The sequence below is a fragment of the Ischnura elegans genome, chromosome 5 (assembly GCF_921293095.1).
Source record: "Ischnura elegans chromosome 5, ioIscEleg1.1, whole genome shotgun sequence".
Lineage (NCBI taxonomy): Eukaryota > Metazoa > Arthropoda > Insecta > Odonata > Coenagrionidae > Ischnura > Ischnura elegans.
The window spans coordinates 703,989-771,767 of record NC_060250.1 but is presented as its reverse complement, the minus strand read 5'-3'; the positions used below and the strand labels follow the sequence as shown (position 1 = coordinate 771,767).

Below are 67,779 nucleotides of genomic sequence, written 5' to 3'. Positions count from 1 at the left end.
CACGGTAGACAAACAGAACGTTGCGTACTTTTTTAGCATTACATGACTTCATTGCCAGATTACTTCCTCATCATGATGATCTTTTTCCATTAATATTTCGTTCCCGTGTAATAAAAAGGTGATGTTTTTCAATGCAAGCAAGAAGCATTTGCGCATGCACAGTATATGCGTGGTAATGAATCTTGTATATATAGTAACAGAAACGCCGGTAACGGAAAAAAAATCCTATGTATTATCCTGCTTGGTTTACATAAACTTCAGTATTAAATTGTATCGCGTTATTACTGTCAATGTGGTAAGGTAATATTTTAGTTTTATCGGTGTATTCTCTCTAGCTAAAAAGTTATCAGTGATATACAGTTCAATATCAAACTCCGACCATGTTTTATGGAGAAGGTTAGCTCGGGAAATTACCATGCCTACAGTTCTGCGAAAATCATAGTAATTCTTGAAAGTTCATTGCGCAACATCGATTACGCTTCGTGGACCAGTGTGCGGATTTACATCTTTGTTATAGAACCATATATAGTTTCTCTAAGTGATTTTAATCATGTTGTGAGGTATATCAAGAACCCATGGACAACGTGTACTAGGCATGATGTTTTGCAATATGTTTGTTAAAAAATTTAATGCGAATTCTCATAAACTTTCGTGTTCCAATCCGAAGCAAAATAACTAGGAATCCAGCTTTTTTAAAAACTCACTTCTACACTTCGTGCCCCACAAAAGCATTTTCATTAAACTTATGTCCTTTTTTGTCTATGCAAAATATTGACGACGAAAACAATAACAAAGTTGTAGTTCAAAAGATATGACAGCATTATTCGTAACTCCTGCATATATTGGAATGAAGCATACGGAAAACCATAAATCCGAACACTGATGTGCATCGTTCCACGGACTTTTTTCCTTTTCCCTTTGTAAATATAAGACGAAATTCGCTGTTACATAATTTAGAGGGAAGTTTCTCTGCACCAAATTTACTCAAAGTCATGGTTATGTGGATGCCTTATTTTAAATGGAACCAGTGTTGTTTCTTAAGAGACTTCAAAATTACTGAATGATTTCAGGACTCAGCTTGTGTCTCTAATTATTTTTTTATTATAACATCACATCATTAACACATACATTTGTCAAGGATTCACGGCTGCATACTTTTGATTAAGCCAACAGGATGCTCGCGTTCACGTAATATCCGCAACATCTCATACTTAAATATTTCGCTCCATACAAATGTGATAGTTTCATACCGCTAAGTGCATCAACGTTATTTTAATTTCGACTAAAAAAGGCTACCCTTACCGGAGTATATAATGCCTCATATTGCTGATCAAATATTCATGGTAATTAATCGACACGATTTGGATGCTTTTTACATTACTTTTAACGCAGTATTATTGTGTAAAGTAGTTATTTGAGCGTACCACATAATTTCCGCAAACATTATCCGGTTACGCTACTGTACGTGACAGGAAATTGTGTGCGGGGGAGGGAGAGTGGAAGAAGAAGGGATAGTGAAGTGTATGAAAGGCAAAGGGTGGGCAGAGGTGCCCCCCCCCTTCCACCCCCCCCATCCTCCATCCATCCACCCCCAACTTCACTCCGTCCTTTTTCGCTTCTCGTCTCTCCTTAGCCCTTCGGTTTTTCCCTCCGACTTAGGCGCCCTGGTAACGCATGCTGTAGAAGGGGGTGGTTTTTCCCTTTTTAGGTGGCCGATGTGGATAATGCCGAAGGGGTACAAATGGTGTAGGTGCTGCGTATGGGAAGGGGGCTGGTTGGGAAAATCCGCACTTTTCGAGAGACACGCGCGGACACCGAACCCACGGTGGGAGGAGGGTTGGCGACGAGATGGATCTGTGAAAGAGGCATTAGCGGTTCAAACGGTCCCTACCCTAGACGACCCCACCTGTTCTTTTCGCTTCTCGTCTCTCCTTAGCCCCTTGGTTTTCCCTCTCATTACGCACCCCCTCCCTGTCGCCTCACACTATCTCTTGCTCGACAACTCATATTTCCATTTCCTCCGTCTTTGCTTTTCTCTCACCTGTTCTGAAACAATCCGTTTGCCCTTTCCATATAATCCCTCATTGGAGTTCCGAAAACCCTCTCTCTCCCGCCCCTTCCATTGTCCTTCCTCGCGGTATTCCCCAGTTCGCACTTCCTTCCCAAGGACATGCGACCGAAATGAAATGGTGGGAAAGGCACGAGTGTGGGGAGGGAGAAGGAATTTGCCCATTTCTGCACAACACGTTTAATAAGACTATTATCTACAATATTGCGCTATAATTACACTGGAGCCATGTAAGTGTTTTTAATACGATCAAAGCACGCCGATTACGATTCTGGTTAGTTAGTTTTAAACAATGCCTTTCTGCATTTTAAGGATAAATTTTTGAAAAGGATGCATTTAATATAAAGAGATTTCTATATTCTAATTATTTTACAAAAATATCTTATTTCCATGCCTTTCGGTGTCATTAAACTGACGCACACAAGTCTTAACCGTCACTATAATACAAGACCAGTCCTACGTCGAACTAATTAGGAATTACTGTACTGTAATATACTCCCATACGGGGTTAATTTACCTGTATTAAAGATAGAATGCTCTAATCATTTAATTCGGAATTACTGCAATAGGATTCGTGAGATAAGTAAGAGCACAAGAAATGCTAAAGGGCAGGTGCCATTTAGCCTTCGGAAGAAAGTTTCCGAATGTTTGCTGCGACTTAGGACTGCTGTGACTTCAGCGATCCAGTACAGGGGCTAGGGAGGACAAGGTACGTCTGCAGAGGCGACCAAGCTTTTGGAGAGCGACATTAGATACGGCCCTTATCAGGTATTTGGAGAGCACGAAAATTGCAAGGAGAACTTTTGCAAGGGTCCTAAGTCGGGCGAGCTAAACTTGGTTCCCCAACTCATAGGAAGTGGTATTTGGGAGGATTTGTCCTATGCAAATACTCTTCTTGCTCGCCACGTGCCAAGTTTAATATTTAATGCTAACAATAACTAGGCAGAGATGTACAATTCCTATGTAGCGAAATACATAGGTGGCAAAAGGGTGAATTTTTCCCTTCGAGGATCATATGCTGCAAGATGTGAGGTTGCAGCAATTGCCCATAATGTGGGACCGAAATTACAAACCATTATTCACAAGAAGTTGGCCACAAAGAGCCCAGGAAAATTCACCAATAAGTACGCTGCTCAAAAAATAAGGGAGGCAGAGAGTAGATCGAAAAGAAAACTTGACATGCCCCATCCAGGGCGTAAAAGGACTCGTATGGATGGCCCTGACGAGCACTATGGGCTGATTGAAACCCAGTCAGTGGAAATTGATGCTGAAGCCGCAAAGGCTTTTATTGAAGAAATCACCCTCAGTGCCGATGAGAGGACAGCCCTCGAGGAGAAGACTAGGGACCAGCGGCACTCCAAATTGTGGATGGCCGAGAGGCTAAAAAGGCTGACTGCCTCTGCGTTCGGCCGCGTTTGTAAACTTCGGGCGACAACCGCTCGGGGTAATACAGTCCGGTCCATTCTTCGCCCAAGATATGCCAAAAATAAGGCCATTGAATACGGCCAAACGATGGAGAGAATCGCCTTGGAGGAATATGTAAAAAAGACTGGTCAAAAAGTGTTTCCAGCTGGACTATACGTGGACGAGGAGTTTCCATTTTTGGCTGCCTCCCCTGATGGTCAACTGGAGGATGGAGAAGGAATTGTGGAAGTGAAGTGCCCTTATTCATGCAAAGATATCACTGCTATTGAGGGTATTAAAAACAAAACAATTAAATACTGCGACATTCGGGAGGGTAATATAAGTCTGAAGAGAAATTCAGGTTATTTTTACCAAATCCAGGGGCAACTGAATATTTCAAAGAAAACGTATTGCATATTTTTAATTTGGACCCCACAAGGTTTTATATCAGAAAAAATTCTCAGCGACAAAGCTTTTTGGGAATGCCACATGGTGGAGAAGTTAAAATCATTTTACCTCGATCACCTTCTCCCAGCAATTTTGAAATTGGAAAAAAATACGAAATAAATTTTTATTAACAGCGAGAGTAACGTTTTTCAATGACAACCAACTCCTTTAACATTTTGAGGGTTTGAAACACCGCAAAAACCAAGGAAATTCTGAAACAAATGCGTATATTAATAAAATTATACCGTGCCATTCTTTTTCACCGTATTTGTCCGATACTACATGAGATTGCATTAACTGTCAAATCATTTTTTTAAATAAACTACGAGTACTCTCGTATGTCGACGAGACGAAACACCTATGTCCGTATAAGTCTCCTCCATAAATAATATATATTTCCCAAACCCAAAGACTGCATTGAGATCTCTTTAATTCCATGTGGCGGAGAGACAATCGCGTCGGCTGGACGACCTGGATAGCAGCCTCAAACTCAAGCCGAGAGAGAGAAGTCGGCTCGTCAATTTTCAGGCCTCTGAAACGTCTATTTCCCCTTCGTCTCACTCCACATCGCTTCCCCTACCTTCCCTAAACACTTCCCCCACCGCCAAATTCCCACTCCCTCGGGTCCAAGGCCTCTCGCTAGGCTCGCCAGCCATAATGCTGAGTTTTTTGGTGGAGGGGGGAAGAAGCTGCGTTTCGAAATCGGTCGAGGTATCCGGGCCCCTTAAGGGCGTGTTGAAAGAAGCTTCCTGCACCCTTATTCCAGAACTCGGGTGGACGCGAGCCACTTAAAGCGCGAAGGGTTTACAGCTAACGGCAGTCACTTTGCCATCGTATTCTGGTGACCGGGCGGTTAAGTGAAAGTCCGTGGATCCGTCTCTCTAATGGCCTGTAATGGCCTAGCCATAGACGTCACTGATGTTGGTGGCGTAGATCGTTGCGACCAATAGGAACATAAGAAGAAAACAAGTGAAGGGTGAAATACGCAAGATCCAGAAAAAATAAGCGCTAAAAAGGCGCTAATGTAACTGTTGTTATAGTTATCATACTTTTATTTTGAAAACTATTACTTGTTCGTACTAACGTTATCTTAAATTAAAATATCGATTTAAATATTCTGAAATGTGAGACCTGCATGTGTCCATCTTTAATATATGTTATTATTATGACTAATGATAACTAGACCATGAAATATATTTACCTAAGGAGTAATAACTTATATCATGTGATGGAAGGTAAAATTTTCAATTACTTTTACAGATACGGAAGAAACAGGTGACAAATCATTTAGTTTATCTGGCATGTATTGGCGACTTCTTTGTTTACGCATGGCTCCGATAGTTATTTTGATTTTGACGTCTTGCTTGTCTTGGATTTTTCACTGGATATGGGTAGCGAAAGGATGAAACAGAAGAAAAGGGGATGGGTAAATGGAAGGATTAGATGGAAAGGCGCAGAATGCATGAAGCGCGAGAATCGTCCAAGATTGAGATCCAAATTATTGTTAAAAAGAAATAAAAAAGCATTTGATATACAAAGAAATAAGTTTCAAATACTATTTACGCTGTATTTACCCGAGCTCCTGTTTTTGAACCGAGACCGACAGCAAAAACGAGTTGAAATTTTAGGTTCTGCTTTGACATGCAGCGAACGCTTTGGGCATCGCAGTAATAAATATTGAATTTACCTTGCCAAAAGCCTCATATTTCTCGTGTATTCCTGTAGCGTGCGCCGATTCACAGGGGATGGATGGAGAGAAATCACGACACACTCGCTTTCAGGTCTAAGACTCAACTGCCTTTATTATATCCTGTTTATTACGTCACAAGGCTTATGGGAACGAGAAATTTTGAAAATGTGCTTTTATTATGGAACACTACTACCCTACAAAATTTGAACGATATCGGCGAAAGACACTTCGTGAATGTTCCTTGTTAGGGGCTCCTTGCGACGAGAGGTCGGCCACCCGTTACATTCCTTATTTTTCCGCGTGGTTTAATCATAATCAGTATTTGTTCTCGTAATAAGCCACTCTCCGTATAATTTGATCCTATAATAGACAGAATAATAGGTATATTTATAGGGTTGTCTACAAAATGAAATAAGTGATTCATCCAAAATTTGGTGGTCATCCGAGAAAAACTGGCGACTCGATAAAACCCTACGGTAACCCTTATTTAAAGGTGTACTTACGTTGAGAATATCCCATTGACAATATAGATAATGTATTTAACTCCATTCTGTGGATCATCGACCACTTATTCCTCTTATTTTTGTTCTTTGGAACACAAGCAATTCTCCAGCGAGTAAACAGAGGTACTAGACGACGGGGCACTTTATATGGTTTTGTAGGATTTATAAGGTTTTCACACGTTTTTCTATTGAATATCATGCCACTTACTGCATTCAGCAAATGATGTAGGTGTGTAACGTAGATCACAATCTGCAATCTACTTATATCAATGTAATATTTCCAAATCTCCCAAAACAATCTCCTTTATTTATTTCAACAATGCCTTGGCAACCCAATATATTCACAATCGAAGTTTGACGTTAAAACAGCAATTATATTCGCCAAATTTGCGTTTGAGCCCCTACATTGACAGTTTTTCTATCCACTTCCTCAGTCTGTCATCAGTGGATACCGTGCCGTGATATAACGCGCCCATGCTCCGTCACGTGTTTTCAAGCAGTCGATGAAGATTATTTTTTATAGACTCAAAACTCAGCTTAAAACATAATTCATCCGCAAAAATTTCGGCGAGCACATTTGAGGTAGGAATCTTCTTATTCTAGTACTTTTAAAAAGCTTGCATGTTCCCCATTGGTTTATAGGCCTTAAGAGATAACATGCAAGTCACAGTATATATACAGAGTAAATTCTAAAGTTCCACGTACCTGTAATCAGTTTTTTGGTGATAATTAGCTCCAATAACGCGTACGATTTTGCACTTGAAGCGAGGAAGATATGCGCTATATGATAACTAGCCCCTTAAAGTTCCCTGCTTTAAGACTATTTGCTAATGTCAGTTCCAGAATGAAATTTTTCGCTTAAAGCGCCAATAACGGTATCGGTAACGGCTTTCCTCACGTTAGTGAGTTTTGGAATATGCCTGTGAAGTGAGTGCCTTAAAGCGCAGTTAACGTGTCCATTAGTAGAAGGTACGAATCGTTAGCGGGTGTTAGTCCAGAATATGCGTGCTGGCACCTCAGACAAGCAATTAATTCAGCTCGAAAATTTCATCTACCTACGAGTGATTACTTATTATCTCGAAAGAATCTTCAAGTGGCTTGAAAGTAGTTAGAGGATAAAAACCTACCAATCGGTTGAAAAGCGAAGGATAGGAGGAAGCAGTCGATGGTTAAGTGACAAATTGTTAAATTAAATTAAAAAGCTGAAGGTTAACCCCTCAACGCCGTCATGCGTACCCAGTACGCACCCTTTAAATTTCGTATGCCGCCGTCATGCGTACCCAGTACGCTTCCTGACCTACTGTTTATAATATTTTTTCTCCGCCAGATATTGTATGTTAAATTAAAAATAATTACTCTATCTTTTGAAGAAATGTTTTTCCTTTCCAATAAAATATTCATAGCGGTTTTATGCCTTCAAGATTTTTTAAAAATGCTTCGATAAAATTCCGTTTTAAACCAGCTCCTTGACGACTTCGGTCCAAAAACTCATCGCCTTCTTTCAGCTGTTCTATCATGAAAACTTCCGCCTATTCTGATTGAGAGACGTCTAGAAGGGTCAGCTACTTTAGCTTGAGATACGGTATCTTCTAAGCTCAATGCCATCTCTCCGTCTTCTCCTTGTTTGTCGTCACCTCGAGCCCCAAGTGTGTTTGGCCCGCCTCGTTAGTCCTAAGCGTCCTAAGCGAAGGGGCCATGTGCTTCGCTCTGCATTTATTTTTTTATTTTTTTTTTCTGGACAGTAATCAACGAAGATAAGATTCCATCTAAACAGTCAGCGTATACCAGGGCCCCTTCGAGATATTTTCTCGTCTCTTGAGGGAGCTTCTAAACCACGAGCTTCAGTCCACCCAGTCCACCAGAGTCATTCATGCTGTGTGGTGTTCGTTCAGGCAGTGTGCTGAAATTCTCATCGGGTGTACTTCCTGTGGGTGGTATTGTTATTTATAATTGGGGATCCTTCAATATGGGAATAGTATTGAAAGGCAAAAAAGAGACTCGGAAGTCTGTTTGTGTGTTAGGCTATAGTAAAATCATTGGTGGGGTGAATTTCAAGGGCCTGTTATTGCATTCGTACGTAATGGAAAGAAAACGCCATTACAAGTGATGTATGAAGTTATTTAGGAGACTATTGAATGAGGCAGTCCTAAATTCATGTTGTTCACAGGAAAAACACGTATAAAAATTTGACTTATCATTTCGCGTGCCATTGGGCGAGATAATATTTTTGAAATATCCAACGTCATACGAACTGTTTGGACTTGGCCGTCACTCATTACACAATTTAGTACCAAGACTCACAAAAATTGATTTCCTAAAGAAAATTCCTGCAGCTGGGAAGAAATCAAAGTCTCAAAGGAGGTGTGCAGTTTGTGCGTAACATGGGAAATGAAGAGTTTGCGTGTACTGTTGTGAAAAATGTGCAGTGGGATTATGTTTGGATTGCTTCAAATCATGTCAGAGCAGATTTTCTAAGGTAAATCATTTGAATATTTGGATATTGACGTTTGAAACATTAGCATATGATTACCTATATGAAATGATACGGTAATAATGGAACAAAGTCAGAGAAGTGGGCTGAAAGGTAAATTTTCAAGTAGGCGAAACGGGTAATCCTATCGAAAGTATCCAATCTGTTATGAAATTTTCAACCCCAAATAACTAAATAACATCATGTAATTGTATTTTTTAAATGCATGGAATGTTAGAGATCTCGTAGCTTATTCGAAACCAAAGAAAAATATTTCAAAATTGAAAATTAATTCATAAGTTCATAAAAAGAAATACATGAAACAATAAATATTTTTTCCAATCGCTCGAAAAATTATTATATAGTAGCGCATTATAATACGCAAGTTTACAAAAATTTTCAACGATACTGATCATATATTAAGAAAGATATAAATTATTGAATGATAGTATACCAAAAAGGCGAAGATTTTTAAATCTCATCTGGCCGCTGAGATGGGATTTAATTAAATGCCTGCCGCGCTTGAGGGGTTAATAATTAACCAATGGTTAATCAACCTATAATTAGGTACCAATAGTTAGTTAATCGACAGTTAATTACATTAATAATCAAATCAAAGGGTTTAATTTTAATTGCTCGGAAGGGCTAGCTATAGAATTTCAGGCGTGGTAAATTTTAAGGGCAATATGCAACAGTCACATAGTGCAACACATCCCAAAAGATAGCTCAAGTAACATTTGTTTAACTAACCTCTATCAATATGTTGTCAATTTAATTTCTTTATTTATCCAGGCATTTCGATTTAGGCAATAAAAAATAATAGGAAACCACCCTATTTGAGCATTACGCCAAAATGCTAAGCCTCCGTCGTATTTCTTCTTCTTCCGGTATTTATTTTCCTGCGTAAAATGCTTAAATAAATTCAGAAATATGTCGTGTTTGGTCTTATTCTTTTTTAAATTACGCACACATTACTTATATTTCAATCCAATAAAGGTGTAATAATAATTGCCGAAAGTCATTGTTAGACACCTTTCGGGCTAGTAGACGACTCAAAACTCCCAAGTTTTGTTTGAGATTCTGGAAATTGTTCTAACTGCTCTTTTCTGCGGTTTAAAAATTCTATCACTGTGACAAGATGTACCCCAAAATAGAATACCATATTTAATCCTAGAATATATTTACGCATTATATACTACGAGCAAAATATTGGGGAATATAATGGAAAATGACAAAGCAGGAGCAATTTCCACAATTTTAAATTTAATGTACTACCGGTTTCGCTTTACAGCATCATCAGTTACCTTTTCCATTATGTCACGTTTACACTTCATCTCGTTTGAAACCTCAGATTATATGGGAAATATAAGTTTTTTAATAAGTAAATATGAATGTATATAAATGTGAATAAATAAATATGAGATATGTGAATGTAACTGTGTAGTCCTGGATAAAGGAGGGCGGAGTCTACTTATGTGTAAATGAGGAAAAGAAGCGATGGCCACTGCAGCAGTAGCAGCATACTCACCATCAAGATTGCAGTATTTTTTTGGGATACGTCCGCAAACTGCTCCCACACATCCACAAGTTGCACAGAAAATATATCTTGATTGCCTGTGCTCACTAGAATGAGAGAAAGAAAAAGAATGCAGAAATTCAGAATCATTCATAACGTGGCAGTGCACATACACAGTCGAGGACCTCAAATCCATACATTTGTTAATAAGAGTCTCGCGGATAATCACACGCTCTCAGCACGAACCTTTTTCGACCCTTCCTAGCGGGGACTGCACATTATCTCGTACTCCGAGGGTAGTTATGCTCCTTCTTTTCCACATTTATAAACCTACCAGTGGCACTGCTTCGCGGACAATCATGCTTTGTTTGTATGATTTAGCTATATGAATAATTGTTGCTTGAACGTAAATATCTGACTTTGAATTGAATTCCTCGTTTTATTCTAAGAATTGCCAAACTTTGAACGAAGCTCTACGGTCAATATTAACCCAGTATCGCCTGAATTAAAAAGTTTCTGCAATTTTTGTGGTAATCATATGTTTTAATCCGAATGAAATTCTGAGCCATTCAGTGACAATTTTATTCTTTTATCTCTAATAGTTACCGAGATACAGCCTGGTACCATATGGTACCGCTACCCTAGTAGCACCAAAAGGATTATATCTAGATTTAATACGTATCGTTGTATACCCTGTATACATATTATATCTGTATAAAATGCATGCAAATGTCCTCTACCATGCATATAATATCTAGATATAATACGTATTATATCTGCTGCAATAATATGGATTTTATACAGATTAAATATGTGTACATTGTTGTGATCTGTATATTATACAGATTTTATATATATCTGATGATCCATGGTTACAACATAAGGATATTATTTGTATATTTTAAAGATTCTGGTATCCATCATATACATATACAGATATCCATATTATATACATATTTATCACATGTAACAAAATCTCTGTTTCTCTTTGTGGATAGTTATAAATTGAGATTTATTTCTGGGTTTAACACAACACTAAATAATACTGGCATAACTCGAACTGAACAAACTTTAAAAGAAAAACTGTTAACAATTGATTGAAAGTAAATTGAAACAGTTACCAAACTTAAGAAAAACTGAGTTAAGAACTTTTGACATAAGGTTAAGTAACTTAAGAAAACTTTTCCAATAACTTAAGGTCAAGTTTTAAAACAAATACAACACTATATCCTAAATTACGAAACTGAGAACAGTATTTCTGTGGAAAAAATAACTTCCATGAAAACTTTACTGGAACAATTCCTACAATCAATTTAAAATACTCACCACTATGCATCGATTTTGCACACATCTCTTTCTGCAAAAGCATAATTGTTTGCTCAGTTACATACCAAGAATATTCACAGCTTCAGCCATTTGTTGGTATCATTAGAGAAGTTCTGTATGAAATAATATCATGCTGAGTCTTCCACAAACCTCTACTAATGAGCTAGAAAATCGTGACATGTTGGTTGTGCTGTGTACCCAGTGTCATCTTGATATTTGATATGCAAATAGTAAAATGTATGACTACTAATGTCCATAGCTTGAAGTTAAAGCAGTTCCAAATTTCAGGGATCAGGTTTAAAAATGCTTTGGAAGCTTTATCAAACAGTGAGTGTAGGCAAATGGTAGGGCCACCCTCCATAGTGCTTTGAAGAAGGATAGTCTACCATCTGAGTTGTGTAAGGAAAAGGTAATGCTAACCCTCACATCTAGGTTTCACATCAAATACATAGTAAGTGGTACATACATTTGAATGGTGTAATAACCCATTTGTATGTATTTCGATTCTTCAAGGATTGGTACACTGCATCAGCGAGACCTATGGTTTAATATCCAATACAAGTTTGCTGACTCAGTAGCGGATACAGCAAAAACTCAAGGGGGGGTGCAAAATTATACGCATTTACAAGACAATGCTTCTAATGATATAAAAGAGTTACAATTATGGTTTTGCAATGTTTGGCAATGCGGGCAGCCCCACAAAGGGGGGGGGGTGCCCTCTGCGCCCCCATATGTATCCGCCGCTGTGCTGACTGGTAGTGCATTTCTCTAGTAGTGTCCAATCTCTGAAGCAGGTCCCTCATAATACTTTTGTATGAGAGGCAAAACAGACTTTAAAATGTGGCGAATAGAGGAATAATGACTGCCAAATTCATGGGCTAGAACCTTTCCGGAATCATATTATTTTTTTTAAGCATCTCATGAGATCACTAGTAGATGCATCAATACGGTCAGATAATAAGGAAATAATAATATAAACTGGAATCCCTAAGTAGAATTGAGGATTTCTATGTAAAATATTATGCGTTTGACACAGATTTCCTTTATTTTCTTTCCTCATCCTTTGAATGGTCTGAGGAATCACTACAGACACTTTCAAATGACAAATTCAAGTTTTTATTGGAGGTACAATCACGAACGTCACTTTCAAAATTTTTGGCAAGGGTGGGCAAAGCAAGAGACTAATTTTCAACTTTGACTGGAGAAGTTGCAATTGTTCTAGCACAGCCACTTGTTACTTAGCACATATTGCTTCTATATATATATATATATATATATATGTACTTCATTCGAGTCAGTACTTTTCTGTAGAAGTGGGAGCCTCACTTGTGCTAGGAAGAATGTAGTCCTCATGCATCAATTGATTCGAATTATCATCATCAGCCTTCACATTATCCTCTCCGGAGATAGCATGGTCTATTCGCACCTCCTTGGGTTCATCATGGTTCTGGAGGAGTTGAAGAATTTTTCTCATCACAATTACAGGGCAACCAGGAGAAACTGATATGTTCCGATGTTGGCATTATTCTTTTTCCTTATCCTCAAATGGCATCCCATCATTTTCCAGTACATGTAGTATTCTGCGTCCTCTTCCAACTGTAAGGCATTAGTGAAAAATATACTAAAAACACAAATCAATACCTAGATGATTACGATCGCAGAGAATTAAATCGATGGCTTTGTTTTAAAATGGTTATCAATTAGTAAAATTATTCGACATATTCTCAATAGTTATTCATTTTCAAGTAAAACCCTCCATATACCTACGAGATAATAGAGAGAGACTATACTTGCCACAAAGAACTATTAACAATGTGAATTCGCGAGAAAAATAATATTTTCAACTAAATCTGTCTGAAAGGATTGTACTTCCACTATGCCAGCAAAAGCAAAGATCAATCTAAATTGTTCCTATGCAGAGATGAATAATCTTAAATAATTATTGGATTGAAAGTAGTGGTTCATTGATTGTCCAGATAGGGTAGATACAGAGGCCGTGAAAATAATGTTCCATTTACTTACATTGAAATGGCCAGCACAGCAGTGAGAAGGGTTAATGCTGACAAAGGCATCTTCTTTAAATCTCTTCGTGCCACTATAAGAGCCACTTTTTCCGCGAATCTGGTGTAATTGGTTTGTTTACAAAAGCTTAATCCGGCGTTGAATTCATTTTGATGGATACACAATGGCATGAAATAGTATTCTTTCGATCCCTTTTCGCCAATCTTATCTTCGAAACACGTATTATTTCTTCCATAACGCACTTCAATGTAAATTTGCTTGAAAAACACTATTTTACGGCACATACAAGGCACACAATGCCGTAACTACGAATGTAAACAAAGTTTCGGTTGCTATGAAGCGATGTTTGAAAGAGAAGCAGAGATTTTAAAATACATGATAAATATATATATAATACAGATATGTGTATCTGTATATGATGCATACCAGAATCTTTAAAATATACAATTAATATCCTTATGGTGTAACCATGGATCATCAGACATGTATAAAATATGTATGATATACAGATTTGCAAATATGTATACCGATGTATTTCGAAATCTTAAAAATATACAGATATAATCCTTTTTGTGCTACTATGTCTACTATGTGCTACTGTGCCTATAGGCGTTTAAGGGGTCAAAAAATCGAAATTTGAAAAACTTTTCTGAAATCACATTTTTAAGCCAAAAACGTTAAATATTTATTATTTTCTGCAAAATACATTCATTTTCATCCAAAATTACGCTCAAATGCCATGAAAAAACCTGAAAAAGCTGTGAATGTGGCCATTGAGAAATTAAGTCCGCAGTGTAACGAAACGTAGTAAATACGAGGGTTGTACCAAAAGTAAGGTTCCCATATTTTTTACAAATACAAAACTTTTTTTAATTGATATTAATTTTCATATCGTTGAAAAGCTTACACTTTTGCCTAATTTTCAACTTAGTCTCCATTTTTTTCGACACACTTTTAAAGACAGTGCTCCAGCTTTTTTATCCCTAAGTTGAAGAAGTCTCCCGCCAACCTGTTGAGGAAGTGTGTGACCTCTGCTCGGACTTCATTGTCGCTCTTGAAGCGTTTGCCACCTAAGAGTTTTGTTTCGGGGATATAATGAAATACCCACGCTTCATTTCCGGTGACAGTAGAGACCAACAACTTCTCCTTGTTGCCCCCCAACTTAAAATTGTTGAAGACATTTGCGAGCAGTGTCAAGGCGTTGCTCCATGAATCCGTCAGTCATCAAACGGGGGACCCAGAAAGCACACATCTTGCAATAACCCAACGTTTCTGTTTAAGTTCTTTCAATTGTGCCATGAGAAGCTTCAGAAATGCGTTAAACAAATTCACGGACAAAGTAAAGAAGGATGTGAGATGGAAGAAATACGTAGGGGTGAAAAGATGATTAGCTGATAGAAGAATTGAGTGAATAGCTGCGTCAAACCAATCTTGTTAATCTTAATGTCAAATTATTGACCAGTGATGATGATGATGATGAAGTGAACCATCTCTTTCAGCCATTGTGCATGACCTATTTTATCTCTTTTGTCCTATTGTAGTTTTATAAATGAATATGTATCATATTTTACACGTGAAATTTGTATCACTATTAACAGTTTGACCTGCCTTATGTTTGTGACACAAACCAACGGGGTCAATAGACATTATTATTACTTCTATGACCCATCTTTGAGTTTTTGGGTGTAAAATATTTATTTGTGTGTCTTATGAGAAAAGAACTAAGTGGGATTCTGGTGATTCCCTCTAGTTTGGAGGCCATGGGATAAAGTTGGCACTGCTACATTGCGTGGTTTTCATTCCATCCGAGGGTCATTAGATGTATGAACACAGTTGTACGAAAAGGTTTCAAGAGCAGAGAGTGTATCTTCACAGGGTGTTTTGATACATCAAAGAACTATCGACAAATAAAACTTAAAAATCTCTTGGGTCCAGTGATTTCCCGAGATGTAAAGTTCCTTGGGAGGATGATAGATAAAAATAACTGCATAGAAGACAGTAATGCAGATGTACCAATTCATATGCTGTTAGACCCTTTTCTTCGATGAAATAAGGTGATTTGCTATTATTTTATTGCCTAAATCAAAAGATTGTTATTATATGACTCCTAAAGAACTTATTTCACGCTTTTAGATTTTTAAATGATAATATCTATTTTTCCCCATTAACTGAAAAGTAAAAATTTTCAAGCGCTAGATAATGCGACGGCTAAGTATGAATGCTGGGGAAAGCCTAAGTGACGTCATTCTGGTTCCCACTGTCGCCGTATGAGGTGACCTTGGGGCAAGGATATGTGCGCTGCTGCGATGCAGGCTACTAGAAAGTAGCTGAGTACACTGCTAACAGGTAGCACTTGGCTTAAATAAGGTTTATTAATACCTTATCAAATGAAGGAAATTTTCCGACCATAGGCAGTTTTAGTTGGTGATTATTAAGAGATGTTTCCCTGAGCTCTGTGCCTCATGCATCCATTGGTAATCTCAGACGATGTAATTCTCCTTTCTACTCGTATAGAAACAAGGTCCCTGTGACGTCACGTGGAGTGGAATCGCTTTTTTCAAATGAGGTTAATATTGACCATTAACATTCGGCTAAACTGGGATTTACAAAACCAAAAAACTACTATATTATAAATACACAAATGGTGGTTAACGAATCACAATCAATGCCTATCCTTTTCTTTGATGAAGGAAACTACCCCATTGGGCAAGAGATAGCTCCTGTGGCTGAGGATGACAATGTGTGAATTTTAGCATCAGATGAAAGAGATCAAGTTGTCGGTGAGTGCCAGGACTTACAAAGGAACCCATTGAGAGAAAGGGTGACCGAAAAAAGCCCTGATGATATTGTGCTTTATCCAGCTGTGTGCAGAAATTTGTGTGATCCTACTTCAGCGCAAGAGCTATTGGATGGGACTGAGAGGGATCAGTGGAAAGATATAATGAATGAGGAATACACATTACTAATAGATAATGATGCATGGACTTTTGGACAAAGGCATTGTAAAAATATAAATGGGCATCCAAGGTGAAGTCTGGTGCTGACGGTGAAAGATGCAGAAATGGGGCCCAACTAGTAGCATTGGGCTTTATCCAGACAGAGATATGCAGTTGATTATGAGGAAACATTTGCTCCTAACAGGGTCATCAATATGACTGCAGAGTAAGCCTTGGTCATCAATAACCTTCCTATAAAAACAGCCTTTCTCCAAGGGGACACAAGATGAGGTATATAAGGAGCAGTGCAAAAGCTTCAGAAAGGGGTCAGATAATAAAAATGATAACCATTCATTCATTGAAGGCAATACAATAGCATAGTTTCATCAAGTGGTCATGAATACAATTGATGCATCACCGGTCTTTGGTTATTTTACAAAGAAAATCCTCGCAGCATATGTACGGTGGAAAGGATTGACCTATTCCCTACTATAAATACTAAAATATGGAATTGGACGTTTCTTTACCCGGGAGACGAAGGCTGAAAATATTCATCGGAGATATTCTTGTGCAGGTGAACAAATGCCAAATACATACAACCATTTTGTAGCTCTCCCCCTTTTATGATGGTCGCGGGTGTGCCATGTCTTTGTTCTGGGACCCTACACAGCGGAGCTTAGGCTTTTATTCTTGAAATCCGGGAGCAGGTACCCAGACCCCTTGTCTTATATTACCCCTCTGGCCTATATTGTCATGCTGGCAATTTGAGGAAATAATCCATTTACATTCCATACACAATAAGTCAAGTTCAAATATTTAAATTTCAATTATGATTCTTAGAAGGGCTAAATTGTATTCATGGTATGTCATGAGGGGGTAGGGTGGGCAGTCCCAGATTATGAGGGTCCACTACCTGCTAGACACACGCCTGGGGTCGACGGAAAAATATCTTCACCACTCCCTCACCATAGAACATCACACCTCAATAAATAATTCATGGTTACAGCTGCCAGAATACGGAGCTCTCTACCGATAGAAATAAGAAATTTGCCATCTATGCATGTATTTAAGAATAAAGTACACAAGTTGTTTAATGACATTTCATGGCAATTCCCGGTGTAACTAACCATGCAGACGTGATTGAGTACTGATGTGGGTGATGGGAGAATATATTCCGTATTCATGAAATAATTTTCTATTAGTCCTACGTTTTTATGTTACACCTGAATATTTTTCTTTGAATAAATAGTGATACTGTTTCAAATGTATTTAATATGTCTGAAAATTTTGTGTGGCTAGATACCCGGGTATCCGCATTCGGGATGCGATTGTACTTATAAGTATGCTTGCATAGATTTATATTTTGCTTTTGTTTTTGTTTCTTCTCCATTTTTTGCATTTTCTAAGTCTTGCTGTAATGTTCTTTTTCTTTGAACCTCTGTCAAATGATTTCTACTTGATTGTTGTGTACTTGTAAATTATCTCATGGGCCAAATGGCCAAGGATAATAAATTAATTGAAAATTGAATGTCCCGAACACAGTGGCAGAAAATTTTTGATGCTATCACAGCTAAATGGTTAAATCAGATTAGAGAATTAAATTTAAAATATTAGATATAGAGACTATAGGCAAGACAATGTCAGCCGGTATATTACGAAGATGAATGATTTCGGAAGATCCCATGAGGATGATCAGCAAGTCGCGGATCGAAACGTCGGGAGACATGGACGACATCAACCGGTGGAAAACCCGAGAAACTTTTCTGCAAAAGGTATCTGCTTAGAACCAAGAGGGGAATTTTTTCCAATAGGTTTCACAGTGGGGACAAAACTTTAGATGGCACCCTCAAGGATGGAGTAAAGAAAGTCGACACCTTCTTCCAGAGACAAACAAGTGATCACATCCATATCCACCTAGAACGGATTGATGCAAGTGACGGGATTGGCTCTGACGTCAGCACGAGCAGTGCTGGCTTCCGTTGGATACCACGTTCTGTATGAGTTAATTTGCTTTACCTTTCACCACATTATAGAGATTTTTGTGGTGAAGTTTCAGAAAAGTGGAGTTTCTGAAGATAGCGATTTTTCTTTCATTAATGACATTAATTCACTGGATTTCAGGAACGTGTTTGAGAGGTATTTTTGTTAAAAAAAATGCCTTTCCCACATGTTGTGCTGGGATGCCAAGGAAACAACAGGAGTGGACCCAAAGTTAAAGTTTTCAACTTCCCTAAAGATCCTGAGTTGGCAAACAAGTGGATTCAGACAATCAGAAGATACAATTTCACCCTTACAAAAAACAGTAAGGTATGTACCCTTTCTCGCTGTATGTAATTATTTGGATGTAATTTCTGCCAGGATGTGGCTTGGGAATGTTGATGAACAACTCCAGCACTGAAAGTGGCAATTTAAATATTGTAGTACAATTTATTTTGCTTTTTAGTTTTCTTTTTTTGTGTTCATTAGTTCAGTAAACATGTGGTTTTAAAAGAGTTACCTACTGGGAATTAGCAGCAAATATAGTCTTTCTTAGCTTCCCCTTCGGTGTGTTATGTCCCGGAAACTCAGTACTCATTACAAAAATATTTCAGTTCCTCAAAGTTGAAAACCTACTTCAATTAATTACGTCATTAGTCATGTAATCTGGTATTTTTGGAGAAACTACTATAAACATTTTATTTTTGGCGTAGTGCCTTTTATTACGGGGAAGATCTTAATCTTTTAGTTATTCTTGCTTTGAGATTATAATTTCAGCTTATCTATCCTTTTGTAATACCAAGGACACTTACTTGAAATGATGCATGGAAAGCATTTAATCATAAGAAACTTAATCAATTCTCGACAGACACATGCATAGGTTACTTGTGTGTATGAACTGCCATGAAAGAAAATTTATGTTTTTCTCTCATAATCGTCAGTGGTGCGATGAATCAGAATTGAACCATATCCTGCTTTTATCATCTCAAATGATCTTACCCTGAGAGCACAAAGTTTGCAGAATACCATATGAAAACCTAATGGTTTGCCGTATACCAAATATAGGCGACCACATTTGGTCTACATCAGGTCTACATTCGGTCTACATTAGGCGCAAATGTCTTCCTTTTTTGGTCTACTGGTAACTTAAAATGGTATAATTTTGGTCTGCGGTTTATTATTACCATGAAGTTTATTATTCCTTATCGTATATGCGTTACCAGAATAGTACTGTGACATAAAATAGTTCCGTAAACCCATCTTTTCCTCATTAATCTTAGATTTTTCAATAGACGTTCAATTCACCCAACTACGGCAATATATGGCTACGGCAACAACTAACAACAATTAACACAACGGCAATATGGCTACCAAACTGCCTACCTCGCCAGACAATATGCCGGTGTGGAAAATAAAAAAATTATAATAATAAATGTGGAATATTCTGCGAACGATACGAAGTTGTTCGTGATATATTAAAACATAGTTTTTCACATTTTGTGATACAGAGGATGTATGATCATAGATTTTTACGGATACAATCACAGTTTACGACGGCATAATATTTAAATATAATGTGCATATTATTCGAATTTTATGAACAAAATCGACAGAATATTATCTGCATTTTATGCGTATCCATTTATGCAACTTTTATACTGAAAAGAATTTTGAGTTTGCTGGGTGGCCGTTAATTAATGATTCTTATAAGAATCATAATTAACGATGAAATGTTACTAACAACGAAATAATAAACATATTATGTCAATAAATTATTAATAGTTTACGGCGGCAGAATATTTAAATATAATGTGCATATTATTCGCATATTATGTGCATAATCGACGGAATATTATTTGCATAATACACCTATCCATTTATGCAACTTTTATACAGTATAAATTTTGAGTGTGCTGTGTGGGAAGTAGTATTCAGCAAGTTTTCATTAAGTACCGTTGGAGTGATTTTGATTGCTACATATCCAAAGCTTGACTAATATTTTGTTCATAAGTATAACGAATGTTCCCATATAATGTTAAACTGATTTGTAATAAAACTATGATGTAGTAATGTATGACAGATTCCTGAGTTGATTTTAGCGCATATGTTGACTTTTCAGGTGATTTCCAAGAAGCGCTAGAGCTAGAAACCATGGCTATTAAACTTAAGCCATGCCAGAAAGCACAGAAAGTGCTACTTGATGCGAAAAACAGAAAGGCAAGGATAAGAATTCCTGCCAAGAAGACTCAACCTGGGGAGGAAAGCACGGAAGAAGAGAGTATTATGCCTCCTAGAAAGAGAATCCCTCCTCCTTCATCCATCAGGGAGAAAGCTGAAGAAAATGCTCCAATAGTGGATTCTTTAGAAAGCCTTGTATCTCTAATAGAAGATGGAGATGGTATGTAACTTAATGATTGCCCCATGTAACATTAGTAGCAACATAGGAAGACTGCTCCAATTTCCATTATTAATAATTTGCACATATAAAAGCAAATGACAATTTTGAAGTTTCAGTAATAGTTACTGTAACAGTAGCGGCTTTAAAATATAAGTATTTAATCACAGGGGTGCAGTTAGGAATTAAGGCTGGGGGGGTTTAGGTGCAACTAATACCGGGGTGTTTGGAGGTGTGGAATACCCACCAGGAAAAGAGATAGGTGGCAACTAATACTGGGGTGTGGGGGTATGGTATACCCGCCAGGATAAGAGATAGGTGCGAGATTAATAAATTGCGGAATTTTTAGATAAATGGTTCAAAATGGTGAGTTTTGCGGCTTTCTGAGGGATATTTTATTAATCGTTACACTATTTTATTCGTAATATCATCAAATAAAGTATCAGCATTGCTTGTGCATACTTCTGCATTTCTAATTTTTTGTAGTTCCATAACTTTAACTTCAGGGAATCTCTCGTTCGCATTCCAATCGTTGTCTCAAACTCGTAACAATGATTCTTTTCCTATTCAAATGCGGCAGAAACAGTCATCCAGCACATTTCAGTATTAATTTGTCGTGTCATGTAACACTTAACTATTTGTTGGATTATTTAGTTTTAGTAAAGTTTAGTTGTAGTTTTGCCTGTTATTTCGTCAAATTTTCTGCCACAGAAGTTCACAGGCTCATCAACATTATCATCAATCATTATTATTCGTGGGCTCGTTAAATGCTTTTATGAATTAATAAAATTATAAAATAAAATTAATTAAATCGATTAAACTGGCTTGTCTTCTCCTCAGAGGTTACAGAATATGTCTCTCAACTCCTTCTCTTTTTTATCTCCGCCTCGTTATTCAACCTTGACTTCTCTGCACCTTTAGTTATTAATCTTTCCAGTTGAAACAAATTTTGGGCATTTGTGTCGCCATACATCAAAAAACATCATAGTCCTTAATCATATTAGGCTTGGTAATCTAATACACCCATGTCTCGTATAGCGCAATTTCGATTTGCGCAATTTCGATACAGCGCAAATTCGTTCCTCGGGGAAACATTGCAACGCAGAGTAGCCTAATCAAAAATCTTAAACGCTCTCGTGATAAAACGTGAACTTGCGCTAAGTACACACAAAATTTCTATCATTTTACGTATATTAATATTATTGCCTCAAATCTTCTTTTTTGTTTATATATTAATCGAAACCCATTGCATTGCAATGGCCAAAAGTATTACTTGTCATTGGGTCCGGATAGCCGGCCTGCCGAAGTAATTTATCTTGTCTCCTTAACAGAATGATAATAAATAATTTATATCGTTAATTAAGCGTGGGGCTAGTGGAAATGATTTTTTTTTCAGCAATACGGTTTGAGACGTATTTTTGCCGTCATAGGTTATCGGGTGATTGACTTCCAGGTAGAGGGTTTACGCTAAAGCCTTCAAGGTCATTGGTATTCAGTGGTGGCCGAGTTGCGCATGAATAGCATCAACACATAAAAGAGCCCGCTATAGAGTCTCAAACACAATGGCTTCGTTCCCTCCCCGCAGTCGCAGGCCTTCTGCGTCTCAGGAATACAGTTCAGCAGTGGAAGGTGATTTAGATAGAGCCATACAGAGAAAAAACCAAGAGAATATGGCAAAAAATAGGAATGGGTTTAAAAAAATCAAGAATTTATCAAGAAAAACTATAAACCTAGAAGAGGAATTGAAAGAGGTCAATTGCTTTGAAAATGGAGAGCGTCAAAGCGATATTGAGCGGAAGTTTAAGTTGGTTTCAGAAGGTAAACGGCAAGCAGGTATTTTCAGTGCGGCGATATCAGGTGAATCTGCAAGTGTTGATAGCGCAGTCACCGCAACATTTTCTGATGAACTCCAAGCTGTGATTGAAAGTGGCTCCTTTCCCCCTCAACCAGATTTTAGTGTTGACGAGACGATATTCTTTTGGAAAAGAATGCAATCTCGTTCATTCATTTTCAGGGAAGGAAAACTTGGGTCAGGTTTCAAGGCATTTAAAGACTGTTTCACGTAGCTGTTAATGACTCGGCGGACTTCAAATTAAAATGATTTATCATTCATAAACTCCGCTAGCTATGAAATTGAATTCAAAATAGCATTTTCCTGTCATTTCGATGAGCGACTAAAGGGCCTGGATGACACAATAGTTGTTTTTAGACTAGTTTGAAAAATCGTCAACTGCCGGCAACTCATTACGATCCCCTGAGATAGCAGATGTTAGCCCACCCGCACGACAGGAGGGAATTTCAAAAGCACGTAAGAATTTTTTTAAACATGAATTTAAGTCTTCAAATGCATGCATACTATCTTTAAAGATGTTTTAAACTATAAAAAATTATATAAATAATGTTTTCTAAGGATATTTATGGGAATATATATGTTTTAGCCTTTCCCTTGGGCTACAACCTTGTCGCGGTGGAAAGGCTTGCGCGTCCCTATGACCCCTAGAGCTGCACTGGCGGGATTAATTCTAAATTATTCCCGGTAGGGCCACCCATGCCAGATAGGTCGAAGGGTAGGAGCCTGACGAAAGGTAGTCCACGTGATGGTGTCACGTAAAAAACACTGTTGGAATGGAAGTGGGAAACCCTACCAACTATCTCTTCCCTGTAAACATGGAGTACAACCAAATGAGCCTCGGAATCTCATCGCCCGGGACCCGTCCGCAAAGGGCGGGTGTCGGGCACGGCAACGAGGTCGGCAAGGTCCTCGGGGTCGCCAACATGCGAAATCCTTGCAGAGACTTATCATCATCATCATCATCAGCTGCAGCAGCAATGGAGAAGGAAGAAAAGAAGACCAAGAAGATGGAGAAGAAGAAGTCGGCTATAAATGTGGGGACGTGGAATGTGAGGACTATGATGAGGGCGGGAAAGTTAGAAAATATCAAAAGGGAAATGGATAAAGGGAGGATAGATATCTTAGGATTATGCGAGGTGAGGTGGAGGGATGGCGGGGACTATTGGAGTGAGGGGTATAGGGTTATATATAGTGGAGGGGAAGAGAGCCAGCAAGGGGTAGCTTTAGTGTTAACACATTCCGTGCTGACCGTTTTTTGAAGAAAATGCCCTGTGGCTGACTTTTTGGCAAAAATTTGTATTTTTTTATTATTATTTTAACGACGTGATCTTATGATTTGTGATGCCTTCTACATGTTTTCGCGCTTTTTTTATAGATAACCCTTCATTTGTTAAAAATTTAAAATTTAAATTTTCTAAGTATCCTGTCAAACTTTTGATACCTTCCCGCAACACACCTACATGTTTCCCACATTTCTTTGCTCTTTGTCAGTACTGTAGCGAAAACCCGTTCAGACTTTATCACTTTCTGGAAAAAACTAAAGGAAATAGTAATGCAGCAAACATTATTTTTATAATCTGGAAATGATAGATTCAAATACGATTTTAAATGTTTTATTGCTCAAAAGAAAATATTGCGAGTATTACCAATATTTCCAGCAAAAGTGTTGCTCCCTATGGAGGAAAAATTATTATAAACGATATGATATCCTCCGGATAAGATTTTATAATGATATACATTGGTTTATAAATGAAAGGGAAAATTTGTATAAATGAAGAATTGTTGCAATGAAACATTTTTTTACAAATCAAAAATTGACCAGCATTTTTAGAATAATTTTTCAGTTACTAAATACATCGCATAAAATAATATCTTTTTAAATAAATATTGAAATAGAAAATATAACAGGTAAACATTAAAAAAATAATTTTTTCCCGCTGGGTAAATAATTTTCTGCACCACAAATTCTTGTGATACTTCTGGAAACAGTCAAGACACCATCGAGGATCAGATAGGCAGGTGGGGCTCTATAATATGATGTATCCTGGTGGACATTCTTCTTGAAGCACTGCCTACATCTCTTCTGTTTTCGTCTTTTCTGTCTATCGTGTTTTTCATATAATCGGGGAAATGTCCTAATAAGCCCTTGGTTTTGGTTGAGGTAGGCTAGGATGACTATCTCCTCAAAGGGATCGAAGGTACAGATATTGTCATAAGATTCTATAACTGGAATTAGAAAGTCGATGAGAGGAATTTTTAAAAAAATTTCTTTGAATAAAAATTACGTTTCTGCAACAGTGATTTCAGTAGGTGGATTCCCAATTTTTAGTATCATTTGATTCATCAATTTTCTTTCAATGGAAAAGTCAGACATTATTTGATCCCAATGATCGAGGCCACAATTGGAATTGCTATGTTCAACCACCGCATGTGGCTTTCACAGCGTGCACCCTCGCTTTTTCGTAGATTCGTTGATTTTTTGCACTGAATTCAGCGATGATCATCCGCTCTTCCCTCTTATCCGTCCACCTTAGGATACCAATTTTATACTCATGAAAGGCCTCCACCACCTCACCGTTCTTTAATTCGTAGCAGAGCACCAAAAGAGGAATAACTTTCTTGCCTCTCCTCAGTGTCCCCGTCAAGTTAGGTTTCCCATTTGGATGGAATCTAGAACTGGCTACACTGTTATAAAAGTTATCAATATAAAAGGATTAGCCTCAGTCTAAATGATCCTCCATCATTTGTTTACCATCTTCTCCGAATGCCCTTTTCCAGACAGTCCAGTTCCTTTCTGAGTTGGAGGACCTGCAGCGCCAAACCCTTTGCTTCCGTCAACATATACAACTTTATTGCGTACCTGTGGCGCTTTCCCCTCATATATTCACTATATCCCAGCCTAGCTCTCCATGAAACCATAGACTCTTCCAAACTTAGGTCACGTGAGCGGGTCACTACTTTTTCCATTGATTCCTTGAATGCGTCTATATGGGGCTAATTTTGAATAATCAGTGGGCCAGAGGAGAGTTAGAGTCAGAGAACGTAGATAGGTTCTTGTTGATTTGAAGGGCTTGGAGAATTGACATGAATTGATCAAGCGACTTCTCTCTCCTGAAGCAATGCAAGTCATATAAAGATCAAGCTTTTCAATTATTGGAGATACAGGAGATTTGGATAATTCTAGCACGAAAAATAAGGCCAAAAAGTGGGGAAATTCTTCTATGGTTAAATATTTCCATCTAGTAAATTTCCTTCAGGACACGTATTGCCCATTTCATATCTTCGGATGTATATATCATCGGGCCGGATCAGTTTCTCCGAGTTCGGCGGTATGTGACTGGGTTAGTGGAAATTGTTCTCTAAGGCATTTTTTTGTTGGGGAGGATGCCAAATAGAATGCTTGTAAGTATTTCGGATATTATGGAAAAAATCAAGTAATGAGTATCTAATTAAAATGCTAGTGAACATAAGTATGGGGAAGTCTAGCTATTGTGCATGAAATGTAAATAGTAAAAATAAATCGCAATGTGGAACCAGGACTTTACTGAAGTTATTGTTAAATTTATGCAAATATATTATTTCATGCATAGCAGCAAATAAACATAGGGATAACAACAAATTTTGCCATGATGAAATCAGAGCAAATAAAATTCACTCGGAAACTTTAAAAGTATAAGAACGGAAGCATTTATTGTTATCGTAAGGATAAAAATACACATACCTAGAGAATGTCCTAAATTAGGCAACCAGCTAAGCAATTTACCACGATAGCGTTAATTGACGTTAAAAATAAAAATAACAACAATGGAAAAATATTTGTATTCCTTCTTGTAAAAACCAATTAAATAAACACAATCTAATCATTGCATTAAAAGTCATAAGGAAAGATAAAATATCTTGTAATAAAGTAATTACCTATCCTCGTTAATGCAAAAGTATCTTTTTGTTATTTCGCTTTGAATATTTGTAAAAGTTTTTTTTTTAAGGTATAAGAACAATTATGAGAATATATAACTGTTTTTTGCATTATAAAATGAAAGTAATAAAAAAATACATTGTAAAAAGTCACCCCCAAAGACGTCCTTGCAGAGCAAAACCGGGTAAAATAGAAAAACACAGAAAAAATCGAAAAAAAAAAATTTTTCGGAGCTCTCCGCACGGCAAACAGGCGAAGAGTGGTGACTGACCCTCTCCCATACCCTAAATGCGGTGGCTGGCGCTCAGGGCGGAATATAACGCAAAAGGGAATCATGACGTAGCGTCTACGTCATCAGTCACTGGGTAGTGGCTGCCATGACGTAGACGCTACGTCATCAGCACGGAACGTGTTAAACGGGAAGATGGGTAAGCGTGTGGTAGGTATAGACCAGGTAAGCGATAGGATTCTGGTGGTAGAAATTGAGGCACGGCCCACCAACCTTGTGGTGGTCCAGGTTTACATGCCCACTAGCAATCATAGGGAGGAAGAAGTAGATGAGGTGTATGAACAGCTCGAGGAAATAATTAGAGACACACCGGGTAAGAAAAATCTGGTAGTGATGGGGGACTGGAATGCCTCAGTGGGGGAAGGGAGGGATGGGCACAAAATAGGAGATTTTGGTCTAGGAATACGAAACGGCAGGGGAGAGAAAGCAGCAGAATTTTGTAGGAGAAACAAATTATTCCTCACTAACACGTGGTTCAATCATCATAAAGGGCGAAGGTACACGTGGAAAAGTCCAGGGGATGTGTGGAGATATCAAATAGACTACATTATGGTAAGACAGAGGTTTAGGAATAGTGTGAAAAACTCGCGCAGCTTCCCCGCAGCGGATGCGGATTCGGACCACAATCTAGTACTCATGAAATGCAATGTAAGATTCAAAAGACTTATGAAAGTTAGGAAGGCGAAGAAATGGAACGTAGAAGCCCTGAAGGGGAGTATGAGGAGAGAATATCAGGAACTAGTGGACATTAGTATACGGGAGATTGAAAGTACTAAGACTGTTGAGGAAAGATGGGATAATATTAAAACGGGAATAGTCAAAGCGGCGGAGAAGTCAATTGGTTACGTTGACAGTAGAAGGATAAAGAAGCCGTGGGTAATGGAGAACATGATAAGGGAAATGGAGGAGAGGAGGAAGTGGAAGAACGTGGACACGGAACAGGGAAAAAGAATCTATAGGGAACTGAATAATCGATTAGGACGTGAAACTAAGAGGGCAAGGGAGGCTTGGTGGAAAAGACAGTGTGAGGAAATGGAAAAGTTCCAGAAGGATGGAGAAATAGGCGCGTTGTACGCCAAAGTTAAGTCGCTATCGGGCGGCAAAAGAGGACAAGCCATGTCTAAAATTAAGGCTAAAGATGGGAGGATGCTAACCGAGCGAGAAGAGGTACAGAGTAGATGGAAGGAATACGTGGAGGACCTGTATGACGGAATGAACAGACCAGAGAGATTGACTCTAGAGGAGGAAAGTGCAGTGGAGGAGGATAATCTTGGGCCGGGGATATTAGATTCGGAAATAGAGAGAGCACTTCGTGATATGAAGGCTAGGAAAGCAGTAGGCGTGGACAATATCCCGTGTGAGCTTCTGAAGAATCTAGGGAAGGAAGGTAAGAATAGGTTTTTCGAACTAGTGCGCAGGATCTATGAGGAGGGATGCTGGCCGGAAGATTTCGTGAAGACGGTTTTAATTCCGCTTCCGAAAAAGAAGAAATCTGTGGAATGCGGAGATTATAGGACTATCTGCTTAATATCGCATGCGGCGAAAGTGGTGCTGAGGATATTGAACAGACGAATGGAGGCGAGGGCAAACGAGTATTTGGGCGAAGATCAATTTGGTTTCAGAAAGGGGAAGTCAACTCGTGATGCAATAGCAATAATGAGGTCCCTCGTGGAGAGGAACCTAGAATACGACCAGGACGTATATGCGTGTTTCGTGGATTTTGAAAAAGCGTTTGATAGAGTGAACTGGGTAAAGATAATGGATATTCTCAAGAGAATAGGTGTAGATTGGAGGGATAGACGACTGATTCGTAATCTGTATATGGCCCAGACTGCACAAGTGAGGGTAGCGGACGGAGAATCCGGGTGGGCAAGCATTGGCCGAGGTGTGAGGCAAGGCTGTCCTCTATCGCCGCTGCTCTTTAACGTGTACGCTGAAGAGATGGTAAGGGAAGCATGGGATGAGTTAGAAGCTGGAATAAAAGTGGGAGGAATGATGTTCAAATCAGTGAGATTCGCGGATGATCAGGCGCTGATTAGCCAGTCAGCAAGGGGGCTTCAGGCTCTAGTGGATGCGTTATACGAGCGTTGCGAGGAATATGGGATGAGGATTAATCACAAGAAAACTAAGGTAATGCGGTTTTGTAAAGCATCACGAGGGAGGAATGTGAGACTTAAGATAAAGATGGGTGGTGAAAAACTTGAGCAGGTTGAGCAATTCAACTATTTAGGCAGTACGTTAGAGGAAAACGGATACAGTAGTAAGGACATTAGGAAGAGAATTGCATTAGCGAAGGAGGCGTTCATGAACCGGAAGGAGCTTCTAAGAGGATCGTTATGTAAGAGTTTAAAGAAAAGGTTAGTGAAGAGTTTGATCTGGAGTGTAGCTCTCTACGGTGCGGAAACGTGGACACTGAGGAAAGAAGACGAGAGAAGATTGGAGGCATTCGAGATGTGGGCATGGAGAATAATGGAGAGGGTGAAATGGACGGAGAGGAAAAGGAACGACGAAGTGCTGGATATGGTTGGCGAGGAGAGGCAGCTTTTAGATGAGGTACGGAGGAGACAGAAGGTATGGATGGAGTTAGTGCTTAGTGGTGAGGGGATGTTGAAAATGGTGCTAGAGGGTAGAATGTTAGGGAAACGAGGGAGGGGAAGGAGAAGAATAGGATTTTTAGATAGATTGAAAGAGAGTAGGCCTTACTGTGAGTTAAAGAAGGCAGTGCTGGAAGGAAAGGGAGGCTCCCAGATCACTTCTTGCGTACTCCATGGAAACCTACCTTAATCGGTAGAATACTATAATAATAATAATATGTTTTAGAGGAAATTCAATACCCAAGACCTATGCTACCAGGAACGCATCCCTATCTTCCCAATGTTAAAACGCTCTTGTATAACGCAAATTTGTATAGCGCAAAGACCCCAAGGAACGCATTCCTTGCGCTATACGAGACATGGGTGTATTTCATGCAATATGATCAACAGCTATGCAGAGCATATAGTTGTTATGAAAGTGCTTTTGAGAAAATCTTTTCATCTGTACTGGAGAGTGGCTATCTTTGGAGAAGTCAGGTATTATATCCAAATACGCAGGAATTCTATCCTTAGTAGGATAGGTTTTTCAATGGCTATGCTGTATCAAAACAGGTAAATACATTGCAGGGTTATAGAGATGGCTTTTAAATAATACGATAAATATTTTTTGATTTGACCTACTACATCCTAGTCTCAGTGGTCTCATTCCCGTGTATTTTATGCAATACGACCTATTACAGGAAATCCACAGGCAAATTAAAGATGGAAGGAAAATACATATTTTTAAAATATTTCAGGATAACAGAGCAGGTGAATCAGCGAAGTATTGTCTACGAGTGTTTTATTCATTGCTAAATGTTTGACAGTATTTAGTTTTGACTCATCAGGTGTGAACTATATTTTATGCTCCTATAAATTTGTCATCAAAAGAGGGTGTCGGCCAAAGATAAAATACACGGGGAACGAAGAAAAGGATTTAAAATGTAAGATATAATGACGAAATCGGCGCTCAAGTTATTGGGAAGTCGTTCATTAATGATGATCATATGCCACGCAAAACGAGTGGATCGCCTCGCCCTTGCTGCTCCCCATCGGGATTTTCAACGAATGCGTGCGCTACATAAAATAAATGACTTCCTTCCCATCGTGCAGATGGAGCACTAAGTAAGCTAGACAGAATATATTCATGACTTCACCGCTTCCGGGTCATTTCTCAGAGTGAACTGCCGTGGAGAGAATTTTAAGTGTCATTTCTATCCTTTCGTGAGACAAAAACTTTGATGGCACGTTGTTATTAGTCCCCATCAGGCAAAGTTTTGGACTCTTTCCTCGTAAGAGGACATGGAAGTTTAGTGGACCATTTATAAAATTGCGACTTTCTGGGAATTCGTGAGGTATGAATGCTTTTTTCCACTCTGAGACGCTCGTTCTGTTAGGGTGTCTTGTTTGAAAAATTGTATTATCTTTCATACAGGAAAAACTAAATAAACCAGAGCGTATTTGTGAGTAACAAGTAGTTTGCTAATATACCTACATGTAATTAAAGGCATAAAAAGGCAGTTAAATATTTATTTATCCCAATAAAATAACATTTTACCTTCAGTTTTTATAATTAGGACACAACTTGGAAATGTTTGCCACGGTACCAAAGGAGTAAGTTTCAATTTAAAGTCACAAGTTACTCTTGTAACACCAGTTCATTTTCGAAAAAAATACACAAAAATGATGGCAAAAAAGGTAAGAAAAGATTATGTTGTATAGTTGGATACCCCAGGATTCTGTAAACTGAGTAATAAGGATAGTTACATCAATGAAACCGATAGAATATTCAGCTAAACATCTTTCAACATTGTTTAATTGTGGTCTCTTAGGGTATGTTCCTGCGATGAATTTATTTTTCGCATGGCAACTCGAAGTGTGAACTTGGTTGCAGCTGATGACAGAAGGACATATTGGACTTATGTCAAAGGAATTTCCTCACACAGCGAGAATGGATCCTCGACCTTGTTTACCGAGCAAAGAGAGAAAAGGAGAGAGGTGGAGGAGCAATAGACTCGCGAGGAAGTGAAAGTAATCACATAACTCGGAATAAAGGGCCAGAGAGTCTCACAGACCTCAAACGTTTGACAGCAAATTTCTGCAATTGTTTCAAAGACTCAGCTTTTATTACATCTCTTCCCACAGGGCAAAAATACCCAAGGAATTCGTTTGAAAATAGGATGAGAAAATTAATTGAAATGCCAATGGTTTACAGTGCCATTGGTTTTACCAATTATACTTCAAGGCAATTTTATCAACAAAAAATACTAGAATAATTGAGGAAGTGCGAATAAAATACGTCCAAAACAGCTGCAAAACATGAATAAATATTTTATCTATGACAAAACTTCCGCAAGAAGTTTGAGTGACGATTTTTATCCAAACAAAAAATTACTGAACTAAAATGAGAAAAAATTTGTTTCAAGTTTTTACAAAAGAAATGATGGGGATTTAATCACACCAAGTCCATTTTAGATTAAATTCTGACCCACGATAGTCATGAGAAACTGATGTAGTTAGAGTTATTAGTCATAAGGTTACATGACAGTTCAAAATTACTTTTTTTTAGCATGCTAGCTCATTATGTGCAATCCTTACTCCAACGCAGGTCACTTTTCCGAAATTTTAGATATTTTTAATAATTTTACCACATTGCATCGAAAGTTGAAATATCTTCCACTAAATCCTCCAAGGAGCATTTCTTCGTAGATGTCCGAACTTAATATTACGGCGGCAACATAAAAAACAATCAAATTGAAACCAACGAACTTTTACATTGCCCGCAGTTTACGAAGTTTCGCGACAATGTAACATTACGTCATTAGCCCTCAAAGTGATTAAATTCATATGAATTTCCTTTCGCCTTTTACCACAGTGAACTCAATCTAAACTTTATCAAACTTCTTACAGTGTTGAGAATAGTTGACGTAACATTAGAGAGGGGATGAGACTCACATCCCTGTTGATGCTGCGGGAAGACCTTTGAGGATGGGGACTCCTTGGGCACGTATCTGTAGAACTCCTCGTCGCCGCAGTATCACTTGATGGAGTAGAGGGGCGAGCACTCGAGGTCGTAGTGGCAGCCGAGCTTCGCCCGGTCGCTGTGACGCACCGCCTCTGGCACTTCGATGCGAACATCGCGCAGACCACTAGCCCCCAGAAACAGAGCTAGACAAGAAAAGAAAGGAGACGGTCCATTGAATACCTACTTCAGAAACAAGCAATCAAACTTGCCCTCTAAATAAATCCAACAAAATGAAGCATACATTAACGTATTTACACTGAAAATACGCATTTTGAACAATCTTTCGTGAGACTATAGGGAGAGGGAGTGAGGGGGTCGAGCCGAATCTCAAGATATATCACTGATCAAATCACCAAAATCCCTTCACGTAATTAATGGACGCTTCTTACCCAACATTTTGACAAATAGTAATTACTTTTAATTTTTTTTTCGTTTACGTTAAAATACCCAGATAACACGGCATTTGTATTACATCAATAATACACAAAAAATATGTGACCAATTACATATGTATAAGATGGAATACGATCATACTAAATCTGTATATTTCACGTAAAAGTGGTTCAAAAGTCCCTATGGATGTATGCATACCTGCGTATTACAAATTGGAAATCTGAATACCCATACATGAAATATACATATGTATACGATCCTATTACATCTGTATATTTCACGTAAAAGTGCTTCAGAAGTCCATTAGGATGTATGTATACTTGCATATTACAAATTTGAATTCTGAATACCCATACATGAAATATACCTATGTATACGATGGAATATGATCATATTATGTCTGTAAATTTCACATTAAAGACCTTCAGAAGTCCCTTAGGATGTATTTATACATACGTATCACAAATTGGAAATCTGAATACCCATACATGTAATATACATATGTATCTACAGGCCGTCGTGCAATAATTATACATATTCATTTTCTGGCCAAAATCCACTTAATATTAATATTCATAATAAGGTGAACCTATGCAAAATTTAAAGTTACAGCATTTATTTTTTAATTTCAAAAGGAATTTAGTGTTCAAATTTTCCTCAATTTTTATGCACCTCAGAAATAGGCATGTAATATTATAGGGCATGTTATACGCCCTTAGTAAGCATCTGAAAGAATGCATAGAAAATCTATATGAAGTGTATTCTATTTGCTCAAAAGCCTTTAGCTGATCAAAAATGGCAGAGAATAATAAAAAGAGCTACGGAAAGAAAGCATTGTATGAAAACTTACAGAAAGGAGATACTCAATAGCATTGACCATTTATGGAGGAAAAAAGATATGAAAATCAGAATATACTGGTAGCAAAACATTTATTTTAACAGATTAATACGTATAAAATATCATCCACACAAAGGATAGGTGTAAATACAAAACGTCGGCATTATGGAACATCAAGGTATGAAAAGAAAAACTGAAAACTCTCCTGGTCTGGATGGCATTAGAGGAATTGTTTTTAAAGAATGTAATCATGGCATCTTGACTTCCTTTTTCCATCTATAACGTCCTAAAACCTAAAAAGTAATTTGTGTTCAAAAACAAGGGTTGAAGGAATGCTATCACCAATTACCGACTTACTGCCGTATTACCTGTTTTCTAAGAAATAGAATGTTTGCTGTGCAAGTCTGATCAAGTTTTTGCACAGATATAACATCCTATATAGTTCTCAATTTGGCTTCTGAAACAAAAATCTATTATACCCATGCACTTTACTCTGCCAGTAATTTTACCAACAACAACATAAATCGTAACTTAAGTGTATACTTTGAATTGACAAACACCGTAAATTCTGTCTACCAGCAGATATCCCTCTGCAAATGTGAATAAATAGGAATTAGAGTTATTTTCATATTTGGTAAAATCTTATATGACAAATGGATTACAAGTTGGGGAAGTCCAGAAAGATTGCAAATACTTCATCTCAGATATTCGACTTGTATCAGCTGGGATAACTCTGTATTGGGTTACCAACCAATAAATTAACTCTAAATGTATTGAAATAATAATTCACGTTATTCTCAGCATCTCACAAGGTTTTCCATGGAATGAGATCCCATTTTGACCGTTCTGTTAGTGTGCTCTAGGGTAAGCAAAATTTCATCGTGTTCACCTTGGTCGACTATTACAATGGTCAACTATAGCATTTAAAATTATTGTAAAAAGTTAAGCTATCTACAGTCCGGCCGCCGAGAGTTGTCCGATGACAGCTCAGAAGAAGGGGTGGGGAACCCTTTGCCAAAACGGTTTGCAGCCAATCGCTGTCCCCCAAACGCACCTCACACCCTCGCCTAGTCAAGCAACGTTGTCACATGTGTATGAAGTACTGAAATAAGCCTGAATCACCAAAACAAAACTTTCCATAGATTGTCTCTTTGCTCTTGCGTGCGTTCTTAGTTCACTATGCTGTAGGCATTGCTGTGGTGGTATTCTGGATAGTTACTTGTGCTTTTTCCAATGCTTTTCACGAAAACTTCTCAGCGCTTTCGGCGGAAGTATTTCAATTTCTCAATTATGTTGCGTTTTAAAAGCATAGGATAAAACGAATAGAAGGAAAATTACTTTCTTTATTTAATGTCAAATCAGAAACTGCATTTGGTTCACTGGAGTCCTTTCTATGATTGTTTTTTTTCCTAGAGTTATCATTTACACTCCGGCATTTAAATTAGCAGCATTTTTCTATATTTTACTTCAATTACCGGTTCGTTTGAGGGCAATACGTGATATTTGCGCGACCGCTATTTTTCTCAGTGAGGGCAGAGTAGTAGGAAAGTAAAGGATAAAAAGGTAATGCTGACCGCGACTCTTCCGTTGGCCCTTCATGCCCGTCGTCCCTTCCGGCTCCTTTCTTCACGGAACCCTTTGGTTTACGTGTGGTGTGGGCGTTTCCCTTTCTGACCTGGCAACATTGCCCCCTACCCCTTCTAGCTGTCAACGGACAACTCTCCGCGGCCGGACTGTACTATATGCTACCCATGCTGTTAGTACTGATGTACAAAGTTTTGTGTACTTTTCCTAATACATACATATATTACTCCCACATCTCTTCCGGCACTATTATTTAGGGTGTAAATTCCCAACACCTCAATTGTTTAAAATAAAAAAAAAAACAACTGTATGCAACAAATATGTAATGTTGTGCTATATGTGAGATCCTATATGTCTCTAGTTGACCTCCACAACCACTATAACTACCACAAGGAGATCTGAGGCTTTTCATACTAAGCAACAAAATTTAAAATTGTGTCCTTGGGGTCCATAATACATAGGGATAAAACTATATGATGCATTTCCATGCCATGTGAAAAAGAGACAACTTTGAATGGCTTTGAAAAGACAATTACATAACTTTCTTTGTGAGAAATGTCTCTTTAGAGAACTATTACAAAGCTGAGGTTCCAATGTAAACGTATTTTTCATTGTTCTCATACAGTTTTGGAACATATTATATGTTCTATACATACATTCCTTGAAATGCCTTTGGACCAAATACTGACACAAAATAATTGCTAACAAACGTGAAAGGGCCATTCATCCCTCCTCCCCTGATGGGATGCAAGAATGATGAAACTTCAATTCAGGGAACCAACCCAAGGAGGAAGGAAAGTCAAAATGATATCACTTTGACCTCAAAATGACCTACAAAAAGTCAGTACTCAGTCATGACTGCAAAAGCTAACTTTTTGAGGGTCATTCTGAGGTCAAAGTGATGTCATTTTGACTTTGAATTCATTTGTCACATGAAAGTATAAAGAACCTATTGAAAATTTAATCAGGTCAAATATTGCCAACCAGTGGCATAGTATAAGGGAGATCCAGGGGGTCCGGACACCCCGGACCTTTTTCCCCCCTGGTTTTGGATCCCCCATCCCACACAAAATTCCTGATTATAAAATTGATTTCAACACTACTCACTCCCTCAGCATTTCAACCTGAAGGTTGGTTTGGAAAGGTGAGGGTAGAGCTCAACCCAGGCACTTCACACAACCAGGCACACAAATATCACACATAAACGGAGGGGGGCTTGTTTCTTTCCCTGGGCTAGATCTACAGATGAATATTAATTTCGGGGAGTCCAAAGCTTCACCCCCCGTTTGAACCTGGGACCCTTTGGCTAATAGCCAGTTTCTACATCCATTAGGTTTTAGGTCTCAATTTACTAGGCGGCGTCCCCTAAAATTCCCCCTTCTGCCCTCACCCCCAGTGTCTCCCCAAGACGCGACTGCGCCACTAGTCCCGGGCGATATATTGTGAAGTATCGTCATATTTAATTAAATTCGTAATATGAAATTGATATTTGAAAATAATCGATTAATGGTGGAGCGCAATAAAAGTATCGGGACTGATAAAATATCGTAACGGAAAAAAATATCACGATACATCATACAATGAAAATATGGGTGGGATAAATTAACGGAGCCTTTTAAATATATTGGTAGCGTTAAAAATAGCCTTCCTACAAAATATTACGATGTATCATAAGGTAGAAAGTGGACTTTCGATAAGATAACGATTTTTAATCCAATAAAAAATATCGAACCTGATAAAAATCGCCTTCTAATGAAATACAACGTTATACCATCCTATAAAAAATCGCCAATGCTAAAATATCACTAAATATCGTCCAATAAAAATTGCCGCTCGGATAAAACATCGTGATTTATTGCCCGTAAAAAAATTGCGTCATCGCGCCCGATATATTGTCATGCTTTGGCGACGGAAAATTATGTTGGGAGAAGACAGCTGTAGGGTTGGCCTTCGTTTAAGCTAGACATTATATCGATGTATTTAAAAAATTACTTATTTTATATTGAATATGAATTCTCCACTAAGATATTACGTAACAAATGATGGAAGTTTTGGGATGAAGGAGGCGATTTTTTTATCCGATAGTATATCGTGATATTCATTAGGAGGTATTTTGTCATCTAATTGCATATCCGTGATATTTTATCTAAAGGCAATTTTTTATCGTATTATATGTCGCGATATTTTATTTGGTTTGAGATTTTTTATGGAATGATCGGGTTATTTTTTATGAAGGTGATTTTTATCGGGCCCGATATTTTAATCGGTTTAGGATAATTGATGCGTTCATTGCATACATGTATAATCAATTGATCATAAAATGAACCTGTCATTAATGCGTCAATAATTCAAAGATACTATATATGGATGGAGTTCGTGAGTTTTATCATAATTTGAACGAATTACATATCGTGATATTTTATATCTGTCGTCAATTTCAAATCAAACTCGGAGGCATTTTTTCATCTAATTGTGCATCGTGATATTTTATCTTAAGAAAATTTTTATCGGATGATATTTCGTGATATTTTAACATGGCGAAGATCGTTTTTTTTTTAGATACATCGTGGTATTTTAACGGAAGGCGATTTTCAGGTCAGCACGTAAATAATTCAGCTGTTGGGCGATTTTCGTACGCGATGCAATGACTTGATATGATAATTGTTCCTTAAAAATGGTCTTTTCTTCATTACTACCGAAAGAGAAGGCGCGGGAGTAAACCTATTGCGTCGAAAATATTCCGAAAGAAACCCGCCACGCGCCCAAAACGTTTCGAATTTCGTATAAACTCGACCAACTGTAACGCGCCGCGGTTTTTCAAGAAAAATGCAACTCGTCGCCAATTGTCGCATTTACGTAATAAATAAAGCTTCCACCTGCTTTCAATAATATTCACTTGCATCGGCGCGGATGTGCATACGTGCGTCGCTATGGGAATAATACTCATTGTCAGTAACGCTACAAATACATAGCGATCTTCAATTAAAATCAACAATTTACTGTTGATATTGTAGTTATAACGTAACTAATGCAAGAACAATAATTCGTATAAGTTTAAAGCAACTGGTTCTGCTGGAATTTAGTGTTTGTTTCACTACAATAAGCCTTTTCTGTGGCTGTTAACGCTCATTTTCACAAACGATCGTTCGTGAGGCCTTCCTTCGAAGGAAGAGCTCTAGGTTGCAGCCATTGAGGAGAAGAAGAAGCCAGTGAGATTTGAGAGAAGCATTTGAGAGTCATGTCTCAACAGAATAAATCAGTAAGTATTATTTAATAAGTGTTAAGTAAACTTTTAAAGGATTTTTTGTTTATCCTATCACAAATATTCTGCAATGCTTGCATTCTTCACATAGTCCAGGAAATGAAGCGTTTTGGCTTGCAATTTTTTCAAACTGAATCGATTTTCTTGAAATTTTCACAATAAGTAGGGCATATACCAAGAATCAAAATCTATATCATGCCGACGGGCGCTTTTACCCTGGGGGTGGTTTCCACCCCATCTCGGGGGTGGAAAATTTTAATTTTATTTTGACCACAGGAATCGATAGAAAAATAAATTCTAAGAATAAAGTGTTCCTACCATTGTTTGCGTAAAATTAATATTTTTCGAGTTATTTGCGATTGAAAGTATCAGTTTTTTGACGAAAAAATCAACGATTTTAATCGATTATAGGCAAATAACTTGAAAAGTATTAATTTTATTAGGAAATTGTGAATTACAAAACTGTAGCTTGTAAAAAATTAAATAAAAATCTTATTTTATATTTCCTTTATGACCAATTCGGACCGAGCTACAACTTGTTGATGGTTATCTATTGTTTGTCATACGCTAAATTTGAATGATTCAATACCAAATAGCGGGAAAAATGTAATTTTCGAGGAAATATTATGTAATCTGTTTAAAAGTGTTTTTAAAAAACTTTCTTATAATGAGAAAAAATATTTTTTACCATGAAATTTGAGCGAGTTATGATTAAAAATAAGATCAGTGCCTACTTTTTTGTACGAAAAAATTAGTGAAAACAACTCCTTATTACCACAATAGACAAAATTGATCAATGCCCTTCAGTATTTCTCTTTATTTAAGTATTCTTAATTGATCCTAGAAGTTTTTTAAATTTACAACGCTAAATATTGAAAAAATGGAGGAAAAAGTGAAAAGTCATTTTCTACAATTTCGTTAAAAATGCTCTTTTTTTCAAAATAACTCCAAAAAAACTGGAGATATGAAAAAAATGCAAGAGTAATACATTTTAGCTTCTTTATTTTAAAATATTTTGGTGTGTTTTAATTTTCTATACAATAAATATTTGGTGGGATATTGATAATTAAAACCTCTATTTCCAAGGGAGCTCCACCTTATTTAAACCCTTAAATCCCTCCCCTTTCAAAATTAATGACTCGAAAAAAATTTTAATTCACATGAACTTGTAGTCAGTAAAAACCCTACAAAATACAATTTAAATAAACTTGCTATCATAAAAAATAAAGGAGCTATGTTTGAAATGCCAATCAAATTTATTTTCGAAAAATTCGAAATCCACAATTCAGAGCATAATATTCCTCATAATCAGCATATACTTTGTGTACTTTACGTTAGAAGCTAACGATACACTCAAATTTGCTACAAAATAAACACACATACCCATAAGATGTATATATATAGATGTGAGTATGTGTGCTCTCGCTCACAGTGACCTGTGAGCATGCATGTGGTGGGAAGACTGGAAGCCATACAGTCTCCGTTTGATTGTGTTTCATGTAATGTCTACATAAATGTGCATTTATTTGTTTATGTCACCATGACGAAGTTTGTTCTGTTTATCCAATTGTTATATCTTTTCTGTGCTGTGATTAAAATCATGAGAGAAAAAAGAGAATACTTAATAAAAGGAGTAAGAAAGTGAATAAGAAGATACAATGTGATAAATAATTTTTATTTTTAGGGTAAATAATTTTTTTTACATTAACCCCCAATAAGGGTTGATTATTATGGGTTGAAACGCCTAAAATTATTTTCCAAACAAAAAAAATAATTATACAAATAATTTAAACTAAATTTTACTCGTATTTAGCTTTAAAAAATAATTTTTTAAGTTTCAGCTTTTAGGGGTAGTTTTCACCCCAAAAAAATAAAAGGCGCCCTTCGGCATAATATAGATTTTGAAGAAGGGGGTATGATTAGTCTAATCCCAAATATTTATGCAAATCGATTCGGTTTGAAAAAAATTTTTAAAAGAGGTATGATTAGTATAAACACAAATTTTTATGCGAATCGATTCAGTTTGAAAATTCTTTTTTACATTAACCCCCAATAAGGGTTGATTATTATGGGTTCAAACACCTTAAAATTATTTTCCAAACATAAAAAAATAATTGTACGTATAATTTAAACTAAATTTTACACGTATTTAGCTTTAAAAAATAATTTTTTAAGTTCCAGCTTTTAGGGGTAGTTTTCACCCCTAAAAAATAAAAAGCGCCCTTCGGCATAATATAGATTTTGAAGTGGGGGGTATAATTAGTCTAATCCCAAATTTAGGTGCAAATCGATTCAGTTTGAAAAAATTGCAAGGTTTTTCACTTTTATGAGCTTCATTTCCTGGACTAACAGTCGCATTTATAATTCGTGATGGTTGACTTTGTTTAAAATGTCAGTTTGAGAAATGTTGTTTCCCATTCCATCATTCACATCACTCCATACTTGTTACAATCGTGTTATCCACTGCAGGGGCGCAACTAAGAATTAAGGCTGGGGGGGGGGGGTTTAGGAGCAACTAATACTTAGGTGTTTGGGGGTATTGCATACCCACCAGGGTAAGTAGGAATTGCGGGGGCCCTCCAGAAACATTTGAAGAATAATAGTTCAAAACGGTGAGTTTTACGGCTTTCTGAGGGATATTTGATTAATCCTAACACTTTTCAATAAGTAATACTAATCCATTAAGTAAAATGGATTAAACTTAAAAATTTCTCTGAGCTCTGGGGGGGGGGTTTATCCCCCAAATTCCCCCACTTGCTGCGCCACTGATTCACTGGGCAATTGATGCTATTAGGGTCGGAATTGGTACTACAGGGCACCACCGCATGGGTAATTCAGTTCTAATGTTTCTTGATAATTACAATTTTAGAACACTGGCAAAAGGAAAAAGAAGGTGGACAGGTCGCACCGCTTCAGGGGTCTTAGTGTGTCCTTTCATTTTAGTACATCATAGGCTTGTCTGGTCCTAGGAAAACGCCGTGTGCAGAAAAAACCCCTTGGGCTTCCCTTCAGTCCTTAGTTAGGGGCCTTCAGTCCTGGGGTCAGGTGCCCCTGCATTAATTTCCTCCTGCCCACGCTGGCCAGTCCGCCTCTGATTGATACCACTGTAACGTTTAGTTTCTGAACAGATCTCCATTATTATTTATTGCACATAAATTCATCTGTATTCTTTTAGGCTCAACGCAAACTTAAACGCCGTGCTAGAGCAGAGGTAGAAAGAGCTCGGACACTATCACAATATATGAGTGATGACAGCTGTAATGCAGATGATGAATCCACAGATCAAGATGAACAATTGAACTCTAATAATAATGAAGAGCATATTATTGAAGATCCCATGGATGTAGGTGATAACTTAGTTCAAAGTGATTCTACTGCAAGTGGCACATCAGAGGAAAGTGATGAAGACCTTTTCATATTTGAAGAAGTAATTGTTGCCAATAATCCTCAACTTCAGGATGATGAGGACAGAGAGGCCTATCTGTTAAGGGCACTCAAAGAATGGGCTCATAGAGGTGTTTCACTCAAAAAAATCGATACCCTGCTTAGTATACTTAATCCTATTCATCCTTACTTACCTCTAACTCATAGTGCCTTGCTTGGAACTCCTCATTGTGTTGATGAACTTCCCAGAATGGGAATGGGAAAATTTTGGTATAAAGGGCTGAAAAAAAATCTTGAGCAAAGGCTGACAGAGAAATACTTAAACGAATTCAAAAGAGTTGTTATTGATATCAACATTGATGGTTTTGAACCCTTTAAAAGCACTCACGATAGCATTTGGCCAATTTTGGGTAGACTTAAGAATCAAAAGGAGCCCTTTGTTATAGCTACTTACCTGGGTAAGGGAAAGCCAAGTGACATCATTGAATATTTGGCGGATTTTGTGAGGGAAGCCCGGGCATTGACAGCAAATGGCATATTTATGTTCAGTCAAAATTACCAATTTGAAATCAGACATTACATTCTTGATGCTCCAGCCAGGGCCCTTGTCAAGTGCATCATTGGCCATAATGGATATTTTTCATGTGAAAAGTGTGAAGTTGAGGGAGTTTGGGTTAATGGTGTTATGACTTTCAATGATTTGGATGCCCCAATGCGAACAGATATCACCTTCCAAAACAGATGTAATGTACAGCATCATACAGGTGACTCCCCTCTTGAGAGCATTCCCATGACAAAAATGATTTCGAGTTTCCGACTTGATGCAATGCATTTGGTATATCAAGGAGTAATGAAGCGGTGGATGAAGTTTCTCATGGGAAGCAAGAAGAGGAGAGGGTTATTGAATGAGCAACAGGTCAATGACATAAACAATAAAATTTCTGAACTTGCTCAGTGTGTCCCCAGAGATTTCAATCGTAGGCCAAGACAGTTTGAGTTCAGGGCCAAATTTCATGCCACAGAATACAGGCGTATTCTTTTGTATGATGGTTTATGGTTGTTCAAGGATTTAAATGAAAGTCTGTGGAAGAGCTTCAAGCTTCTTCAGGTTCCATTGTACATTCTTTGCAGCCCCACTTTAGTGAAGAAGGAGAATATGCTTGATGTGGCCCAATTGTTACTGAGGCGATTTATTGAACATTCCCAGAGATATATTAGTGAAACTTTTGTATCATATAATGTACATGCACTGTCACATCTTGTAGAGGAATGCAGGGAAAATGAATGTACACTAGATGAGCTTAGTGCTTTTCCATTTGAAAACTATATTGGTGTCATTAAGAAACTGCTCAGGTCAGGTTACAAGCCATTAGAACAGCTTGTCAACAGAGATGTTGAACGGGGTGGATACTTGATGGAACCTCAATCAGAGAAACAACCCAACCAAGTAACTTTATACCACCAGCACGAAGATGCAGATGAGATCATGGATGGTAGAATGTACAAGAAGGTAGTTTTAAGTAATACTTTTCTGGCAGTGACAAACCCTATTGGAAATTTCTTATGAGAAAATTTCTTATCAGAAATTGGACATATTTCTTATAAGAATATTTCTTATAAGAATTTTTCTAAAAGAAAATTTCTTATCAGAAATTGGGCATATTTCTTATAAGAAAATTTCTTATAAGAATTTTTCTATAAGAAAATTGCTTATCAGAAATTGGGCATATTTCTTATAAGAAAATTTTTTATAAGAACTTTTCTATAAGAAAATTTCTTATCAGAAAATGGGCATATTTCTTATAAGAATTTTTCAATAAGAAAATTTCTTCTAACTATCAGTTACAAAATGTTATTTATCACAAATTTTCTGATGGAAATATTTATTATAAATATCATATCAACATGCTTAAAACACTTGCACAAACTTCTATAAAAAGCTACATAAGATTTACATCCCTACTGAGAGTACAAATTTAGCATTTTACCTAATTCAATCCAAATGTAGACGCCTATATCTGGTATACAGCAAACCTAATGATTTCCCATGAACCAAATGTAGATGTCTATCATCAGTGTACATCAAAAAGGACATTGAAGCTCTGTAAAGTTCACCTGGCTGGCCAGAAAAGGCGAGATACCATAGAGGTCTTTCAAGGCATGGGTTCTGTATAGGGTTAATGTCCCCACATGCTAAAAGAAACTAAAATCAATGAAACCAACCATAGCCTAGAATGATGGACTGATAATTGAATACAACTTTGGCAATCATTACGCAATGAAAGATACAGGAATTGCAATATGGAATATGATTTAACCTTGAAAATTGAAGAAGCAAATGAAATAAAATTCAATTTCCACTGGGGATAGGTACTTCAAGAAATTATATGGGAAGGAAGAGTAAAATTTGATAAATAAAATTCATATGAACAATGTTTATTTAAGATACCAGAGAGAATGAGACCTCTACATGCAGATTTGGATAGATAATGAAAGAAATAAGCAAAGCAAAATGGAATTTGATGCCATTTTAGAGAAAAGGATACGTAGAATATGGCTAACAATAAGTGCAAGATTTAGGGAAATTAATAGGAATCACAGAAACACTGATTGATAATAATAGTTGATATATTTTCCATAAAATAATAACTGTGCAGATGTTGGCATACTCATACAAATTCATTCTCATTCTCTTCAGAGACGACTAAATCACTCTCTTTGTCCATTAAAACACGGTTTTCATTAAAACTTCCTCTTATGTTAGATATACCACAATCTGAAAAATATACATTTCTATCTAAATTAATGATGAAAAGTTTAAAATTCAACGAAACTATCTGTTTAAGGTAACATAATACTAGGAATGCCAGTTTTTTAATACTTACCGAATGAGGTCAATGCCTTATTTTGGTTAGAAGCACACGACTTATTTTATTAAACTGCTATCACAAAGACATAGTGAATGATTAACATATAAAAGCAATCCCTAGCAACCTAACAACCAAACAAGTTTTGGTTGTTAGGTTGCTAGGGAACCATGTGAACAGTATCCTGCAACGTATGCAATCGTAGTATACATCGTGGTTATTCATGGCCCATATCGAACTTCCATCGGTCAAGTAATCTGTAGACTCGAAAGAGACAGATCTTATAAGTCTAAAATTTTTCATGTGCCCTCAGCTATACCTAACAAGTAGCATTAAAGAAGCCTCCGCTTCTTGGAACCATTTATGTCAAATACCATGCTGAAAAAAACCAGGAAATTAGCAGAACATTACTTAAAAAAGAGTTATACATAATTTCCAAAAATTATCATATGTAGAATTCCTTAAATAATTATCAATTGCCAACATAAGTTATGGTGACACGCCTGCTGGATGAAAACATAAAAGGTATGCGACCTGCGCAGCATTATTGTAGAATTCTATAAGAAATGCAGATTTCTTATAAGAATTTTTGTAAGACTTATAGAATCCTATAAGAATTTCTATAAGACTTATAGACTCCTATAAGAAATATGTAAGACTTATAGAATCCTATAAGAATTTCTATAAGACTTATAGAATCCTATAAGAATTCTGTAAGACTTATAGAATCCTACAAGTCTTACAGAATTCTTATAAGAATTTCTGTAAGACTTATAAGAAATTTTCAATAGGGCTCTGCTTTTCATTGTTAAACCTCAATCTCTAAATGCTGTAGACAGTTCTGAATCTCATACTTTCTTGATGTTAATATAGTGAATGAGAAGAAATATCCATCTGAGGTTAAGATGGATACTAATCAACAGATGCAGGAGAAAGAAAGCTCTAGTGAGAGTAATGGTCTTGAGCAGATGGACATGGAGCTGGAAAAGGGAAAATTGGATGCCAAAGGGATTTCCAAAGATGGACCAAAACAACAGGCTATTATAGGAAACGTGGGTGATGCCAAGAAGTATAAGAATAAAGATACTGAAAGCATTATCCAACAACACCCAAGTAACATGATAAATAATGAAATGGATGCAGCACAGTCAAGCAGAGGGATGAGAATGCAGGAGGATCTGGAGAAGGCAACCAGGAGTCTCAAAGTAATTTTCTTGGTGATAGGAAGTTTATATGATAAAAGTTGTCCTTCTCTTTTAATTTTTTAATGTTGATAATTTTGAACTGTTCTTTGGTATACTCAGAGCATCAGTTTCCTGTTTTGTAAAAGAAACTGATGTCTCTTATCTTCACTAGTATAGTTTATTAATTACCAACTTTTCCTTCATATCTTTCACAGGTGTTGAGTTAACAAACAGGCTCTTGGTATGTGAAAAAATGATTACAAATATTCAAGCTTGTAATAAGAGTAAGTTGGCATAATTATTGCTCCCGAATTTTCAGAGAAAATTTGTCTTGTCCAATCTCATTTGTAACTCTTAATTCATTGCAGAACATGAAATGTTAGTTGCAGAATCTCTGAAAAGCCTTGAGATTAAAATGAACACCGTACTACTAAACCAAGGAAAAATTCTAGCATATATTGCTCCAGAAGATAAAATGTTTGAGCCCGCAAATATGCCAAATATACTTTTGGATAATGAGAAGGACCTGAGCAACTTTGAGGAGTTCCTCAAAACTCCATCCAACTTCAAATCATTTGTAAGTAACTTGTCTGTTACCCTAACTCTTCATCATCCATCAACTTCACACCTTCTATTTTTCTTTTTTCTGTTCAGTGTTAAAGTTACGATTAATTTATTTTGGTTTCCTTTCTGACAGGTTTCATATGTTAGGCAAATGACGATTGATCAAACTGATGAAAAGGAGTCAGCAGCCCATATACTAAGAAAAATGTTCACAAATAAATTCGCTCGTTGTATTAATTGGGATGGAGGACACCGAAAAATTACATTTAGCAAAACTTACATAAATAAGGCTATTTGCAGTAAGTATGAATTCTTCTACCTTTTTTATCCAAATTTGAAACTTTCAGCTTTATGGCATTATTTTCTCCTTTGTTTTTAGTCTCCCAATTGAAGAATTTCCCTCAAGGAAAATTAATCAAAACAAAGACAAAAATTCAGCGGTGGTTTAACACCAGCAATCAGAGACAATTAGAAGGGAGAAGAAGCAAAGCAGAACATTCTGAAATGGGCAATGAGGATTGTATTTCTCCATGTGTAATTGATGAGGGAGACAAGGAGCAAGAAGATTAGGAAAAGTTACACATTTCCTTACCTTTTTTCTGTAAAATCTATTTTTTATTAAAATAAATCATTATATGGCCATTACACCTGAGATGTTTGATTTATCCCTAAAAATGACAATATAAATTAAAGTATTAACATTCAGATGTAAAAAAAACTAGGTTTGGTCATAAGTAGTCAAGGTGAGGTCAAAGTGAGGTCAAAATGATAGGTAGTCATTTAAGGTCATATTGACATCATCATGAGTCAAGAAGGATGTCATTTCAAGGGACCATTTTGAGGTCACCGTGACTACCAAGCCATGACTTGAAAATGACATCAAGATGATGGCATAATGACTTTTCATTCCTCCTTGGGAAGACTGTATCTTCTGCCACTTCCTGAGAGGAGAAAAGAATGAGTTTAAAATTCATACAAAAATACATTCCTTTTTATGATCTGAATTGGAACACTATAGGTGTTTCAATTTGATCAGAAGTCATACATGCAGTCAATTAAAGTCTTTATTCTAATTACAAATGAAAGTTTGGCTACTCTGCTAGTTTCAAGACACTAAGATTTAAATTTTTTCCATATAATATGCCAAGTTAATGTTAGGGATGATACAGGGTAGCTTTTAGAAACGGTACGATGATAACTAAAATACAGCCAAACAACAATAATTTTAAAATGCATGTTTTGACATGCTTTTTTTTGGTTAATTCAGCCATAGGAATTTAAAGAAAAGGTATTTTAATGGCATGTTTATTGTAATGCAATTTTTTCCCACAGAAATGACATAATCAAACCTGTGACGTTATATTTTCACACATGAATTTAATTTAAAAGTAAATTCCCTAAAGTCTTACCTCAGTGAGGTCAGCATAAGCTCCCTCATGTTCTTCCGGCTCTGCTTCATTGGTCTTCCTGCCATCCTTTATCCTATATGCCTGGCTAAGCCATTGGCAAATTTCTCTTTTGAAGTTGGCATCATCAAGGCTTCCATACTGACCTGGCATGCAGCATCTGAAACATGTAATCACAAACAATATATTACAGTGCAACTCAGTACATATTGAACTATCAATTGTTTCTACTACTGAAACCATAAGAAAGTCAAGGTTGCCTTTAAGAACTGATAACAAATTTTTGAGTGTTGCCATTGCTCTCTTGTTTCTCACTCCACTCCAGTTAAGTAATGAGCCTACATAATTGCTCATGACTTTCGATAAATTGTGTCTTACAAAAACTCCTTGGTTCTATGCCAAGCATCCACTTAACTCTCTGAACTGAAAAGATAAGGTTAAATTTGAAAGAAGAAGCATTGCACATCAAAAGGAAGTACCTCTGTAGTAGTAGGTAAAGCCTACTAAAACTTCTTTTTACACAATAATGGCTTACCATGTATGACCTGAAGCTCTTGTCTGCTTCAAGCAACAATTCCACCTCCACCAGAGATTCGTAGGACTGTACTGGTAGAGCTATAGGACAATGAAACATTAAATTTTCTGTGCCCTTATTGTGTCCCTTGTTTCCTTAACTCCGCCTTAATGTCTGTTTGATTAGATATAATTTCACGGCAGAAAGCAAATAATTTACTTTGATTGTCACAGTGCTCAACTACAAAGGCATCGAAGTCTTCCTTCCACACGTATTCCAAACATTGATGACCCGTACCATCTGCATGTAGCTGCTGCAATGCAGCTTCTACACTTTCTGCACCCACCACCAGGGGCGGATCCAGGATTTCTTTCTGGGAGGGGCACAAGCAAGGCCGTATCCAGGATTTTGTTGAGGGGGGGGCACAAGGATACCTCGTCATACAAAACGAACGAAATGATAATGGGACCATATTAAAAATCTAGCATATTTTTTAGGGTCTGGATCCGCCTATGCCCACCACCCCAGCATCAGATGTTAGGCCTGCTGGATAATGTGACATCACATTTATATATGCAATAAGTAGATAACTATAATGCCTTAAAGACACGCAATCTGCAAGAAACTTACTATGTAAGATGCTGAAACATTCCTCTTCTCGATCATCTGCACCTCTTGGCAATGACATACAGTAGAACCTCGGTTATACGACCCTCAGTTATACGATGCCCTCACTTATACGCCCATTTTTTTGGTCCGGTGAATAACCCCATATGAACCCATGTATTTCCAACCTCAGATTTTTCCCAGCCAATGAGATAAAATACCTCACTTATACGAATTTTCCGATAACTGCTCTACGAGAAAATTGCGGTACGCGCGCCGCTTTTAGTCACAGGAGCGGGGGTAGTACGTGCTCATCACATAGATATGTCAACGAAGAATAATAAGTTTTAATAATGGGCGAGGCTGTTTATTAGATACTAGTTAACTGACTAACTAATAACTGCAGTAGATGATCGTTAATCCGGAATATCTATCTCTAACGGAAGATTGTCAAGAATTTTCCAAGGTTATGTTTTACGTCGCCCCAGCGAAATAACACCAGAATGAGCCGTTAAAAATCCTCGCGTACCAAAATTTTAGCTTCCAAGGTCATCCAAAAAAGACTATCGTATTTGCAGAATGGGCGTTTGTAAGTCGATGGCGATTCAACACGATGGTAAAAACAGCGTGCGTGGTCTCATTCCGCGGGGGTAATCCCTCATCCGCGGGACGAATTGAGCCGGGGAAAGTTGCTTACGCGGCGCGCAAATCAAAACTGACCCAACTTGTATCTGAGGATTATAATGAAATATAGTTTGACCTTGAGTGGCTATTAGCTTGAGTCTGCCTGGTGGCAAGCGTTTGTTTTTTAACTGAACGAGAGTTAGTACGAATGCCCTCGGAGAATAACTCGCGTCGTCAGTAGTAACGTAATCATTTTAGTCAAATTCAACACGCGAAAAAGAAGGCATTTCTTTTCGACTCAGGAATGACTTATAACCATTATATCGAATAACAAAAAGTGTCCGGTGTTGTTATCAGATACGGGGAAGCAAAATATTTCGTGAAGATTAGCCACACGGCTTGTGAGACGAAATTCCCGGCGCTGAATTCGCGGAAGAATGCCGACAGAGAAGCTATACCCGGTAGATTCAATCTACTATTGTTAAAATTTCATGGGAAAATTCTTTTTTAGTGCGTAAACATTATTGTGAGGAGAGTTTTTTCCGGGCTCATAATCTATTTTTGTTCATTCATCACTAACAGCAGTTGCGCGATTATTTCAAATGCTCAATTAAAAGAAGTGATCTAAGCACCGGAAAAGTCTTAGTCACGAAATATCCCGGGTACCGGAGGCGTAACTAGGAATATGCTTTGGGGGTGATGGTAGTACCTGGGGGGGCGGCTTCACCCCCCACCCCCCAGAGGCAACGGGGTATCCCATGAAATTAAAAAAACAGGCATGCCTGTAAATACGTTTTGCATCATTTTGGAACCTAAAATTTAGCTTTAAGAAGATGCAGTTGCTGTTCATCAAAGCTAGACTTTTGTTTCATTTTTTTTTAATTTCTCTGAGGCTTTGGAGAGGGATCTATCCCCTCATCCCCCAACCATATTTACGCCACTACCGGGTGCTTCATATTATCTATGGCATGGTATTTAGAGGGAGGAAACGGAGAGCTGGGGTCATTTTCGCCAGGAGGTAAGGGAGGGAGTATAGAAACTTTGTGTTGGAATTAGCCAGGTTGTAAAAATAGGCTTAACCAAGGCTTAACGTGCCATCTGCCAGACAGTGTGTTGCACTGGAAGTTCCGTCTACACTACTCTCAAGCAGGGATACAGCCATCTCTGAAAGCTTTCTGCCTCTGCCAGGATATTAACCCGGGTCCATAGGGTGTGAAGCCTTCGTGATGCATTAGTGAAATTTTGCTCCCTAATTACGGGGTTATTTTGGATGACTTTCCTCACGTATTTCATTTCTTCAATCTCCAATCTTGGGTTTGCCTATAGGTGGTAAAATGAATTTCCTGAAAACTGCTGTTAATGAGACAACTTTTTTTCAAAAATTGGCTTCTCTGTGAACATTTAATGTCATCATTCCGAAATCTCTCGAGTATGAAAGCCTTGCAGCTAAGTCAGTGGCGGCTGGTGGTAATTTATCTAGGGTGTGCATTAGAGCAGATATAGGATGATTTAATTATATTATGTTAATACTAATCCATGAGCATCATATTTCGTCGTAATAGAATACATAGCAAGCAAAACATATCACTGGTATATTCTACCCTTAAAATTGCATGAACAGAAATAATATTAGCATTCATGAAAATAATTATTCTAAACACACCTTTACAAGTGACGGTAGGTGAAATTCATTCTCCTTTCCTTACACCCTACGAGGAAGTAGTGTAGAAAACGGCCATAGAGATGACTCTGTAGACGGAATAGGATCCTGGGCGCAGGTAGTGTAGGTGGCGGCTACACCACTACACTACCTGCGAGTCACTCACCAAAAATATGCGCGTGCGCACTCGCATCGTTTTGAGCCTGCTCCCATCACCCATTGGAACTGTGCATACCCCGCTTACTTCGTCCCGCCAGAGCACCCTCAAGCGATCGCATAGACCGAAAATGCGCCCGGCGCGATGCCACGGGATCGTACACTTGTAGAGCGGTGAATTCGAAAAGGAGATAGCTGTAGCGTTCGGAGTTTCATTTTTCTTGCACATGCAGACAGGATTTTTAACCTTCTCGTTGCAAAGGAATATTTTTCTTTTATAATTCATTCATCTTTGGGTGTGCACTTGCTAACATGCGTATACGCACGCGCCGCCACTGAGCTTAGTACCAGAAATGCTAGACATTCAACCGTGGGTAATGTTGTTCAGGAATGCAAAATTATGTTTCTCTTAAAGTAACACATCATCAGTGGTGCTGCTTGTGAGAAAATAAGATTATTAGGCTTCAATTTCTTGCCTCCAAATGAGTAATTGCATCCTGAAAACAAACCAGCCCCTATAGGAAAGGATTTCATGCTAAAAACTGAAAAACCTCACCTATGAAACTTCCTCACTTATGAAACTTTTTTTGGTTTTCCGCTGAAAGTTTCATAAGTGAGCTACTGCATTTTCATTTTCAGAGAGAGAGGTTTTTGCTCTCTTCCCTTCATGAGCCACATTTCCTCTCTGAGGAATGTTGAAACATGATGACATAATTATCTCTGCAGCCTCATCAGAGGAAGATGATTCCCCAGGTAACTTAGTGGAGGTTTTCATCACCACCCTCTTATTCCTGGCGATAGCTATGGATTTAGTTTTGTAGCCCTTTTCCACCACTCTGATAATGACAGCCTCGAATTCTTTTGCTAAATTGTAGTCATCTGGAAATGAAAAATGGAATGGAAGAATAAACAAGAGTTGGTTTAGGAAAATGTAATGACCATATTTTTCTCTAAGTTACCAATCAATGGAGTTTTCCTGATGACGGGACACTGCCTCCAGTCATCAGAAGGTGAGACACATCTCTTTATCTCTTCCCCTACAGATGTGCTTTCGTTTGGCCACAAAACAAACTCATGGCCCTCTTCATACTCAAACCAACATATTGGCACAACATTGAAAACAGCAGAATTTTCCTCCATGAATTCTGCAATGAACCAACCAGACCTAAAAAGAAATATATGAATTACTCATGGCACTTAATTCGCAGGCATTTTAATTGTATAACTAGCAGCTACTTTATCAGGATAAATGAAGATAAAGTAGCTTGAATAATTACAGGGCAAATCACCTTTTCAATTCAACAATGCAGTGGCTCAGCAACATACAAAGCATCATTATGGTCAGGGATACGGATCACCATTGCCTTACTTCTAACCTCAGCAAGGGACCATTTTTTATTGACCCCCAATCGTAGTAGATGTCTCCATGACCCCCAAGCGAGGTAGACGTAACCAAGGCGACTCTTCGAACATCCCGTCCGGTAAAAGTATTCTGGGAACGTTAGCTACCCGTCTTTATTTAAATTTCCATAAAATAATGTCACGTGACTAATTAAATGCTCCAATGCACAGATTTTTGACAATAAAATCCTGCCCTACTTGACATTTTTCTGAGGACTTCCTATCAACAGAGTAGCAACCATGTTTCAATACGGAGGAACAGAGCTTCACCGCCAAATCCCCAACGAACTTAACACTAATTAGTGGCCGTGTTAAGCAAGTCTGACAAAATAAAATGGAGGCAAACCTCTTAGGTCTGACCAACTGAAATGGGAGCAAGTTCGCCAGCCACCAAATCAACATGATTCCAATGGTGTTCCCGGGGAGAGAGAGAGAGCAGTATATTTGATTCGCGCGGGTGTTTAATGCAACGGCTGACCCCTTCGCAAGACACGAGAACGAATGGAGGAACAGGCAAAGATAGGAAGTGTAGCGAGGCACTTAGTGGAGGTGGGTACTACACTCCGCAAGGGGCCAAAAAATACCTTTTCCCGGGATAAAATTTTCACTTCGCGGAAAAGAACTTCACTGATATCAGATACCCGAATATTTTTAAAAATCGTATTACGTATAATACCATCATCACCCGAGCCCTAAAATTTAAATTCTATGTTTATCTCAAAATCAATGTTTTTTTAATCTCCTGGAATGTTTCTCGGGAATAACAGCATGCAATTTCCACTGCCTTTACCACGGAACACTTTATTTCCAGTCTTAATTCCTACGATCCAGGTTTCAACTCCTCAAGTGTAACCGTCAAGGACCAGATAAATGGTGGGTTGCCGGTATTTGTATGAGTATCTCAATGTGATACGCATCCATTCTTTCATCTTTAACAGCTCGAAGAGATAAAAATTGAATGGGATGAATTGATGTAATGTTTTTCAAATGGTGTTCTGTGATTTTCTACTTGAAGGGAACAAACGATAAAATATTCAGGAAAATTTAAAATACTGAGCAACATTACCTCGGTAATTTGAAATGGATTGACCCCCACGATGAAAGCTAAGAAACTTCACAACGATTACAATGTAATAAGCTGACATTTTCTTGCGAGCAACAAAATTCTCAAACCACCTGCAGATGAAAAACACACGTCTTTACGCGCCTACAGTCACATACTTATTTGGAGTGGAAGCTGATTATGAATTGCATCGAAAAAAACGATAAGTTACAGCAAGTTTAATTATATATTTTGTTGGGATAGGAAGGCATGCCATCGTAGGACAACATGTTATGAGAGTAAATTATTATTTTTACCTGTTCATGCTATTATGATATATTAATGAAATAAATTACTACTTTTGTAAAAGTAAAAACATACATTCAGCTGTCCCAATGAAACTAGACGTGATGGAAATAATTTAAGCCCAGATTCCGATTCAGCCAAAAAATACGTCTAACATCATCCAACGACGTCTCCAGGACAAAATCTTTGTTCACCAGTGTAGGAATTTATGTAAGTAAAAGCACCAACTCTTTGCTTCCAATAGGAGTGCGAAATACAAATATCTCCAAGGATTAAGTGGAAATAAATTGGTACATGAAATCTTTCACCCTTAAAAACGGACGAAGGGGCGGCCTAGGGTGATTGTGTGACCTCGGCTGGGGCCCTTTGGAAATTTTTGGGAAGTCGCATGCCCAGAAATGGATTTTGACGCTATTCTGGCTCTTAAAAATGTAAATTAAAGTTAATTAAGGGTAGCAATTTCGTAAATAAAAATACTAAGAAAAATGAAAATCACATAGATAAAAATTTTAGATAGGTATGATGGCTCTATTATCTTTTTAGTGAATTTGTACCTTAAAACCGCACTGAAATCTAAAAACCCTCCAAAATACCTTTCGAATAACCCTTTCAAAAAGCATAAGGTTCTCTTTTATCTTCTAAAACTTTTATTTCATTAATTTTTTTACAAACTTTGTGTGCTGATTAAGCTGTAAATAAATCAAATAATCAGAGCTTAGAATTTTATAATTGCTAAAAATAATTTCTTTCAAGTAATCTGAGTTTTTTTATTACACCTTTCATATACACTTCGAGATAGACGCGAGCGTTGTGGGGGCCCTATAACCTCGGGGGCCTCGGAGATAGCCGACCAACCAACCTGACCAGACCGCACCGATCGGACAACAATAAATAATTATAAATTTACGACCGAATGGATATCATCCATTTCTTCCACGGAAATTTGACAGCAGCAAGGATAAAATACAACCTATGCCACTTTCCCTGCTTATTTCCACTCTTGCTTTGAAATAAATGTGTTAAGGCAGATTGAGTCGTTTATGTTAAAAAATTAGTCGCTGAAAAAATTCTGTGTTAATTTTTTTATCGAGTAAACTATATCTATTATGTTGATGTTATCAATTGACCTTTCAAAAAAAAAGATACAATTGGCTTAGATTCGAGTCCCCCCCCCCCCATAACTTCAGTGCATCAAACGCGCTTGAAGTAATCCTACTCAGCTACGGGGCCACATACACATTCCGTGTTCACCGTGAGTCCAAATATGAATCTGAAGAGAGGAAATCCTCGCCAAGGAGCACACAAGAAAACTCCGACGGCCCAACCTGTGCGTGGACGTGAGTTTCCTCAGAGCATTCTATCCGCTAGGGCATTTGAGCCTGTATTTTGACTCCTGTCTCGCTAGCCCGGTCGCCCCCGCGTCCGTCCTCGTCGGCTATTGCAGGCGTACTGGTGAGTGATGCAGGCTACCTCATGTGCCAACCTTACAAGTTTTTACCGACCCTACCACATCAGTTAAGTGGGGCTCGTGGGTGTCTACATACTTTTGAAAACGATAGTACATAAATTTCGTAATGCTCGTACAAAAGGAATAAATAAAGCGAAAACCAAAACAGTTCTAGAAACTATCCCCCGACAAAAAGTGACGATAATTTCCGTCAACAAGAAAACATAAAATTCAAGTGCACAATTTAACATTCTCATTCATTTTTCGTGATATGATATGAAATTTTTTGTTCAAATATTAAGATAATAATTTATAATATTTCCATGAATATACAAACGTGTTAGAATTTACTTCTTTGACATCTCACACATACATGCACTGGATGGTGCTAAATCCACCCAGGCGGGATTCGAATCCGCGACCTTCGGGTTGGCAGTCAGGCACGTTAACCCTGCGCCAATTAGTACCTACATGGAAATAGACTATAGACGAGGAAGTAAGTGAGGCAGACTGAGAGGGCAAAAGTTAATAACGGCGGGAGAGATGACGTAGTTGCAGCATGAAATAACCTCCCTCTAAGCGCAGGATAGGGAATCTCTCTAACAAGTAACAGAGGGAATTCTATCTACGGAGAAGCTGCAGCCTTCAGCAGCCTTCTTCAAGCCAATGTTCGTTGTATTTCTTCGAGAAGTGCCATCCAACTCCACAACTACAAGTTACCACACTTCTTAACCGTGTTTAAATAAATAATAATACTCTGCTGACATTAGTACGTAAGCAAAAAGCTAACATCACATCATAAAGTGCATGCTTCCCATACATTTGAACAGCAGCGCTTACTAGCTTTCCCTTCTGAAGAGTCCACTATCCCTTAGCGGTCATAAACACAAGATTAGGTGAAGTAATTGGTTGCCCCTTGGAAATTGGTCTCCCTACGGGAACGGCTGTCTGCTCATTTCCGTAGGACATCCACATTGGAGTCATGTATCCAGACGCACCTCGTTGCAGATCCGAGATTTCCTTTGATAAATGGCCAAAAGAGCTAACGTCAAGCAGGGCATGAGGGCACATTTGAAAGTCACTTACAATTAGAGGTGAGACATTCAATCTCTCTTTTACTGCCATGCCACCATCAATCAACCCACAGCGTTACGTATTGCCAAGAGGTCAGTTAGAGAGTGACATTGGTAAAGTGCACTTTCTACCAAATGTTTTTAAGCCGCTCGAGTGCACGTTACAGGTAAAACAATAACTCGATCGTTGCGCGGTTCTCTATTATTAGCAACTGAAATCAATTTCCTTCTAAAAAAAAGTAATCATTCAGAATGAACAAAACGAAAATACATAAAAATATGGTGCTAATATCTAAATGGTCGATAAGGGTAAAAAATAGGAATAAATGATTATCACTTCAGTTATTTTGATTTTCGATCTTATTGATTGACAAATCTTTTCAACTCTCCACGTTAAAGATTTATATTTTTCCATCGCCATGGCAAAATAAAAAGATACGTGAATGATAAAAATGTCAATTATTTAAAATAGAAATCAATATATAGTAAAATAATAGTAGATTAAAGTTTTAAAATATAATGCTGAATAAAAAATTGTCATATGCCAAAATATAGTAAATTTACTAGGATAATAGTTTGGAGAGGTGCGTTACACCAATCCTCGGATGTATGGCTGCTGATGTTTTGGCAGTGGATACATTTTTCATTTAATAAGACTAAAACTTGAAATAACAGAAGATTATTAATGATAGAGGAAGATAATTATTGTATTCTTTGAAGAAAATTAAACTACTACTTGGAGAGCATTAGCGAACATTTTACACGTGGATGTTCACAAAATGCATTTGAAAAGGTGAAAAATGAGGTAACCAGACTTTAGCACGTGAATATAAACCTCATTTGGATCATTTTGAGATCAGGAAAACATAACTTTTCTCAAATCTGAAAAATAAGGGTCGCCCTACTGAACATACATAGTTATACTGCGGGAAAATGCAGTACAATTTCTTGTGAAAGCAATGATAACGATTCAAATAATGATTTTTTTTAGGCCGTGAATGGTAAAATTTACATTCCTTTCCCCCGTTAGGAAGGAAATATTTTGTAGCTAACGAGTAAGTATAAACTCTGAAAATAGTTGAGTATATTTAAACATAGTCATCTCCTTTGAAAACTCACATCTGTACGAGTAACTTCCTTGTTAGCGTAGTCAACACAGGAGAAACTATATTCCTCGTGTCATGATCTTTATCAAATTTATTTTAAACAGCCGAAATGGATACAACTTTAAGCAGTAATTACCAGCCCTTGAAAATAAAAGAAACGAGAGCGTTTTCATTATAAAAAATATCCATATTTGTGGCTTTCTTAATGTGTTGATAAGGCAGCGTAAGCTTTAAGATTATTAGGAATACGGAGAAATTAGAAATTGAGGAAGTTTATTTCCACCTCTCGCTATTAAAGTTCCATGGTAAGGAAGTGTCCCTTTGGACACAACTTCCTCCCCACTTAACCGTCCTCCTTCCTAGCCCTCACTCTCCCAAGCACACATCATCCATCCCCTTTCCCTTCTCGCAACTATTTCCAGCCCCAAAGTGTTGTATACCCACAGCTCCCTTCTCTCTATAATATCCCCTCGGTCGTTTCTTTTTACGAGCACCATAAATACAACATAGTTCATCATATTTTCACACATTTTCACTGGTTTGTAAAAGTCGGCAATATATTCCACAGCTAAAAGTAAAATTGCTCTTAAAATGAAAAACAAAAACATCTATAGTCATGAAGACCGAATGAATGGAAGATTTCTTTTTTGCGAACGATGTGAAATAAAACCTGCATATTCATCTTTAACGAGAAACCATTTTCAAAGCTTTGACAAGCGACATATATATTTCAGGTTGTTTTCAAAACATCAACGATGATAACCGAGAGACGAACGCAATGAAAATGTTCAAAAGTTTTTAGAATAAATCACCATAAATGTTTCCATAAAAATATGCTAACATTTGGCCGTGGAGTTACATAGATAATTCACAATGCACTCTTCATGAACATATACTCAGGCAATTTTCTGCCTTTCTCTGATGACACTGCGATCAAATTGAAGATTTATATGGAAAAACATGTTCAAACTTGTATATTTCTCACCTCTATTACCACGAGAAGAACATTTCTTTGACACCCGTCGCTTCCTGAAATTCTAAATATAACTACGCATCACACTTTTCAATGACCACCAATTGCTGCACTTCAGAGGTAGAGAGTTTAAAACTGACATTTTGGAGAAAACCTAACGAAAAGGTAATCTAATACAACCCGTTAGCTAAGTTTGCTTTTGAATAAAACAATAATAAGTGTTAAGATCCATTTTCACAAAACTAGTGATTAAAGTTAAAACTTTGTTGAATCTATGCAATGTAATCGTAAATATCCAGTTCTCTGGCTCACGAAAACACTTTTCTTATTCATTTGATATAACATTGGGCACACTGGTATTGCTACAGTGATTCACCTAAAATTAGAGCATTGAAAATTTCTAACTGATCTCAAATAGTTGCCTTCACTACATGATAATTACATATATTTTGAATGAAAATTATTTACCGCCATCTTCCTTTAGGCCTGTACGGCCTGCAATAAAGGGTCATGGTGCTAACACATCACCATGTAAGCCAATTGTCAGCATACATTTGGAAAGGCTACTCATAAAAAACTTTGTTTTAGACTAATACATGGAAAAAAGTGACCAAGGTATTCTACATCATTCGCTTTACATGCCCGCTAGAGAACTAAATCAAGATGCAAAATTGCGTGTTAGTCTAGCATCATCACTCACCAACTAGGTACATCACCTGGAAACTTCGCTCCTTGCCCAACATCGTAGGGATAAATAGTTGAGTGGTAGATAAAGGTTGATTGAGGGTTACGCTGAGCAGAATGTGAATAAATGATCTAAATTTTGCTCTATTTTCGTATCGCTTGTGCTTGCTTGCTAGCTTTCGCCCTTTGAACTCGTAAGATATTTCTTTTGCATTTCCTGTGCTATATGTAACGTTGATATTAGGCAAACTGATAGAGAAATCTTCAGGGGAAGCCAGAGGTTTGTCAGGTCTAAGGCAATAGACCGAATCGAAACCTCAGGGTGTGAAGCCACAAAGGGAGACTTGGAAAAAGAGAACACAGGAATGGCTATAAGGCCCAGAGAGATACAATCACAGATAGTCTGCAAGAAATGACCATAGCACTGACGGATTAATATATTGGGCAACTTTTTGGGCACAAAAGGAGAAAATGTATGTAATTAATTTAAAAAAATGTATCAAGAAACAAAATATACAAAAGTGATCAATATAGTCGATTCGCATGCATTCGCGAGAACACTAACCTACGCACGCAAAATCTTGGTATAATCTAGAATCATCCAGTGGCGGCTTGCTCATAAGGACTCTCGGTCGCCGCCCCTCCCAAAGATTTGAAAAATGAAAATAAATTAAATACCCATTCAATTATAACTACACATCTAATTAACCAAAGTATTTTTTTCCAATTGCATACATCGAAAATGCAGGAAAAACACTCAAAAATAGCCCGAGAAGTTCGCATTTGTGGCCGCAGGGCGCTGGCCAGAACGTTCCAATCCATCACCATGCAGTTATATGAAGAGTGGTAGTGATGGGGGCTGCTGGTGCTATGACGCGTCTAAGCTTGTGCCTCATGGGCTAGGTGCGTATAATAAGCGTACGTGCGTATCCTGTTATACGCACCTTGCCTCAAGGGAGTTTTGGGACGCCGCGCCGGCCGAGCATGGGCAGAGTGACGTATCTAGTGAGTTGATTGACATCGCCGCGCCTCGGTCGAATAATCTTGGTGTTGCAGTGTTGCAGAATACCTTGTTTTGTTGACTTATTACGTGTAATTTTTTTCATATAAAAAGGCCTAGTTGTAGTTGATTTAATCGATTCAGTGAGTTTTAGTGCTTTAGTAAGTCATAATGGCCACTAGATTGCCTTAAAAATCCTCATTAAAATACACAAAATATTAATAAACTTTGACCCCCCGGTGGAGTGTGCCCCTCCCAGCATTTGAATCACGAGCCGCCACTGGAATCATCACTCTTTCGCTCGTTTCGATCTTTGAAATCCCATGTTCAACGCCACAGATATTGGTAGTCGGGTACTTAATATATGCAAACGTTGAGAGAGCTACTGAGCTTAGTTCTTATTGATGACATTAATTTTGCGATATTTTATTGCAACACTTTCGCCTCATATTTGCTCGCAAGTTTGCTTTCGGCCTTGAAGGATAAAGGTAGTGTCCGTACTTTGTCATTTACATTAGGATGAATAGGATAGAGTATAGTGATTAACTTTTAATAAGAGGTATGTTAAAATATAATTTAAACGAATTATTAATCGCACTTCATCTATATAACAAATCCCATTTTGACACATTGCACTCTCTTCAACATTTATTATGTCAAATACTAAAGTGCGTGTAAGCAGTTAATCACTTGAAATTCATTTTGTACTTTACATTAAAGCACCTAAATGGGGATACCAGAGGATAAGCCTTCGGTTTGTCACTTCTAATGCTAAAGACCGTACCGAAAGCCTCAGGGTGTGAAGCCACATGGCTGGAGGTAGGGTGGGGAATCCCTCAGTTCCAGGAAGGGACGCTTGAGTCAGAGGTGATATAATAACAGGAGGTTGCGGTGACGGATAGAGGGCGGGAGCAGCGGAGATGCATTAGGAGAGGTGACGCTGATGGTCCAAAGGGGGCGTGGTGCGGTTGAGGGGATGAAGAGGGACATCGGGAAATGGGATGGCAACCACTGAGATAAATGGGAGAATGCAAATTGGTACGGATGATTTCATGGGAGATAGCCATCCAACCTAATCGCATGCGTAGAGATCTAATGGTCACTCACTAGTGGAGCTGTAACGGAACAGCAAACCACCTGCATTAATCTGCTCATATTGTTTTTGTGACTGTGAGTGTTGTTTATGACCGTGTGGTGTGCATGCGGGAATTCTACTACGTGTTTGTGATCATACCCTTCCAAACAGCTTAGAAGTAACTAGCAGAAGTAGAATATCATCTGGTAGTGTACCTTCAAATCACATTCATAGCTATCCAATAGCTACTATTTGGTTGCAGCGGCTTGGAGCTGCAATCACGCATCCAGCGGATCTACCAATCTCAGATATATTGAGTTTAAGAGATCCCGAAGGATGATACCTGTCCTAAAAATTTGCTAAATTAATACTATGGAAGAGATTTTGAGTGGGTATTAGTCCAGTGGATAAGCTGCTTGACTACTTAAAAAAGGGTGACAGGTAAATATCCTGGGCAAAGCATTAGGACGTCCCAATCCGGAGGAAAAAGTTTTCGAAGTACTAGGTGGTCCAAGAAAAGTAACTAGCATGAATATGTAATATTCGCACGCCCCTGAATGGTATAGGATTAGTGATGGGCACTGTGCGAGTGAGCCAGCTCAAATGTGCGGCTCAGCAGGGGTGCGTTCCGAATCACGCATCGTGTGCATCGATGCGCATCAGGCCGTTCCGAATCAAGCATTGATGCGCATTGATGCGGCCCTGCAACGAGCATATTTCGAGGTTTCGGAAGCATCAACTCGCATCGGTTCGCATCAGAAATTCTTGATGCAGTTGATGCGAAGGCGAAAATGGGCGCAACCTTTAAAATTTTGACTGGTGTTTTGTGTTTGCATAGGGTGTTTACACGACTATATTGTGCTTCTATTATCGTAGGAAAGAGTTTAAGGAGTTATAGATATTAGTTTTTGAAATAATTAGTCCATATAAAATTGAAAATGGGAAAATGTATATCCGTTGCGTTGAAGTGTGCGTGTATGTAACTTGTTTACAACCGTTATTAATTTAATTGGTGGTAAAAAATGCAAAATACGATCTATAATTTCACACATTAATATGCAGGCGTGGTAGTTTTAACGGTATTTTTGCTTCTGTACTCTAACTTGTGGAAATTTTCGACACTCTAACGTTATATTGTGAAAAGATAAGTTTCAGGGAGTGTTTATAGCAAAGAGACTGTGGTTTATAGTATAATAGTATCTAACACTTTGTTCGTCGGAATATTAGAATTGCTTACGCTTTGCATAATCTCACTGGTCTATCATTTTAAGGCATATATGTTGCAAATTATTGCCATTTTGCCAAACGTTTATTAGCTATTTAATGTGCGAAACTAAACATTCATTGCAAGTGAATTTGCTCGGTAGGTACTAAAATTATTTTCCCCTGCTAAAGAGATCAGTTCACGTTATGATACCACAAGTAAAGGGACATTCAGGGTAGTGATGCCGTGATAAATAACATCATCAATTAATTTATTTATGCAAGGATCATGGATGTGTGCTTGATATACATGTACACTGCAGTGACGTGTGCTTGAAGAACCCCATCGAGTTGATTGAGTATTCAGTGCAATTGTTTTGTTCATAGCGTGTGATTTGGTAAGCCCGGATAAATACGTATTGCAGTACTGCAGTTAGTTTATAAATTGGCTCCAAATACTCTTTAATCGACGCATTGATGACGCGGCCAACTTATTTTCAGTGTCCTCCTAAATGCTATCCAACTAAAGGCACACTTCTATCAATGTTTTCAAAAGTAATGGGTTTCCAAAATGGTTCTCAGTTGAACTTGGGTATTTGTCTTAAGAAGCTGCATCATATGATATCAAACATTGAAAAGTAAACAAAAACATTGAAAATCCGAAATCGCCATAACTATAGTGATTACCGGTTTTCAATGTTTACGTTCAATTTTCAGTCATAATTACACCGTATAAAATTTTGTAAAATCAGGAGGAAATGCTAAATTCTATTTGATGAATGCCACTCTAAGTAAATGGACAATGCCCAACTATCCAATCCCCAAAATGTACTTAATTTTATTGTGATTTAGGCTTTTTATGCACTCGGAACAGTAAAATATGTACCTATATTGAAAAATGAGACATTGACCTAGACTCCAAGAACTATTTTAACATGTTGTAGCTATTTATTTCTTAACTTTGCAACTAGGTTACAAGCACAAAAACCTCCCTTCAACCAGTTGCTTCCAACAGCTAAAAAATTCTATTCATTAATGCAGTTCAAATGCTTACCATTGTTAAGCCCATTTGGAAGCACATTTGCTACCATATTTTGTAAACATGTAATCAGCAATTATTTTTTCCTTTGGCAACAGAGTTTTTAACAAAATGATGTCTAACCTCTGTTCTTTGACCTTCCATGCAGTGCCAAGTTTTTTTTTGCTCCAGCTGCCTAACTTACATACTCGCCTTCTATTGTATACATAGCCACTGCACAGCACTGCTTTTTGTTTTCCCAAGCTACTGCTCCATTAACTAACTTAAGTGATTAACTAACTTAAGTGACATAAACTAACAATTGTCATCTGTTCAATCTATTTTGTCAATGGCAAAGTCAGCATTTTTGTATCCCTCCAGAAACTTTCCTGACTAAGAATAAGATAATTTATAGTTCCCATTAAAATATCTTAATATACTCTTTGCATATGCCGAGTATTGCATAGTAAAATCATCAATAAACCTTCTTAAGTTTGACACTGCAAAGACGCGATCTGGCCTTGTACAAATCATTGCATACATAAGAAAACCAATCAAAATTAGAAATGGAGCATCAGGAAAAGTTTGTGGGTCACTGCAGGAGCTACATTCAAACCTGCTTCTATGAGACAAAGGTTGATTGCAGGTCAAGTTAGTAGATGACAAGGAGATTATGTGATCTGGTAATTTTCGAGCCACTCCATTTTTTAAAGAAAACGTCTCTTCTGCTTCCTCGCTTCCAAACACTGACTCATTTTCTTGATTACTCTCAAAACTACTGTCTACATTAGTTGGAACTTTGTCATTACCCTCACAACTTGATTCAGGGATGGAGTCTTCATTACTTGATATTCTGATATTCCCCTCACTACTTGGGTACCTTTGTGAGTTCAGCTCTGCCATTCTCTCCACTGCCAGGTTGAGGCTAGTACCTAATTATCCCTTATCCCCTAAGAGCCTAGGTAGAATGAAAGAGTTACCAAGAGATATTTGGACTGGTTTAAGCTCCCTAAACATATTTACAAAGAATACTATATCACATGCTTCGATGAATCTTCCCGCAATATCAGGGTCAGTCAAAAAATACCATTTTTGACTCCTCACAATTGCCAATACTTTTTGCATTTGGCATCCAGCATCTTTCATTGCTCGAACAGATATGTAGCCACATAAGCATAGAAAATACATCCAAATACTTTTAGATGTCTTCGATTAAATTTTCGTTCAGACCATCTCTCCTCAGGTAATGCATTCCCTCCTGCTTTGGATGTTACTGTTTCGAGATATACAGCTTCTCAACAAGCTTCAACCCAATAATATTTTAGTAAATTGATGGCAGAGAGTTTGTACCTAGCTTTCTATTTGCTCAGCGAATCATTTCTGCTTGAAGATTATAAGATTTTGTAGTTTAATCTTTTATCACACATGCCCTTAACCTCCCCTGTTATGCCTGTCCCATATATTCACCCCCATAATCTGTATGCAGGCATTTCATATTGTCCCCTGTCTCATTCTCCATGCTTGCCTCAAAAATTGTATAGCATTGTAGGACTAAATGAGACTCCTTACTTTTAATAAAGAAAACAAAAACCTTTCTTGTGCAGTCATCAGTTAAGGTGAGCATACATTGTCCTCGTCCTTTTTCTATTCCATGTTCCTATCCCTTTCTTTCCTTACCCCTGAATTTATATGTGTATTTTGCATAAATAATTTAAATATATTTTCACCTATAATACCATCAGACCACACAATTCTGAGAGGATCAGACTTAATTTATTACATACAGCTTCCATTCTAGCACTTATCTTGAATCATTTCTTTGCTAACATGCCATCAACATATGCTATACAAGGCTGAAATTAATTATTAGGGGTACAATCCACACCACTGACAACCACATTATAACCTGCATGTTACTCTGTCACAAGTCTGCTACTCTTGTGCCACAGACTTAGTAAACAGTCCTCTACTGCTTTGACAGTCAATCCTACGTAACGAGTTGCATTACTTTTACTTTATGAATTATATTGTTTCAAATCTTGACAACATATGCCATTTTCTTCATAACTAGTGGCTAGATCACTCCTTTTACTTCCAAAGATCTGGCATCAAATAAGCTGTACCCAGATTCATTAAACAAGACAGCTGTGTCTTTTTAACTAGCTTGCTTACAGACAGTACATTGGTTGATAAATTTGTAACATTTTGATCTGGAGTATAGCACTTTACAGTGTGGGAACATGGGCACTTAGGGGGGAGAATGGGAGAGGCTGGAGGTGTTCGAGATGTGTGTTAGGAGAAAGTGAAGTGGACTGAGAGAAGAAAGAAGGTCAAAGTGCGAGACATGTTGAGTGAGGAGAGACAGCTTCTAGATAGCATTCAAAGGAGACAGGAGGTATGGATTAGGCAAGTACTGAGCTGGGAGTGGATGTTGAAAATACTAGTAGGGGATAGAATGTTGGGTAAACAAAGGAGAGAATAGGATTTTTAGATAGCATGAAAAGGGTGAAGTTGTGAATTCAGGTGGGAAGTCAATGAGGGCAAGGGGGACTTTTGGAATACTCCATGCAAACCTACCTTAATACCAAGCGGTAGAATACTTAAATAAAAATATCTTGGAGTTAATTTTTAAGCATTATATATGCAGTATGACAAAGTGTTTGTGAAAATTTTATCGAGGTATTAAGTATTCCTTCCCGATTTTTATGAAAAAAATTTGTTTTCAAGTCGTATATCTTGTCGGAAAGCCATAAATTGATGTCTAGCAGCTAAATCTACGTACTATTGATCGTAAAAATCGTCTCTTCAAAACAATTGACCCGTAAAACTCACTGATGGCTGAGATATACTATACACTACGCTTCCTTATTGACCGTTTTTCGAGTTAGCTGCAAAAATTCCCGTCAATTCGCTCAGTCTATCACTATTTTAAGTAAATATGAGTTGCAAGTTACGGCTTGGAACTTTCGATCGACCGTAATGAATATAATTAAGTTTTAACATACGCATCAATAAACGTTTTTCGTCATCATAAGTACTATGCACATTAAATTTCGGCATATCCATCATTGTGTTATCGCTTAACCCGAACTATCTTCCAGCACGGGTGCCTGCGGGTATTTTGAACGGGGGAATACTTCCCGCTCATATCGCATCAAGCCGTTCCGAATCACGCATCAGCATAAGCGCATCAATGCCTTGATGCAATTTCGGAACGGCTGCATCAAGGTCATGCGTTGATGCGCATGATGCGTGATTCGGAACGCACCCCAGATAGAGCTGTGAGGCGAGAGAGTCCAGAGTCCTCTGGATTGTTGATAATACACTACAAAGTTGAGTCGTCGCATCCTACCATCTTTGTTCTCTGTACTTGTTGTTTACATATAGAAAGTGAATGTGGCTGGCAGTTGCTCGGCAAGATTTTCCGTTATTTGTAGTAGAAATACGGCACAATAGGTTGTAGTTCGGCTCCTAATTGCACCATTAGCACCACGGACGTGTTTAAAAATTTTAGTTTCCCTCAAAATACTGAGAGAAGAGCGAAATGGCTTCAAATATGCCGAAGGGACAAGTGACACCAAACAACGTCTTCCCGCCTACGTGAGGTAAGTTTTTCTGCACTTAATGGTTCCTTTAATACTATTACCTTAAATTTTAATAGTGTTGATCCACGTATTTCAATTATTAGGTTTGAACTGTGCATAAGTAGTAATTTTTAAAAATATGTATTCCGGTTCAGATAATCCGGCGAGTTACTTGACGAGTGTTTTTGTGCTTCTGTGTTTTCTTTTCATCAATGGAATATGTGAAATTTTGTGACTAAAATATAATATTTAGTCTGGGTTGCAGAGATGATTTACATAGTTCTTTACTACGTACCAGAAAGTTTACCAATAACTGCTTAACTTAGTGCTGCTAGTTTTGTATTCAATAAAAATATTTGTTTTTGTCAATGCCGGTATGAAGTAACCTTACGGTCATTTACAACAATAAAGGCAAT

General features: G+C 37.7%; 4 protein-coding genes and 3 long non-coding RNA genes across 7 annotated transcripts; 3 read left to right on the top strand and 4 right to left on the bottom strand.

Annotated features, from left to right (window-relative positions):
* Positions 1-10,045: 10,045 nt before the first annotated feature.
* On the bottom strand, positions 10,046-36,046 carry LOC124158415. The gene is made up of 3 exons (XR_006864781.1): positions 35,914-36,046; positions 32,340-32,552; positions 10,046-10,205 (listed from the first exon to the last, which is right to left on the bottom strand). It is a non-coding gene; the product is annotated as an uncharacterized LOC124158415 (long non-coding RNA).
* LOC124158414 lies at positions 12,417-13,803 on the bottom strand. Its single transcript, XR_006864780.1, has 2 exons — positions 13,447-13,803; positions 12,417-13,020 (listed from the first exon to the last, which is right to left on the bottom strand). It is a non-coding gene; the product is annotated as an uncharacterized LOC124158414 (long non-coding RNA).
* Positions 18,131-20,622, top strand: LOC124158416. Its single transcript, XR_006864782.1, has 3 exons — positions 18,131-18,377; positions 18,504-18,689; positions 20,479-20,622. It is a non-coding gene; the product is annotated as an uncharacterized LOC124158416 (long non-coding RNA).
* A 2,184-nt stretch (positions 36,047-38,230) lies between the features above and the next one.
* Positions 38,231-45,902, top strand: LOC124159448. Its single transcript, XM_046535259.1, has 3 exons — positions 38,231-38,483; positions 41,662-43,380; positions 45,611-45,902. Exons 1-3 carry the CDS (start codon positions 38,463-38,465, stop codon positions 45,611-45,613), a joined length of 1,743 nt encoding a protein of 580 aa, XP_046391215.1. The 5' UTR covers positions 38,231-38,462; the 3' UTR covers positions 45,614-45,902.
* Positions 45,643-47,130, top strand: LOC124159447. Its single transcript, XM_046535258.1, has 6 exons — positions 45,643-45,806; positions 45,881-45,942; positions 46,137-46,205; positions 46,290-46,498; positions 46,619-46,784; positions 46,865-47,130. The coding sequence occupies exons 1-6, from the start codon at positions 45,643-45,645 to the stop codon at positions 47,053-47,055; spliced, it is 861 nt and encodes a 286-aa protein (XP_046391214.1). The 3' UTR covers positions 47,056-47,130.
* A 179-nt stretch (positions 47,131-47,309) lies between these two features.
* On the bottom strand, positions 47,310-48,819 carry LOC124158410. The gene is made up of 3 exons (XM_046533492.1): positions 48,427-48,819; positions 47,895-48,314; positions 47,310-47,426 (listed from the first exon to the last, which is right to left on the bottom strand). Exons 2-3 carry the CDS (start codon positions 48,243-48,245, stop codon positions 47,310-47,312), a joined length of 468 nt encoding a protein of 155 aa, XP_046389448.1. The 5' UTR covers positions 48,246-48,314; positions 48,427-48,819.
* Positions 48,820-52,017: 3,198 nt separating this feature from the next.
* LOC124158411 lies at positions 52,018-52,683 on the bottom strand. The gene is made up of 2 exons (XM_046533494.1): positions 52,411-52,683; positions 52,018-52,330 (listed from the first exon to the last, which is right to left on the bottom strand). The coding sequence occupies exons 1-2, from the start codon at positions 52,589-52,591 to the stop codon at positions 52,059-52,061; spliced, it is 453 nt and encodes a 150-aa protein (XP_046389450.1). The 5' UTR covers positions 52,592-52,683; the 3' UTR covers positions 52,018-52,058.
* Positions 52,684-67,779: the final 15,096 nt, after the last annotated feature.

Excerpts from the sequence above, each read along its gene's own strand:
- LOC124159448 (XM_046535259.1), top strand. The coding sequence starts at position 38,463 with ATGTCTCAACAGAATAAATCA. Across the intron at positions 38,484-41,661 it reads TGTCTCAACAGAATAAATCA|GCTCAACGCAAACTTAAACG; the intron begins GTAAGTATTATT and ends GTATTCTTTTAG.
- LOC124159447 (XM_046535258.1), top strand. The coding sequence starts at position 45,643 with ATGGATACTAATCAACAGATGCAGGAGAAAGAAAGCTCTAGTGAGAGT. Across the intron at positions 45,943-46,136 it reads AGGCAACCAGGAGTCTCAAA|GTGTTGAGTTAACAAACAGG; the intron begins GTAATTTTCTTG and ends TATCTTTCACAG. Across the intron at positions 46,206-46,289 it reads TATTCAAGCTTGTAATAAGA|AACATGAAATGTTAGTTGCA; the intron begins GTAAGTTGGCAT and ends AATTCATTGCAG.
- LOC124158410 (XM_046533492.1), bottom strand. The coding sequence starts at position 48,245 with ATGAGCAATTATGTAGGCTCATTACTTAACTGGAGTGGAGTGAGAAAC. Across the intron at positions 47,427-47,894 it reads CTTATGCTGACCTCACTGAG|GAAGTGGCAGAAGATACAGT; the intron begins GTAAGACTTTAG and ends TTCTCCTCTCAG.
- LOC124158411 (XM_046533494.1), bottom strand. The coding sequence starts at position 52,591 with ATGGAGGAAAATTCTGCTGTTTTCAATGTTGTGCCAATATGTTGGTTT. Across the intron at positions 52,331-52,410 it reads CAGGAAAACTCCATTGATTG|ATGACTACAATTTAGCAAAA; the intron begins GTAACTTAGAGA and ends TTTCATTTCCAG.